General features: G+C 44.7%; 1 protein-coding gene across 1 annotated transcript; it reads left to right on the top strand.

Annotated features, from left to right (window-relative positions):
- The first annotated feature begins 18607 nt into the window (after positions 1-18607).
- On the top strand, positions 18608-20881 carry LOC137430532 (uncharacterized). The gene is made up of 4 exons (XM_078784063.1): positions 18608-19211; positions 19314-19442; positions 19651-19780; positions 20005-20881. Exons 1-4 carry the CDS (start codon positions 19159-19161, stop codon positions 20302-20304), a joined length of 612 nt encoding a protein of 203 aa, XP_078640189.1. The 5' UTR covers positions 18608-19158; the 3' UTR covers positions 20305-20881.
- Positions 20882-72089: the final 51208 nt, after the last annotated feature.

Genomic DNA, 72089 nt, shown 5'->3' on the forward strand with positions numbered 1-72089 from the left:
GACGTGCAAATGTGGAGAAGCGATAATCAATGATATCAACCCGTGACATTTCTTTCACATTCAATTTGGAAACGTTTTTCCTATTGACAACATGGGTTGTCACCTGTCCTGGTGTTGTTGCTGCCACCATTCCCATTCCATGGAAGGTTCCTTTTCCATCCAGAGTTATGATATTGTGGTCAACATTATCAGCAGCGAATAATACTGTACCAGATGATCCTTTCCCAAGTAACTCTGGTGCAACCACATCAGCAGCATTTTGCAAGAATCGCTGCACCTCCCCATAAGAAGAGCTAAACCCCATCACAGACAAGGTGTCAATGAGAAATCGTGACTTATAGACATGGTGTAGCTGAGTAGCAAGTCCTATTTGAAGTGGCACTACAAGTGCCCGCGGGCGAACACCTTGTATTATTGACTGCCCGATAGCAGCAACTTTTTCATCTTTATCTGTCCCCACAAACAGTTTATTCAACATGGTACGCAGTGAAATCGGCAAGTAATCTAATGTAGTGTCTAGTTTGAGGCTCTGCGAAGAAGGATATCGATCAGTGACTGATGGGATTTCAGTCTTGATATCGCACTTCAGGAGCTTGGCAGCTGTAGCAATGATTGCACGTTTCTGACTTTCGGAATCACCATCTTTTGAAGTCTCGAAATAGGTACGAAGTATTTTTGCAGTTTTCCCCCTCATCGTCACTATATCCTGAAGCCCTTCTACTTCCGCTATGCATATAGAATCATTGTAGTAAAGCGCGGCGTTACGCGCGCTGCTTGTGAGCAAGGAGGAAGCGGACAAGCGGTAACATACAAACGTCTTTATTGTAAGACTACACTGTAACACTGTACCGCTCCGGGCTGGGCGCCCGGTGTATACCATGAGGCCACGCCTACCCCTCGGACGTGGCCACCGCCCACTTGGTGCGTGGAATGATGTCACCACGCCAGTGGGCTTTTGTGTCCGCCACACGCGCCCCCCCAGAATTCCCGCGCACCTGGAGGGCCAGTTTGCGGGGCAGACGAATGACCCGGCCGAAGCGCCCCCTGGCGATCGGCGGCGTCCGGGGTGCAGGGATGCCAGGTGGGATGCCCCTGGCTGCTCCTGGGATGGGTGCAGGACCGGGGGGCGGCGTGGCGGCGGAGCTGGGCGGTGCCGGGGGTCCGCCCGCAGGAGGGCGGCCCCGACGTGGGGGTCGGGCCACTGGCGGTGGATGGTCCGCATCGAGGTGGGCCGGCTTGAGGCGGTCTACCGAAACGCGGTCAGGAGTACCGCCGATGTCCAGGGTGAAGTGCTTCGCCCCGGTCTCCAGCACGCGGAAAGGCCCGTCGTACGGGGGCCGCAGTGGTGTCCGATGGGCATCGTGGCGGACGAAGACGTACTCCGCCGTGCGAAGCTCCAGGGCGACGTGCGTCGGTGGGTGCCCGTGGCATGCCGTTGGCACCGGGGCGAACCTCTGGGCGGTCTCCTGCAGAGCGGAGCGCTGCTGTGCCGCGGACCATGGTGCCGTGGAGTCGGGGAGGAACTCGCCCGGCACCCGCAGCGGTTGCCCGAAGACCAACTCCGCCGCGGATGCGCGCAGGTCCTCCTTGGGCGCCGTCCGGAGGCCCAGCAGGACCCAGGGGAGCCTGTCGACCCAGCCGCCGTCGCGGAGGGTGGCCCGGAGCGCGGCCTTCAATGAGCGGTGAAATCGCTCACACAGGCCGTTGGCCTGGGGGTGGTAGGCCGTGGTTCGGTGCAGCCGGACCCCGAGCCCCTGCGCAACCGCCCCCCAGAGCTCCGAGGTGAACTGGGGGCCGCGGTCGGATGAGATGTCTGAGGGGGCGCCGAACCGGGCGACCCAGGTGGCGATGAAAGCCTGCGCGACATCGGCCGCCGTTGTCGACGCCAAGGGCACGGCCTCCGGCCACCGGGTGGTGCGGTCCACCATGGTGAGGACGTGGGTGAAACCCCGCGAGGGGGGCAGAGGTCCCACCAGGTCCACGTGGACGTGGTCAAACCGGCGTTCCGGCACCGTGAACGGGGCCAACGGGGCCTGGGTGTGCCGGTGCACCTTGGCGCGCTGGCACGCGAGGCATGTCCTGGCCCAGCCGCGGACGGCCTTCCGGAGGCCATGCCAGACGAACTTGTCGGCGATCAGCCTTTGGGAGGCCCTCGCGCCCGGGTGGGACAGGCCGTGGATGGCGTCAAACACCTGGCGCTGCCAGCCCGCAGGCACAATGGGGCGAGGACGCCCGAGGGAGACGTCGCACAAGAGGGCCGCGCCCGCGCCGTCGAACGGCACCTCGGTGACGCGGAGGCCCATGACGGCGGTCCGCAAGGCCTGGACGTCGGGGTCAGCGGCCTGGTCCGCTGCCATCCGGGCATAGTCGATGCCGAGGTGGACTGCGTGGGCGACGGCCCGGGAAAGGCAATCCGCCACCGGGTTGTCCTTCCCCGCGACGTGCTGGATGTCCGTCGTGTACTCGGACACGGCCGAGAGGTGACGCTGCTGCCGGGCCGACCACGGCTCGGTGACCTTGCCCATCGCGAAGATCAGCGGCTTGTGGTCGACGAAGGCAGTGAACGCCCGGCCCTCGAGCAGATGGCGGAAGTGCCTGACCGCCAAGTGAAGTCCGAGCAACTCGCGGTCGAAGGTACTGTAACGGCGTTCGGGCGGGCGAAGCTGCCGGCTAAAGAACGCCAGCGGTTGCCAAGCTCCACGCACCCATTGCTCGTGCACCGCGCCCACCGCGTAGTCCGAGGCATCGGTGGTGAGGGCGATCGGTGCATCGGGCGCCGGGTGCGCGAGCATGGTGGCGTTAGCCAAGGCGAGCTTCGCGCCCGTGAACGCCGTGTCCATCTGCTCGGTCCAGATAACGTCGCCTTTGCCCGGCTTACCTCGGAGAGCTTCGTGCAGGGGGCGCAGGAGCTGGGCGATACGGGGCAGGAACCGATGGTAAAAGTTCACCATGCCCAGGAACTCCTGCAGCCCTCTGATCGTGCGGGGGCGCGGAAACCCCTTCACCGCCTCCACCTTGGCCGGCAGGGGGACGGCTCCGTGCCTGGTGACACGGTGCCCCAGAAAATCGATTGTGGCGGCGCCGAACCGGCACTTTGCGGGGTTCACAATCAGGCCATGCTGGCCCAGGCGTTCGAAGAGCGTGCGGAGGTGGCGTAGGTGCTCTTCGCGGGACGCGCTGGCGACGAGGATATCGTCCAGGTAGACGTAGACAAAATCCAAGTCGCGCAGGACGCTGTCCATCAGTCGCTGGAACGCCTGAGCCGCATTCTTCAGACCGAAGGGCATGCGCAGGAACTCGAAGAGTCCGAATGGCGTGATGACCGCCGTCTTCGGGACGTCCTCCGGCCTGACGGGGACCTGATGGTAGCCGCGTATGAGGTCCACCTTCGAGAAGAAGGACCTGCCCGCCAAACGGGCGGAAAAGTCCTGAATGTGGGGGACGGGGTAGCGGTCGGGAGTCGTGGCGTCATTGAGACGGCGATAGTCCCCGCACGGTCGCCATCCCCCGCCGGGCTTCGGCACGATGTGCAGCGGCGACGCCCAAGCGCTCTCTGAGCGCCGAACGATGCCGAGTCGCTCCAGGGTAGCAAACTCCGCTTTTGCCACCGCCAGCTTCGTCGGCTCGAGGCGGCGTGCCCGGGCGTAGACCGGTGGCCCGACGGTGGGGATGTGATGGGCCACCCCGTGCTTGACGGCCCCCGCCGAGAAGGTGGGCCGCGTGAGGGCCGGGAAGCCGGCGAGGAGGCGGGTGAATGCGTCCGCTGCCGGAAGCGTACAGACCAACGTGGCCGGAACCGAATCGTTCGGCAAGCCGCTTGGCAAGCCGCTCGTTGAGCTGGGCAACGCACATGCGAGCGAGCTGAACGTCTCGGCCTGGACAAGCCGTCTGCGCTTGACGTCGACCAGGAGCCCATTAGCGCACAGGAAGTCCGCGCCAAGCAGTGCCATGGGCACGTCGGCGGTGACGAACGTCCATCGGAAAACCTGCCCTCCAAACCGCAGAGAGAGGCATCGTTTTCCGTACGTACGGATGGGCGTCCCGTTCGCGGCAAGCAGCGCGGGGCCCCCACCCGCGGCGTGCTTGTCTGACGTGCCGGCGGGAATGACACTCACCTGTGCTCCCGTGTCGCACAGGTAACGGCGCCCGGAGAAGGTGTCCGTTATGAACAGCAGGCTGCTCGAACGGCCGGCGCTCATCGCCACAATGGAGCGCCGGCCCGGGCGTTTCCCGACCCGTCGAAGGAGCACGGCGGATGACACCGCCGAGCTTCGTGGCCGAACTTGGCGTGGAACCAGCACCAGGTGGTGGAGCCGGAGGAGCGCGGCTGGCTCCGCCAGGCCGGTGGAGTCGACGGGTTTCCCCGCGGTGGCGGTTTTCGCCGCGGCGGTGGGCGGGGCGTGGCGGCGTTCACGAGGTGCATATCAGCATGCTGCTGAAACGCAGCGTGCTGTAGAAGATGATGCTGTGGAACAGCAGCAGCAGCGTCGGAGGCCGTGACGGCCACGCCAACGCTCGCCCGCGTGTCCGAAGCGGCAAAGTACTTGTCCGCCTCGGCCGCCAATTGCCGGGGTTCCGTTAGCCCGGTCCCGGCCAACGCGAGGCGAACCTGCGCTGGAAGTTGGCGACGGAAAAGCGCCCGGAATAGCGAACCGGGGGCTTCGTCGCCCAACAGTGACAGCATATGGTCCATTCGGACCGACGGGCGCGTCTCACCGAGCTCGGGGAGGTCCAGGAGGCGATCGGCCCGTGCGTCATCCGTGAGGCCGAACGTGGCTAGGAGTAGCCGCTTGAGCGCCTCGTACTTGTGGCCGTCCGGTGGGTGGCGAAGGACGGACACAACTCGAGCGGCCGTGCCGGGCCCGAGGGAGGCGACGACATGGCAGTAGCGCAGGTCGTCATTGGTGAGGCGCCGAAGCTGAAATTGGGCTTCGGCTTGAACGAACCAGACCTCGGCCTGGGCCTCCCAAAATTCGGGAAGTTTAATCGCCATTGACTTGTCGTTGGCCATTGCAATGGCGTCGTGTTCGGAAGGATCGCTACGGCAGATCCAACGTCGAGGGTCACCAGTAAAGCGCGGCGTTACGCGCGCTGCTTGTGAGCAAGGAGGAAGCGGACAAGCGGTAACATACAAACGTCTTTATTGTAAGACTACACTGTAACACTGTACCGCTCCGGGCTGGGCGCCCGGTGTATACCATGAGGCCACGCCTACCCCTCGGACGTGGCCACCGCCCACTTGGTGCGTGGAATGATGTCACCACGCCAGTGGGCTTTTGTGTCCGCCACAGTAGCGTTCTATCAGTTTTTGCTTCAAATATTGACTTCCATATGGCACAGAGTCTTCTTCAAGTAAGTATTCACCCATTTTGCTCACAAGTTCAGATATCGTAATTTGTTCTTCATCATTGCTTTCCAAATATTCACAAACTGTCACAAATGCTTGTCGCTGGTCCTCGTTTGTGGGCCGCCCGATGTGTTTTGGTTTTTGCACTGCCTCTGATCGAAACTGGTCTGGCATTTCCTGCCCCAATCGAAAGTAGGTATTGCAGCGTTTATGGTAAACACAGTCAGAAGCTTGCAAATTTGTACCAAGATATTCAATTCGACCCTGAACAATATGCGCCCAATCATCGTGTCTTTCTTTGCAATGTTTAACTATCGTCTGAGGGAAACAGTCAGTGAGAATCTTACCGGCACTTTCATCATGTCCATGAGTACCCTTAGAAATTTCATGGCCACAGAAGAGGCAGTCCTTTTTAGGGTCATATGGCCCTAAGCTAATACGGCGGCTCTTCTTCTTTACAGGTGATGATGATTCAGAAGAACGTTTTAAAGCCTGTTTGATTGCTTTTTCATTTGTCCACGAGGATCGACATTTCTTGTGTACTCGTTGGTTTGGTCTTGCGACAACATCATCACAACCCCTTTCTTGGCTTGATTTGTTGATTTTTTCAACACCCTTCCTTGAAAGTTTGGAAACATCAGTGTCCTTGGCGTCTTCCAAACTCGCTTTGCAAATTGGGCAGACGTCTTCGTCAAGCTCTCCGTTATCCAGTTTCAAATCCTGAAACAAAAAATATTTATTTAAGTCTTGGTAGTAAGGAAAAACAGTAATGATTCATGATATCATATGACGTAATTGAGACAGCAACGTCATTATGACGTCACAATGACGTCATAGAAATTTTCTGATGTGTTCATTAGGTAAAGCAACCATGCTTCTATCTATTTGTAATACATTTATAGGGTCTAAATTGAACAAGAATTTTTTTTTCTGTACATTGAAAATTTTGGGGGTGCCATTTTGAAAATATGCTAATTAACCACTTTCCCGGAGTCAAATTTTGGTAAACTTTTTTTCAGGGGTCTAGTACAACCTAATGATACACCTAAAACAAAAAAACCTTTATTATAATTTTTTTTGGGGTTAGGCCCTTATTTTTCATATATTGACCCGTCTAATATTGAATAGGGGCTCGATGAAGAATTGGGCCCTGCTGGTTGCATTATTGCTGAGGCACAGTTGTACTCCTGAAAGGCAGTGCCCATTCATATTGTTATGTCGGTAGGGTAGTGATATGTAGAGCCAGATGGATCTGTGTAGGTAGGTATTCGTCTGTCGCGATAAGGAATCTGACCTGTAATTTTCATGTGTATTCATTTTGTCGGTTAAGAGTATACCTGTGAGCATACCAGGATGTTCGAGTGATAAGTAGCGTAGGGATTAAAGAGTAGCGCCCCTGTGTGTCCACGCCTGGTAGTCAAACCGTTGTCCCTTTTGGCACCGCAACCACTTAGACACTTAGTTAGGATCTCCTTAGTGCAACATTAAATGACTCCCTTCCCTGACAGTGACTTCGGAAGGAACAGGCAAAGAAACCAGGCCAGGGCACCGCCGATGATGGCCGCCGCCAATTACACTTCCGACAGGCCTAGCCAAATCGAGTGCCATGTGCTATGACCACAGAACAGGGAACGAGTGTGGGCAGCGCGGTAGGCGTGAACCTCGAGCCAACAAGTCGGTGGAAGTCGCTGGTTGGTAGCGCGCCAGGGCGGACGTCACCACCGCCAAGGTTATTTAAGAGAGCGCTGAACGCCATTTTGAGAGAGTGATTTGGTCTGGAGAGTCTCTTGCGGGTAGTGCCCTTGTTTGCATGGCTAGCCCCTTTGGACATCTGGCGCTTCGTCTTGCGCAGCCCGAGTTGAGTTGAGATATAGCCCAAGTGGAGTTCGCTTGCTTCTTGCACGTTTGCTTCGGGAGAGCTGACTGGGACATGGCAGGCCGATCGTGTGGAAAGATCGACCTCGCTTGGAGCCGCTAGCCTGCGTTGGACGGGCGGTGCTTTTCCTGCTGTGGGGCCTCGTGGTGCTTGGGGCGGTGCTCGGTGCTTTGGAGCTTCGTGCACGGACCTCATGAGCGGAGGGAGGCTTGGAGTGGGGCCTGGTGCGGTGGCGCACGAGCGGGGCCGAGTGGGGCCGTGTTACACTACAAGACGACAAGACCAGATAAGACTGCACACGACATTACCTATTTCCCCCAAACATAACGAACGTTTTTCTTTTGGTGTTTCTTGTCCCTCGTTTGTATTTGAGGTATGTGTGTGTGGGGACGTCCCGATTAGGACATTTTATTATCGGCGCATGCTTTTCCTGTCCTTGCCTTTTTACTTTAATAAACCCTTGTATTATTTTCGATTCCCTGGTAAACCGGTTGAATTAATTTCCCTGCAGCTGCCGTCGCCATCCAAAGGTACGCGCTTACGCAGCTTCCATTTTCCTTCTTCCTCCCGCGTGACCATAGGAAAATCCGTGTTGGTTGTTGCCTCCGAATAAACCGTTTAGGGCTATCCGCGACCTGGTGTTAACCGGGAGTCACACGACAATATTTTGGCAACTATTTGGAACTTGTTCTGGATACCGATGCAATAACAACTCTATCTACATCTCTCTCAGACAACATGGACAAACTTTTATCAACTCAGCCCAACTCCCTCTTCCCCATATGTAGTGATTTAATTTGTCACCATGTAACTTGGTGGGGTGCGGGTACCACTTTCACCAGCTATGGCACTCTGCAAAGGCCTTCTGTGACTCTATGGGACTGACTCAATCTGTGAACTTTCCGACCCGGATTTCTCCAAATGGTAAATTCTCCCTTCTGGACTTTGTGATGACTAACTTCCTTGTAACTGTCTGCTGCTCTTCCTCTGCTCCAATGATCTCATCTGATCATGTGATCTCTCTGGCTATTCTCTGAGAGCTGCCTCAACGTCGGCGAGCCTGGCATTTTTCACTCAAGCACACTGTCAGGCACTGCAAGTAGCCATCTCTCTTCAGGACTGGTATCCCATATCGACTGCCCCTAACATTAACCTGGCCTGGGAATTCTTCCACAGAAACCTGCTCTCTTTTGCACAAATCAATTCCATCTTGTCTTCAGTTAGCCTACCTGGTGTTGGCTTAGCGGTTAGGTTGCCGGCTTGGGATACCTAGGATCCTGGGTTCGAATCCCGGTCGATCGCTGAATTAACGCCAGGGGGGTTGACTCAGCCTGTCATCCTTCCGAGGTCGGCAAATTGAGTACCAGCCTGCTGGGATGAATGATCATGGTGTGTACCCGATTTAGAATAGGTCCACCGTATCCCTGCGCATCGTAAGAGCGAGACCAAGGGTTGGCGTCAGGAAAGGCATCCGGCCATAAAAACATTGCTTCAAACAGGGAACCATGATTGTCATGGGGCCCGCAAGGCTAACCCCCACTTTAGCGGGGAAAATGGCCTAAAACAATCATTCATTCATTCATTCATTCTTCAGTTAGCCTACCCTTTTCCCACCCATGGTACTCTATACTGCGGTGAGGCAGTTGCCTTGAAACAACTTGCTCTCCTGGAAGACAAATCCAAGCGAAGGCAACCTCAGATCATTCTACAAAATCCCGCAACGAGTGTGTCTTCACTCTCAGGACAGTCAGAAAACAGCAAATGGCCGAGCTTAAGATTGAACTTTCAAACTTGCCTTCCTTCTCTAAAACCTGGTGGCACCTTGTTAAGTCTGTCTCTGGTGTATGCTCCCCTTCCATTCATCTCCTCTCTTCAATGGCACCCTATTCAGTCACAACAACTCCCGCTGGATCATGTCTTTTTCACATGAGAAGGTGGAGATTTTATGTCACAGATTCATGTCAACACTCGACTCTAATTCCACAACTGGTCCGGACGGCATCAGCTCACATGTCCTAAAAGCCTGCTCTGCTGCTCTTGCACATCCTCTTTCTACTCTTGTGACCATATCATTTACCACAGGTCATCTTCCATCTTCTTGGAAATCAGAGAACATCACAGTATTACATCAAAACGGTGCAAAAACTGCTTACCTATTACCCTACTTCCAATTATCAGCAAGGCCATGGAATCCATCATCACAGTTTATATGAAATCCTTCCTTTTCTCCAAAGCCCTAATCTCAGATCACCGATTTGGTTTCAGACCAGGTTACTCCACATTGGACATGTTGCTTGTACTCACCCCAAAATGGATGGAAGCCCTCAATGTCAGACATGAGATCAGGTGCATCTCTCATATCATGTCTCAAGCTTTTGATACAGTCTGGCAACCTGCCGTGCTCTCCAAACTCCACGAATGGCTTACTGACTTCCTCTACTCTCATAGTCAACATGTGACAATCAATGTAATCCTTTCCCCTCCTCTCCCTGAGCCTGGTGTTGGCTTAGCGGTTAGGGTGCCGGCTTGGGATCCTTGGATCCTGAGTTTGAATCCCGGTCGATCGTTGAATTAATGCCAGAGGGGTGACTCAGCCTGTCATCCTTCCGAGGTCGGCAAATTGAGTAACAGCTCACTGGTAATTGGGGCACTGCATCAGCAGCACAAACGCGCTTCCAGAGTTGTTGCAACCAACAATGATGCAACCAGCAGCCACAGGCTGCAAACGAAAACACAACATCTCCTCTCCCTGTCAACAGCCTCAAGGCAGTCTTCTGGGCCCAGAACTATTCCTGATTTTCATAACTGATCTCTCTGATTCTCTGGAAAATCACCTTTATGTATTTGATGCTGATTCGATCATTTCCCATGACAACCCCCTCATCCTTCAAACAGGCAGGCTTCAATCTCTTTCGTCTCTTCAGACCTGGGAAAATAATCACAAGCTGGTCAAACACTTGGAATATGTCTTTCGATCCAGACAAATGTCACACTCTCTCTGTCTCTCCGAAAGGACCACAGGGCAAACCCTCCCATATACTTTCATGACAATCCTCTTCAGTAAGTTCAGTCACTCAATCTCCTGGGTCTCACTATCAGCCATGATCCTTCTTGGGCAAACCACTTTTCAATGTTGTCTTCCAAAGCCCGTCGCCGACTCCGTCATACAAAGTCCATCCTTGGCACACCTGAACTCCTCTCCACCTCCAAGGCTTTCACCCGCAGCTTGATGGAGTACTGCTCTCTCCTCTGGCTGGGTGCCCCTGACTCACATCATGCTCAGCTTGACGTCGTGGAAACCAGGCCTTCAAGATTACTGGAATGTCCCACAATGAAGCTGAGTATATGGTCCTGTCACTGACATCGCAGGCAGGTCGGTATTCTCTTTGGCTTCCACCACCTCATTTCTCGTCTTGCACTCTCTGCTCTTTCTGTGCTTTGTCGTCGTCGTCGTCCCCCCTCCCCGCCAGCCTCCCTCCTACTAGATTTACGCAAGCAGAGCGATGGTCCACCATCAAGCCCTTATCAAACACTCCCAAGATCCAGAATCACTGTTCACCTCCACCCATTTGTTCCTCCCTTTTCTCCACTGTGGAACCAACTTCCACATTCTCTTCAATCTTAATTTTCCTTCCAGATCTTCAAGACAGCTCTTCACCACCATCTCAGACCATCCCCCATCCAAAACCATGGTCTCTTCCACCTCTGTTGACACATACACCCATGCCTACCTCATTCCAAATTTTCAGTTTTTCCTTCATGACAGTTTGATTCTGTATCCACATGTGTCCTTCCCTCTTCCCATTCCTCCCCACACCCATTGTTTATCCATCCCCAATGCTGATCTATTCAGTGTTCTAGCTCTTCCATGAGCCTTGACTCTGTATAGATAAATGAATTTTAAAATTGCCTCCTCTAAGACACAGCAAGATCGGCATCTTTAACTTTGACCAGCTAATGCAAGCCGACCGGTCCCAGATTAATTGGCCATCCAAAGATTGCCACACTCATTGATTGCAACGCCATGTCTGTGAAGCACCAGGTTGCCAGTCATAGTTTGGCCGGAAATCAAACCTAGACCAGACAACTCGAACTCCAGACCAGAAGCTCAACCTCTGAAATCCTGTCGGACATGAAGTAGATTGTTTCTCCAAATGATTTAATCTTTTAATTAATCGTTGTGATATTTCACTGTCATGCTGAGTACAAATGTTGTCATGATGTTGTTGGATATTAAACTGGGAGGTTGCTGTCTGCTATTGAATTGTCAGTAGTGAATTGAGGTTTAGTTGTCTCGTTTCGTAATTCCTATACTTTGTTCTACTTTTTTTTATAGTAGTTTCGCGATTTATATTTTTCTACTTTTTTGTCACTCTCTCTAGCACACCAAATTTCCCAATCTGACATCAATAAAATTATTATTACCTCCCTTTGCAGGGGCTTTGCCGAAATAGGGGCTTATGGATTGGGTCTCGTCCGTCCGTCCGTCCGTCCGCAAACATATCTCACAGACGTATGGACCGATTTTGTTCATACCTGGCACAAAGACAATACATGACGGTATACATTTTGTTTCGCGATGCGATCAAAGATGGCCGACTGGCGGCCATTTTAGTTGTAAAAAAAAAAACCCGACTTTGAACAAATCCTCGACCATTTCTCGGACATGCATTCACCGATCTTGTTCAAACGTGGCACACAGAAAATATATGAGAGTTTACATATGCAGAAGATTTTGTTTTCTAATTTAAACCAAAGATGGCCGACTGATGGATGGCCTATAACTCTGCACAGCAAAGTTACTAAAACTACGGGGCTATGATGGTTTTTTTTGTTGTTGTTCTTGTTTTGTATGTTGAATCCTTATTTCAAGTTAAGATGAACTGGGTGGCCGTGAAAAGACAGAGTTTGCCTGTAATTGAGTGGAATCTAAAAAAGGAACTATCCTGATGTGCTGCAGTCAAACCTTTTCATGCTCCTTCCTGCAGAAACTCCGGCCTATCAGTTAATGAGACGCAGGATGATGGAACAAACTGTTCGTCAAGGAGGACATAGAGGACATAACCCTGAGCTGGCATGTTTAAGTGAGTACAGGCTGACCGCTCATTCAGTGTGACCATTTGCGAGCTGGAAATGGGAGTACAAAATGGCAATGATATCAGAGGTATCTAAAATCACCGCACAACCAACCCTCAAAGCACTGGGCTTTCCTTCTTCTTCTTCACGCTGGTAATTTTGATTGTAGCGCCCACCCACTCCTTTTCCCCAAAGTCCCTGATCCAGCTGGATACAGGTATGCATCCTCCATCACACCTGTCTCGGCTTCAGATCAATGCCCGACACGCTGCTGGCTCAGACTTTGATTCCCATTTCAATTTGAGCAGTCAGAGGGAAGTGGGATGTGGGATGTGGGAAATTAATGGTGAGGCACATTGAGAGGCCTTCATTGATTGGCAGCATTACCGTGGCCTTGGTTTAAAAATGTCTACACCTTCACAAACCTGCAATATCCTTCCAGAGCCTTTTTACTCAGCACACCCACCATGTAGCGACACATATCCGTCGGCCTTCCGTGTATCTTCTTACCTTTCCACTGTGCATGGCTCCTAATTAACAAAACATAACGGGTGGCTTCTTGAATTGCGTTTTAAACGAACACACTCTTGTGCAGTTCTCTGCAAGATTGCGAAGATCACTGAAGCCAGAGCTGAGAGGTTTGACAGTTGTAGTTTTTGGCTATTCGTTCGTGTGTGTGTATATGTGTATATGCGTATGTATGTGTGTATATGTGTGTGTATGTACATGTGTGTGCATGTATGTGTAGTGTGTGTGTGTGTGTATGTGTGTGTGTATGTGTGTGTGTGTGTATATGTGTATATGCGTATGTATGTGTGTATATGTGTGTGTATGTATATGTGTGTGCATGTATGTGTGTATATGTGTATGGTTGTGTGTATGTGTATGGTTGTGTGTATGTGTATATGTGTATGTATGTGTATGTATGTATGTGTATGTATATATGTGTGTATGTGTATGTATATATGTGTGCATGTGTATGTATATGTGTGTGCATGTATGTGTATTGTGTGTGTATATGTGTGTGCATGTATGTGTATTGTATGTGTATGTGTGTGTGTATGTGTGTGTATATGTGTGTATGTACATGTGTGTGCATGTATGTGTAGTGTGTGTGTGTGTGTGTGTGTGTGTGTGTGTGTGTGTGTGTGTATGTGTGTGTGTGTGTATTTGTGTATATGCGTATGTATGTGTGTATCTGTGTGTGTATGTATATGTGTGTGCATGTATGTGTGTATATGTGTATGGTTGTGTGTATGTGTATGGTTGTGTGTATGTGTATATGTGTATGTATGTATGTGTATGTATATATGTGTGTATGTGTATGTATATATGTGTGCAAGTGTATGTATATGTGTGTGCATGTATGTGTATTGTGTGTGTATATGTGTGTGCATGTATGTGTATTGTATGTGTATGTGTGTGTATATGTGTGTGTGTGTGTGTGTATATATGTATATATGTGTATGTGTGTGTGTGTATATATGTGTATATGTGTGTGTATGTATGTGTGTGTGTGTGTGTGTGTATATGTGTACGTATGTGTGTGTATATGTGTATATGTGTGTGTATATATATGTGTGTGTGTGTGTGTGTGTATATGTGTACGTATGTGTGTGTTTGTGTGTATGTGTATGTATGTGTGTATGTTTGTGTATATGTGTATGTATATGTGTGTGTATGTGTATGTATATGTGTGTGTATTGTGTGTGTATGTGTGTGTGTGTATATGTGTATATATATATGTGCATGTATGTGTGTATATGTGTATGTGTGTATATGTGTATGTGTGTGTATATGTGTACAGTGCATTCAGAAAGTATTCAGCCCCCTTCACTTTTTTCACATTTTGTCATGTTGCAGCCTTATGCTGAAATAGTTTAAATTCATTTTCCCCTCATCAATCTACACTCAATACCCCATAATGACGAAGAGAAAACAGGATTTTAGAAAGTTTTGCAAATTTATTAAAAAGAAAAAACTGAAATATCACATTGACATAAGTATTCATACCCTTTGCTATGACACTTGAAATTTAGCTCAGGTGCCTCCCATTTCTCTTGATCATCTTTGGGATGTTTCTACACCTTGATAGGAGTCCACCTGTGGTAAATTCAATTGATTGGACATGATTTGGAAAGGCACACACCTGTCTATATAAGGTCTCACAGCTGACAATGCACATCAGAGTAAAAACCAAGCCATGAGGGCGAAGGAACTGCCTGCAGAGCTCAGAGACTGGATTGTGTCGAGGCACAGATCTGGGGAAGCCTACAAAAAAATCTCTGCTGCATTGAAGGTTCCCAAGAGCACAGTGGCCTCAATCATTCTTAAATGGAAGAAGTTTGGAACAACCAGGACTCTTCCTAGAGCTGGCCGCCCGGCCAAACTGAGCAATCGGGGGAGAAGGGCCTTGGTAAGAGAGGTGACCAAGAACCCGATGGTCACTCTGGCTGAGCTCCAGAGATCCTGTGTGGAGATGGGAGAAACTTCCAGAAGGACAACCATCACTGCAACACTACACCGATCTGGGCTTTATGGCAGAGTGGCCAGACGAAAGCCTCTCCTCAGAGAAAGACACATGAAAGCCGCTTGGAGTTTGCAAAAAAGCACCTAAAGGACTCTCAGACTGTGAGAAACAAGATTCTGTGGTCTGATGAAACCAAGATTTAACTGTTTGGCTCATCAGTCTAAAGGGTGGAAAGGTATATTGCAACAGTACGTAATTAATAGACGTACATAATTTATTGGCAGGATGGAACCGGCGTTAAAACAGTACATAACCAGATGGTATTCATAGAATACTTACCCTGCGCAGTCAACATGTTGTGAACCAACTCTTATGTTTTTTAACATTTTTTTCCTTTGATCCAATATAGCTGCCAGACCACGTGAGCGATGACATCATACATTTATATTCTCTAATATAATTGTTGCATAGATCACGCTCGATACATTTCAAACTGATCAGTCTAAGCGTTGTCCTTGTCGAATTATGACGTCATAGTTATGGCACCAATGATGTCATCGTTAACAGCACCTATTCCCCAAGTTCTTTACAATGAGCCATGTTTCAATTTTTGCCATGCTATGGTTTTGGAGATATAGAGGTGCAACATTTTTGGGTTTTTCCAAGATGGCGCCTGTAACACTTGACCTATGACGTCATGATTATCATTAAAATATTCTACATGAGGAGGCGACCCAACGAATATTTGTTTCATTTTTAGGTAATAGCTTAATTTTCTTCAAAGCAGAATCACCATCTTGAGCTAATATGAAATGATATACTTCTCTTAATGACCTCATCTGACCTCCTAAGCCCTGCCCACTTTTTAATAAGCCCCACCCACTTTTTTACTAAACCCTGCCCACTTTTTTATGAAACCCTGCCCACTTTTTGCTGTGCCTTGCCCACTTTTTTCTAAGCCTGCCCACTTTTTGCTAAGCCCCACCCATTTTTTGCTAAGCCCCGCCCACTTTTCCAAACCCCACCCACTTTATAAACTCTGTCCACTATTGCATCATTTCCAGTTAAGGCATTGCATTGCATCATTCCCAGTTGAGGCTTGCCCAGGCATGCCCAGGGAATTTCCAAAGGAAACCGCACCCACCAACCATTCTTATATAAAGGCCTGAACACACAGGCTAAATTTAAACACAGTTCCTGCTTCTCTTGAGAATGGACGACTGTGCTGATATAGAGTGGGATGACTTTGCAATTCCTTGGAGTCCGACTACCTGTGTGGAACTAAGCCCTCAAATTGAGGAGCTGGATTCAAACCTCTTATCAATGGAGGTAAGAGTTTGTTTGTTTGTTTGTTTATTAATTAATTTAATTATTTAATTGTTTGTTTGTTTATTTATTTGTTTATTTATTTATTTAATTTTTTATTAATTGTTGGGTTTTGTTTTTTAAACAAATTTGATTGATATATATATATATATATATATATAATATTGTATTAAATTAATACATTGTTATTTTCTCTCACAGGAAATTATATCTGAGATGCAATATGAAAATACTGCTTTTACCACAACTTGGGGTGAAATGATTGATTTGTTTGAAGACCTTTTGAGCAACCAAGCTCCACAAGAATGAGTTCTACCCTGATGACCCAACCAAAGAGTTATACCTTGGAGTCTCACTAAATATGGGAAAAATAAATCATGAGTTCTGCCTAGATGGTTCCAATACCTACCTTGGAGACTCACTAAATTTGGGAAAAACATATTATGAGGTCTGCCTCGATGGTTCCAATACCTACCTTGGAGACTCACTAAATTGAATAAAACCAGGAAAAGAGTTTTGCCCCGGAGACTTTGAAAACTGGTTTCATTTTGGAGACTCTACTTGTGGGGTCCATCTTGGAGACTCTTTGGATTCTAAAGCCATGAACAATGTTCTTTGTTTAATGACGCCTGATTTAAGGTAAGCTCAGTTGATTGAAAATAAATTAATTATACACAGTCACGTGAAAAAGTAAGTACACCCCATGTAAACTTTTGACTTTTTCAACATATTTCAACATACAGCTATTTGATCTTCATTTCAACAACATTGATAGATAAAGGTGATATATTACAACAAATATCATGAAACATTTACATTTTCTAGTCCATTGTATAATTTAAATAAACATAAATGCAAATTTCACATGTGGAAAAAGTAAGTACACCCTTGGCTCTCATAGGTGGTATTGCCCCCTTTGGCAGGAACAACCTCAAGTAGGCATTTCTTATAACTGTCTACCAGTCTCTGACATCGACTGGGAGAAATTTTTGCCCACTCCTCCATGCAGAATTATTTCAGCTGTGCGATGTTTGAGGGGTTTCTTGCATTCACAGCTCGTTTCAAATCCCCCCCCCCCCCCCCCCCCACAACATCTCGATGGGATTTAGATCCGGGCTTTGACTTGGCCATTCCAGAAACCTCCATTTCTTTCTTTTCAGCCATTCCTTGGTGGATTTACTGGTATGTTTAGGGTCATTGTCATGTTGCAAGGTCCACCTTCGGTTGAGCTTCAACTTTCCGACAGATGGCCTCCCATTATCCTCAAGCACCCTCTGGTACAATGAAGAATTCATAGTGGATTCTATGATGGTGAGCTGCCCAGGCCCTGATCAAGCAAAGCTGCCCCAAACCATAATATTTCCACCCCCATGCTTTACAGTTGGTATCAGGTTCTTGTGGTCAAATGCTGTCTTTGGTTTTCGCCAAACATGTCTACTGGTACTGTGGCTAAATAGCTCCACCATTGACTCATCTGTCCAGAGCACATTGTTCCAGAAGTGTTGGTCTTTGCCTAGGTGTTCATTGGCAAACGTTAGTCTTGCCCTGATGTTCTTTCTGGACAGCAAAGGTTTCCTCCTGGCACACCTCCCATGTAGATCAAATTTGTGCAGCCTCTTTCTAATGGTAGACTCATGCACTTTGACATCAACAGTGGCAAGATCTACCTGTAGGTCACGTGATGACATTCTGGGGTTCTTAGAGACTTCTTTCAGCATCTTGCGGTCTGCTCTCGGGCTGAACTTGCTGGGGCGGCCTGGCCTGAACAAGTTGGCAGTTGTTTGGAATCTTCTCCACTTGTAGATGATCTTCCGGATAGTCGAATGATTGATTTCAAATTGTTTGGAGATCTTTTTAAATCCCTTCCCAGACTCGTAGGCATCTATAACCTTCTTTCTGAAGGCCTCAGAGAGCTATTTTGATCTCGGCATGGTGATGCCGCACACTTCAACAACAAAGAGCAAACCAAACTAAATGTCTGAGGTTTAAATAAGACAGGTTCCTCCAAGATCCTCTCTAACGATGTTAGTAGTGTAATAATGTTGCTTCTGGGACACCTCCGTTTAACATGGGAAATCCCTATCTAATGTCATTTACCCCCTTGTCTTTTTCAAAAATCATAAACACCTCTATTTCTCCCACCCTCATCTTTATAAACCTTTTGTCTGTAGTACCTATCCTTAATGTTGTTCATTAGACCACTCAAACACTACAAATATTTGTTTTCTCTTATAGACCTATCATCCTTCTTCTACATATCATCTGGCAGATTAATCTTTGACCCATTCACTTCCATATTAATTCTTTCCCTCCCTCATTGCCCCTAAACACCTATATTTCTCTCACCCTGTTCTTTACGAACCTTCTAACCTTTTGACATGTTATCCTTATTCATTAGACCACTTAAACACCTGTGATCCTTCTGACCTTATGGACCTTTTAACCTTTTACTCTTAATATCATCTGGTGAATATAACCCACTCAAACAATGACCCTACAAATATTTGTTTATGTGTAGGAAATAATTTATTTCGCCTCCAACTTCCATCACCATCTAATATATTATTAAAGAAGAGGTTTGAGTTTGGTTCTTTTTCAAGATATTTTAACTGAGCTAAGATAAAATGGTAAACCTCCCTCAATGTTCTTGTTTGAGCACCTCCAGTGCCACATACCATTTTAAAATTATAGTATATATTTTCCTGACAACCATCAAAGTTTTCCGTCCACTCAAAAATATTTCCATGTTTTTTACCCAACTCACCGGTATTTAAATTAATTCTCTTATTTGTTTTGTGAACTTTTTTACCAGTTGCCTTTTCAATAAGTCTTATTTGATATTTTTCACATTCATTAAGGATGCCATACTTAAACCTCGAACCTTTTTTTAATTAAAGAAAGAAATGGCATGTTGCTTAACTTTACAAGAAATGACGCGTTGGGAATTTCTCATGGTCTTATTTCCTGTTTCCTCGAAATGTTAAAGCTGAGTTCTGTTCCCGAAAATACATTTTGGACATTATAAAAGTCGTGTTGTCGTGCTGTTTTCATAATTACGAATCGATGAAGATGAACGACAACTCGTCTTATTCCAGTGATGAAGAATACTCACAAGGGTAAGTTTGAACTGTTTGAACATTCAGAATTGAACTGTTGGTGAGAGCTTTGTATGTGATTAATTTAAATTTATATAACATGATATATTTTTTTTATTACAGCAATTCAGGTTTTGAAAATGACCTGGTCTTGGCAGAAAATGAAGTTTTTCCGAAAGAGATTTACAACGAGGCGAATGAGCATTTAAACCATTTGCCAGTTTCACCGTTCTTAGAGGATTCATGTAAAAGGTATGACACTAAATAAAATACGTTGGTGTTAAATGACGCTGCCTTAGTGTGTGTGTATGTGTGTGTATGTGTATGTATGTGTGTGTGTGTGTATGTGTGTGTGTTTGTGTGTGTATGTGAGTGTATGTATCTGTGAAAGTGTGTGCGTGTGTGTGATGTTTTGTCGGGCTTACTTCAGCATAGTAATTTCTCCTTATTTTGTTTGCAGTATTAACCTCGAAGACCAAAATTTTGAGTGGGATGATTTTGATCTCCCAAGGAGTGGTTATTTCCTACCAACCTGTGGTACTCTTCATTTTCAACTCAACGATCTTGACGCTAAGCTGGATTTTTTCGAGGTAAGCATGTGTGTACGTGTGTGTATGTGGTTCACCGTTTATAATAGGTACACCATATCCCTGCGCATCATAAGAGGTGATTCAAGGTTGGTGTCAGGAAGGGCATCCGACCCTATATTAATAATAATAATAATAATACATTTATTTTGTATAGCGCTTTTCAAGACGCTTTGACATGGAACATAAATATGAAATAAATATCTCTCCCCTCTTGTCTTTAATAGAAAGAGATTCAAAACCTGAAGACATCTGCTGAACCAACCTTTGACTTGTGCTGGGAAGAAATTGATGACTTATGCTGGGGAGAAGTTGAATGTATACCTCAAGAAAAATGTTTTAATAATATAAAGATTTTAATGTTTTCAATATTTATATATATTTGTTTTGTTTACAATTATTTAATTCTTAATTACAAAAAGAGAATAAAGGAAAAGGGACAGGAAGGTGCGTCCCCCTCCCTTGGCCCCCCCTCATCCCACCCCTCCCCTCCCCTTGTGTGTGTGGGGAAGGTGGGGGTGGGATGAGGGGGGATCAAGGGTGGGGGACGCACTGGGGGTGGGGGATGATGGGTGTGGTCTGTGTGGGCGGGGTCTGTGTGGGCGGGGTCTGTGTGGGTGGGGTCTGTGTGGGCGTGGTCTGTGTGGGTGTGGCTTATGATTTTTGTTTATTTAATATTTTTTTTATTACCACTAATTAAATTAGCTAATCTGGGTGGGGTGAATAGAAATGTTGTTTAATGAATTATTAGCTTTGTTTTTTGTAATTCTTGCGAGTAAAATGAACCCAAGATTTCTTCTCCATTTAAATCATTTAATTTGTAAGTCCAAGGGACTGTATCCATTACATCAATGATTTTAAATAATTCACGAGTCCATTTTTGTGTATAACCTTTCTCAAAATGGCTTTTCCATTTGTATATCCTTACCATATCACCAACTTTGAACTTGGGCTTTCTCAAATTAATCTCCTTTTCATATTCTAATTTTGTAAATGTTTCTGATGGTTTTGATTTTGTTGATGAATGAACTGTATTATTGTAATTATCTACAATATCCTGAATTAAATACACCCATTTTTGAGAACCGAGTTGTGTGAATTTTTTATATAATTTCTCTTTCAAAGTACGATTAAAACGCTCAATAACAACTGCCTTTCCTTCATTAAAGGTGCTGTATAATTTAATACCCTTCCCCTTAAGAAATTTCATGAATATTTTGTTATAGAACTCTGTTCCCTCATCAGTCCATAACTTCTTTGGTTTCCTTTTATCCCGATCAAATATTAGCTTAAAGGCTAACATTAAAGTATCACCCCTTTTTTTTTTTAAAGGGACAACCCAGGCAAATCTACTCCTCAAATCAATAACGGTTAAAGCATACCTGTATCCCCTGTCATTATTCAATTCAATTAAATCAGCGGACCATATGTGGTCGGTGTATTTAGAATAAACCTTCCTTCTTTTAAACTTTGTGATTATAGGTTTGTGTAATTCTTCAGCCAAAAGCTCCTCAGTCTTGATGACATCATTAGAGCCTAATAGTTTTTTGAGGAATAACCAAGACCAAGTTTCAATTTAGCATTTATCAAATTTCTCACAATAAACCTATCAACTTTCTCTCTCAACGTTGGATTTTGTATCAAAGACAAATTATACAACATTTCGCTGTCGGCTTTATGTTTTTCAGTCAACGTAGTGGTATCCCCATAAGCAATATCATGCTTCATACACACTTCATCAACCCTATTTGTAGGTTTAGACCAAGGTTTAGGATTGTTAGCCTCATCTAATCTTTTATCCAAGTTTGTTCCTGGACCACAGAAAGAATACCCTGGAAGGTGTAATTCCCCTGGAATTCCAGTTGTTGTAAATTTACTTCCTGACAGAAACTTTTGTATGTCTCCTCCTCTTTTAGGAGAGATGAATTGGCACTTTTTAGAGCCACACACTTGACATATTCCTTTTTGACAAACTCTATTATTTTTAGCTTTAACATAAGAGATATTTTTAGATTTAGTTTTCTTTTTACATTTGAGACAATAACTCATATTTATTTATCAGAAAAATTCCGACAGAGTATCAAAACCTTTTTGGTTTTCAACATATACATTTCAATCTTGATTTTTAAAACATAAAGAATCCTAAGGAATGCCTTCACTCTCTCCTCCATTTATTTACAAATAAAACTAACTAAAGTCAATTACACCGACATCATCAACCACATAATCTTTTCCTTCTTCTTCTTCTTTATCCCCACTTTCTCATTTAAATCTCCTCCCTGAAACTGAAGACATTGACGTCGTTATTCTTGAAAATAATATTTTCATTAGACTTCTCATTTCTTTATTTTCCTCCTCAGTGCGTTGAGTTTGATTTATTTGCTGTAATACCTTCAATCTTTTATTAATCTCACTGATTTCCATCTTTTTATATTTTTCCTCCCTCTCTCTTTGCTCCCTCTCCTCCTTCTCTCTTTCCTCCCTTTCCTCCTTCTCTCTTTTCTCCCTTTCCTCCCTCTCCTCCTCCTTTTTCTCCCTTTCCTCCTTCTCCTTTTTCTCTCTTTTCTCCCTTTCCTCCCTCTCCTCCTCCTTTTTCTCCCTTTCCTCCTTCTCCTTTTTCTCTCTTTCCTCCTTCTCTTCTTTAACTCCTTCCTCATTTATCTTAGCAATTTTTGATATCAATATTTTCACAGCATTCATTCTTTCTTTATTTTCCTCTTCGGTGAGTTGAGATTTATCTTCTTGCTGTAATACATCCACTCTTTTTTGAATCGCTCTGATTTCCATCTCCCTCTCCCCCCTCTCTCTTTGTTCCCTCTCCTCCTTCTCTCTTTTCTCTCTTTTCTCCTTCTCTTCTTCAACTCCTTCCTCATCCCTTGCTACCCTTGAGTTTAAACCCCAAAGAATATTATACATGTACTCATCTGGATTTTGAGATATTCTTGTATCTATAATTATTTTTCTCATAATAGGATACCAATAAGATTTGTTGACGATTTCTAAAAGAGTTTTATATTTCATAACTTTGAGAAGTTCATTTTTATTTAATATTTTAAACAAGTCTCTATTTGTGGGTTTAACAATATCAGTATAAGGCCAGTTTTTAATGACAAAATTCCCATGTATATGCTCCAAATCATAAGGTATGTAATACCGAGCACCCTTTTCTTGTAGGTATCCTTGAATACAAAAATTATAATTCTCTTGTAGTCTTCTTCCTGCCATTTATGTATCAGAAATATATGTGAGATTAATATTATGACAGGTAATACCACCCCATCTTCCCACTACCAAATCGGTTTGTATTCCTCGGCTTTCTATCCTTATCTCATTACCTTCCTTCTTTGTCATGCGAACCATCGCTATACTATCATATATTTTTATTTTCTTAAAATCACGTATTTGTTGTTTACTAATTGTACTTCCACATAAATCCTTATCTTCACCAAGTGGATAATATTCTTCTTTACGAGACTGATTTAAATCATGTAGGTCTTCTATGTTTATTGAAAAAGACCAATTATACCCTAAATCAGGCATATCATACCCCCATTTATTAATTCGCATATTAACTAAATGTCCTTCTTTATAAAATTTAATTGTAAGCAGGTAGTTAAATTCAATGAGGAAAGGTGTATGGTCAGTATAACCAGGTGTTGTGGTTGTAAATTTTACTTGTTTCACAAAACGTGCTGTTTTCTTTAAAGATATATATTGTGATAAATCACTGAATCTAATCAAGTCATTCGCATCTGTAGGGTTTGGATAATTGATTAATTTATAAGTATTCTTCATATTAATATTTTTACTTACACTATATTTTTGTCGTTCAGCCTGTGCCTTTGTATAATAATTTGATAAATCAATATCCTGAGAGGATTTTCCAAAGATAGAACCATCTTTTCCAACATAGGTCATTTATATTAGATAAAAAATGATATCATAAAAATTTTCATTATTGTTGAGTTGAAATAATACATATAAACATAATTGGCCACAACATTTAGAATTAATTTCTTGAACTTGGAATGTTTGATAAACACCATTCTGTAAGAATTGTATTACTTCAACAGGTGGTGGCATACCATAACTATCAAAATAATATTTATCCTGACTATTATGAATACAAACCCAATGAGAACCATTCTGTGTGTCTAAATTCATAATAATATTCTTTGTATTCTTATTTATATGTATTAATTCATCTCTCATACAAATAACCACATTATCAATTTTTAGTGTTTTACAATACTTAGCTAGTTCTATATTTGACGTTGTATTCTTTCCAAATTGTTTAAACCATTTATCCATTTATTTATGAGAAAGATACAATCCATTACCCCGTTTAGTTAGTTTAACACCCGCTTGAGCGATAGAGGAAAGCATATCTCCAACCAACAATCTAGCTTTATCAGGTAGACTTTCAAGTTTTTGAGCAAAATCTACAATTACACCACTTCCACTAATTTGTTTCTCCAACTCCTTGTTATGTCTTTCCAATTCTTTTTGAGCTTTTAGTTGTGCCTTCCTTTCGTTAGCAGTTTTTACCGCTGCTGAAATACCACCAGTCAATGCTCCCGCCGCACTTAAACCAGCAAATAAAGGAATTAGAAACGGGAGAAATCCTCCTCTTGACTCATCTATTGAATATTTCTTTAACATAGGTTTCGTCATTTTAATTTTAAGTGATCCAACATCATTTAGTGTTTTTACTTGTGTGTGTGTGAGTAAAACATCAATTCTTACATCTCCTTTTCTTTGAATTGTATTAACATTAATAATACAAGGCTTTTGATTTTGAATACAAGATGTTAATTTATTAAGATTGATTTGATTAACATATACCCCAACCATTTATTTATGAGAAAAAACCTATGTGATATTAATCATAACACCATTATCTGTATTAATCTGTAATTCTGTTTCCTCCAAAAGCAAACAATATGCATTAACCTCTTCACTCTCCCCTCTTTCAATGTATAGAGAAGTATCCACTCGATTAGACTTTATAGTTTCCTTTTGAGAACTCAGGTCAATTGCGTAGATTGTATATAAACCTTTAAATGCAACCATATCCAAAATAGGATCATTATTACCATTACTTTCACACACTTTTTGGTAGGACTTGTAGGCTTCCGCATAATCATTTTTTTCCCAATCAATTTCCAATCTATCTCGCGGATAAAATGTGCCATCAAGAGAAACCCGAAGTTGTTTCACCTTAGCATTATCACTCAGCGCATTATTCTTATTAGTACCCTCCTCTCCATCTGGTTTTTTAAAAATGAGCCATAGGTATCGTGGCTTTCCTTCAAGAACACCCAAATTCCAAGTGTAGGTAGTGTGTTCCAGTTTAACGTGTTGACATCTTCTTTTAAGGTATGATACATTTAGCGGTTTCTTTGAGTTAAGTCTTCTATTTAACATCTCCTCCGTTTTAAGATTAGGAGTATATTCATTGATATACCAACACAAATCATTAATAACAAATTTATTATTGTCGCCAAAAGCATTTTCAGCCCCAAAAAGCAATCTATTTACATTATCATTCCTTTGTAGTTGAAATCTAATTTTAAGACCATACAAAACTTTATCATAATCACAAAATCCAAATATACCTTTAAGAGGTACTGCTACGGTAAAACTATTCTCAGCTTTTGCGTCATCATTATACATTGACTTCCTTTGACTATAACCAGGGTCTGTGTTTGTTCCCGTTGACATATCAGGAATAAAGCCTTCAACAGCTCCCTTACCCATTCTATCACCAAACGAATATAGTGTAAATTTCATCATTTCAGATGTAGCAGAGACATAATCAACCGCTTCAACCTCTTGTGTTCCAATATACAGGCGGACACTGTCAAACATTTTCCAGAAGAAATCATTTACGAGTGTAGCATTAGTATTATTCGCAGCCTTAGTGAATTTAAATTTACACAGCAAGAAACTATCAGCTATATTCAAGTAAGTTTGTTGATTATTTATTTCAAAACTTTTTGTTCCGTTTGAATTCCAGTCTGTTCCTGTTATAGCATTTACCTTAAAATAGTCTTCCTTTTTAGTGGAGTTTGAAATGATAATCGTATCATCCAAATCATAGATACTATCAATCGCTTCCATACTTGTATTTATATAGCATTAAAATTGTTGAAACCCTGACCCAAGTATTTTAATGATTTTTTGTCATTCTTGTGAAGATAGTTGAGTTTTACCTTTTTTTATTTCTTTGATTGCTTGTAATTTATGAGACTCCTTTTGAGCATCTTTTATACTCTTTATAGCACCCGCAACGGAGCCCACGGCAGAAGCAGTTGAACCAATTAGGTCTTTATGTTTAAGGATGGTTGAACCAATACCCATTAGAGTATCAATTATCCCATCTCCTTTATTTCGAAATTGATGACCTACACCTCGTTGTCTCTTAGGTTTATAGTATCCTCTACCCACATACCTTGTATAGTCTGGTGAAAGGAACATGCCCTCCCCTGTAATTATTTTATATTTTCCCAACTCGTGTTTTCTCACAATAACCATTATTTATTTATTGAAAAACTTCACGTAGGTGAATTCTGATGGATATAATTTCATCATTAAAGGATATCATACGATTATCTTGGTCGGTTATCCTAAAATTTACTCTGTATATGGTTTTTCCTGACACAGGTAAATAGACAAGATTTTTTGGTTCCATATTAAATTTATAACCAATCGGGGTTGAGTATGCACTGAATGAAAATATTGTATTTGTTCTTATTCCATCGTTATAAGCACCATCAATCAAATCACAATGAATTAATACTGAATTTATACCGGAGGATATTTGGATAACATTATCACTGTAAAACGTCCCGTTATTTTCAATCTTTTTTGAAGAGAAACCCAATAGCTCTCTAAACGAATTTTCAATCGTGAAATCAACTTTATAATTATTTTTAAGTTTAATAGTTGATTTTGAAGTGTGTTTTTGAATATCTATTACAATATTTTTTGGTTCATCACCTTTTTCTTTCATAAGGCGAGAGACTTCTGAAGATATTTGAGAAATCACGTAAGCTCCAGGTGAAACGGTTATAGTTTTATATCCACTTCCTGGATTATAACTAAACTTGTTGTTTTTCTCTGTGATATTAAACAAGGTATTATAAGTTTCCATTGACAATAAAGATGCCTCATATGAGGTAAGGGGGTCAAGTTGTAGTGGGTAAGGGAATGAAGCTGTGTAATCGCTCGTTGTGAAATTAAAACTAAGAATTGTGCTTCTCATCTTATTTAATATCTAATAAAATATCTTTGTATTGACATTTATTAATTATTTTCATATTCATCAACTGATCTAAAATGGCTGAGGATTCATTAAAACAATTGTTGTTTCCAGCCTTCTTACTACCTAACAACAATAATAGCCTATTAACTAATTGTGATGGGTCATTTGGAAGAAAACTAACACCCGAACCAAGCTTACTTAAAGCATCAATAATATGTTTCTCCTTCTCATTCTTCTTACTTTTACCAGCAACAGAAACTCCATAATCAAGTGCATTTAACAACTCAATATATACCCTATCTTCCTCTCTTTCCATATCAAGTGGTTCCTCAAAATATTTTGAACCGCTGAATCCGGGGTTTGTTAGAAGAAACATTAATCTTGGAGTTAATTTAACATTTGGTTGAGTAGAACTCAAGAACATCAATTCATCATTAAATATCAATACCTTTTCTTCCACAAGATGAAACACTGCTGGTTCTTCTGTTGGAATGAGACCTGCTCTGGTTTTTGAACCCGCCGAATATTCATTGTTTTGGAGAGCTTCCACAACATAATTAGGGGGTTGATTTACCTGCTCAAGTTTCCGAAATAATCCCTCGTCATCATATTCTAATTCACCAAGTTCTTGTTTTGTTATCTGACTAAAATCTTTGAGCATTTGAAGTTTTTTCGGAGTAAATTCTACCGTGGGAACTGTAGGTGATTGTTGAGTTTTCAAAAGTGGTTTAAAGAATTTCTCTTGTTTTCTTTCAAAGGCTTCTTCACCAGTTAGTTTCTGTCTCCGTTTCTTCTTTATCTCTTCCTGTTGTTTAACAACTTTTGAAACTAATTGTTGATGTTCCTTAAACTTTCTTTCTCTTTCTTCGGTATTCATTTTCTGTATTTATTTATTGAAAAATATCATTTAGTATCTCATCTTGTTTCACAACAATATATTTATATTTTCCAATCGTGTGTTTCATATAATTTTCAAATTCTTTTTTACTACATAACGTAGAGCAATTATCTCTCCAAAAATTATTTACATCTATTGAATTTAACTTAAATAAAATAAAAGTATTGGCATTGTTTCTTATTGAGCGTCGAGGGAGTTGAAAATATGATTGACTAAGATATATACAATTACAAGAAGAATGTCTCCCTCTTGTATAGTAGCTATCCATTACTGTTTGGTTTCTCTCATTAACACAATCATCAAAGATGACGAGGTTCTTTTTTGATTTATCTAAATCTTGAGGTGAAGGTATATCATCCGTATTATCACTGAGAATACAAGTTATGGGTTTCGATTTTGATTTCTGTGTATCACAAAATAGTTGTATTATATCCTCAATGTTATAATCATTTAGTTTGTTTTGAAGTTTAAATAAACCGATAATGTCTTCCTTTTTAAGACCTGCATTAAAACCCTGTGAGAGTAGTTGATACTCGGGTTGAAAACTTGACTTTGTAAAAATTATTAAATTATCATAATCTAAAAAATTAGGACCAAGGAGCATCTTTAAAAGTAAACAGGTTTTCCCACATCCGCTTGAACCAACTATTAGACATCTCAATGAATTTGGAATGTTTTTATGGTTATTAAACTTTATCTTATTTTCCCAAACGGGTAAAAAATCATTCATTTATATATTTGGAAAACAAGTCATCTAACTTTTTTTGAGCTATTTTAGAAACTCTATATTTTATCCTGAGTTCGGGTTTAATTTCAAAATAATTCATTATTTTATTTATATAGTATCTTGTATTAACATTTCCATTAAAATTATTTTGAATAATAAATATCATTAAACCCTTATACATTTCCTCAATACAAAGAGTCTCTTTCCTTGTAAGAAATGGTGTATTATCACCATAATGCTTAACATTCATCTCTCTTATTAATCTTGTAAAGTAATTCATTTTTGGTTCTAATTTAAAAGAGTTATATGTTTTTTTATATTTCTTATTATCATTAATTAGAATATAATCACAGAATAAACATTGTTTATATGAACCCTCATTATTAAGCCCTATTCTATCACAAGCCGGACAATTCTCTAATTTATCATATGGAGAGTCTGGAAATTCTAAATATCCTTCAGAACTTATCATATTTATATAGTAAATTTTTACTTAAACTAAACGCAAGTTTATTCATTAATAAATACAATGTTTCAAAGCACAAAAGACAAATTTCAATCAATCTCTACTTCGGTGGAAGATATAGAAAAATATGTCAAAGATGTTAAATTGAACAAAGATAAATATGGAAATTTTTGGGTAAAACCAGTTATGGAAAATAACATGAGCCCCTCTATTTCATTTAAAGGAAGAGCTCTAACTATACCTGGAAAGACATCCATTAAAGTAAATCTAACAAAAGTTTCTCCTCTACTCCTGGCAATTTATTCAAAGCTTGAAAAAGTGATTGACCACGATACTTTGAAAAAGAATGATAAGACCATTAATAATTCTAGAGGAGACATTTGTATTTTCTTTAATAATCCAAAGGGTGTAGATCTAAGTAAAATGAATGATGTTAATATTTCTGGTGAAATGTCATTTCGTTCTATGATAGTTAGAGATTATTTAAAGATAACTTTTGATATAAAAATTGTAGAGATTGAATCTGTTAATGAAAGAAAGTATATAGATATTGATGGGAATATTTTTCTTGCTAATTAAATACGAGTCAATACAGCAGTGAAGATTTTACTATTTCATTGAACTCGGACGATAGTGATGATAGTATTTCATTGAACTTGGACGATGGTGATGATAGTATTTCATTGAACACAGATGATAGTTATGATACTAATAGTTTGTGCTCAAATGATAGTTATGAGAGTAGCTTTATTGATGACTCTGAGTATGATTCTGAGTATTCATGTGATAGTTATGACTTAGATGATTCTGAGTGAAAAAGTGTTTTAGTTTAAGCACAGCGATATATATAAAACGGAGCTGTAAAGCCCAAAAGTGTTTTATTTTAAGCACAGTGATATATATAAAACACCACGTTTTCTCACGCTATAAATATGGTTTATTGTGATACTTGCGAGAAGGAAGTAAAATATTATAAACAACATATTCTCACCGCAAAACATACATACAACATTTTAAACAAACTTTCCCCTCTTCCACCTGAAACAAAACACTGTTCTACATGTAATAAAAATATCCTCAAGAAAGGCTTCAAAATACATCTTAAAACAAATCTACATTTATCAAATTTTATCACAACTAAAAACTCTGATGGAGCATTCAAAGGACATATTAAAATAAGAGTCTTTAACTTCAAACCTCCTGAACCAGAGTCTATAGTTGATGCTGTAGAAATAGTTAAACCTGCTGTTCAAACGTTGATTGAAAAAACACTAAAGGAAATGAAACCACTTAAATTTTATATGGGAGTAAAATTAGAAATGACAAAGGATGAAGGAGTTATAGATGCACCATACATGAGAACTGAGCCACACTTTATATCTTCATATCAAGATTTTAAAACATCAGGAGTCTATGATGAACTTATTAAACAAGAGCAAGATGTGGATAATTCAATCGTAGGAAGTGGATTCAATATAGGAAAAATTATTTACATAGACATTCATATTCTTAAATCAGATCCTCTAAAAGCTTCTTCTTACATTGATTTACCCAGTGTTATCAAAAATAGAAAAGCAGTTATCAATATCAAAAATAAAGACAATAAATGTTTTCTCTGGTCTATTTTAGCACACTTACATCCTCCACATTTTCATGATGAAAGAGTATCTCATTATAAAAAATATGAGAATACATTAAATACGAAAGATCTAAAGTTTCCGATGACTTTAAATGATATTCCTAAATTTGAAAAGATGAATAATTTATCAGTTAATGTTTATGGTCTAACAGAAACAAACAACATTCAGGTTTTAAAGCTTTCTGACAATTGTAAACAAACTCATATTAATCTTCTATATTTTAATTCAGACGAAAATTCACATTATACATACATCAAAGATATTGCTAAATTAATAAAACCACAAGTCTGTAAGAGAACAAATAAAATATATATTTGTTTGCGTTGTCTTAACTTCTTCAATTCACAAGAAAGATTAGATAAACATTCAAATTATTGTGGCGAACATAAATCAACGGTAATCAATATGCCTAAAGAAGGCTCAAAGATCACATTCAAAGATGAAAATAAAAAGATCAAACATCCATTTGTTATATATGCTGATTTTGAAAGTATTTTAGAAAAAATTGATACTGCTTCTCCAGATCCAAAAGAATCATACACAAATAAATATCAAAAACATACTCCTTGTGGTTTTTGTTATTATATCAAATCATCCGTTGGTGATAAATATAACAAGTTAGAGATGTATAGAGGCTCAAATACCCCAGAGGAGTTTGTGAAACGACTAGAAAAAGACTGTGTTCGATTAACCAAGATAATGAGAGAAACCAATAAACCAATGTCCTTAACAAGTAAAGAAAAAAGGGAATTTATAAAAAACAATGTCTGTCATATTTGTGAGGAGAAAATTGGTAAAGGTCTAAAGGTTAGAGACCATTGTCATCTCACTGGTAAATATAGAGGTCCGGCTCATCAAAGTTGTAATATTAATTATCAACTCCCCTCTTTCATTCCTGTCTTTCTTCATAACAACGCTCATTATGATACACATCTATTTATCAAGGAACTCTCAAAGACTTCTGGAAGTATCTCAGCAATTCCAAACACGGATCAGAAATACATTTCATTCACAAAAACAATTCACACATCTCCTATTACTCATATCAGATTTCTTGATACATTTAAATTCATGGCAAGTCCATTGGTTAACTTGGTTCAAAATCTAAAAGAGTTTCCATGTCTTTCAGAGTATTTTTTAGATAAAGATTTTCTAACACAAAAGGGAATTTACCCCTATGACTATATGGACTCATTTGAGAGATTCAATGAAACACAACTTCCTTCAAAAGAAAATTTCTATAACAAATTAAACAACAGTAATATATCTGATAAAGATTATGTACACGCACAAAATGTTTGGGAAAAATATAACATCAAGAATCTTGGCGAGTATCACGATTTGTATCTCAAAACTGATGTGCTTTTATTGGCCGATGTATTTGAAGCCTTTAGATCTGTTTGTCGCACTGGATATGGATTGGATCCTGCTCACTACTACACAGCACCTGGATTGGCCTGGAGTGCGATGTTGAAAATGACAAAACAAGGTTTGGATTTGATAACCGATGTTGATATGCTTTTGATGATTGAAAAGGCAAAAAGAGGTGGAATTTCACAAGTCTGCTCGAGTAGATACGCAAAAGCAAATAACAAATATCTTCCAAATTATGATCCAACGAAAGAGAGTTCTTACTTGATGTACTATGACGCAAACAACCTGTATGGCTGGGCAATGTCTCAGGCTCTTCCTTATGGAAAACTTAGATGGGTAAAGGAAAAAGACTACAAAAACGTTTTACAAGATGTATGTATCTCTACACAAAAAGAATTGGATGAAGAAAAAGTTGGTTATTATTTTGAAATTGATTTAAAATATCCAGAGGAACTCCATAACCTACACAAAGATCTCCCATTTGCTTGTGAGAAAGAAAGTCCAAAGAAAGAATGGTTGAGTGATTATCAACGATCGTTTGATATAGGTGAATCAACAGAAAAATTACTTACTACATTATATAACAAGAAAAATTATGTTCTACACCAAAGAAATTTGCGACAATATTTATCAAAAGGTCTAAGAGTAGAGAAGATCCATAGGGTTCTAAAGTTCAATCAAAGTCATTGGTTAAAGGGGTACATTGATTTTAATACACAAAGAAGAACAGAGTCAAAAACAGATTTTGAGAAAGACTTTTATAAAAAGGAAAAATGCGTTCTTTGGTAAGACTATGGAGAATGTGAGGAAAAGACAAAATATCAGATTATCAACATCTTGGGAACAAGCATCAAAATTAATTAATAGACCGAGTTTTACTCGAGCTGAGGTCTTTACTGAGAACTTTTGTGCGATCCATTTGATTAAAGAGAGTATTGAAATGAACAAACCTATTTATATTGGGACAACAATTCTTGATTTATCAAAGTCATTAATGTATGATTACTTTTATAATAACTTGAGGAAGAAATATCAAAATGATGTTAATCTACTTTATATGGATACAGATAGTTTTATTTTGAAAATTAATACCAACGATGTTTATTCAGACATGAAAAGAGACATTAATATCTATGACACGAGTAATTATAGTCCAGAGAGTGAGTTGTTCTCTTCTAAAAATAAAAAGGTGATTGGAAAGTTCAAGGATGAATTAGGAGGAAATGTCATGAGTGAATTTGTGGGATTGAGGTCTAAGGCTTATGCTTATAAATACATTGTGAATAACGTTGAAAAAACTGATAAGAAATTAAAAGGTGTAAAGAAAAATGTCATTAAAGAAACAATAAACTTTAAGGATTATTATAACTGTTTAACAACAAAGAAAGAAGAGTTTAGAAAGATTAATGGAATAAGAAGTTATAAACATCAATTATATTCAGAAGAGGTGAATAAGAAAGCATTGGGGGCTTTTGATGATAAGAGGTTTATTTTAGAAAATGGAATTGATAGTCTCCCTTATGGTTATATAAGTATATAAGTGATAAGATATATATAAGTGATAAGATATATATAAGTGATAAGATATATATAAGTGATAAGATATACATAAGTGATAAGATATATATAAGTGATAAGTTAAAAAGGGGGGGTTGGGGATTTTAATGGGCTACCGCCGCCTTTTTTACTATTATATAAATGATAGAACCAAGTATCAACCAGACTAAAGAGTGGAGGTGTAATCAACCTTGGTATATAAATGGAAAACATAATGAATGTGAAAAATATCAAATAGGTATAATTGAAAAGGCAACTGGTAAAAAAATTCACAAAACAAATAAGAGAATTAATTTAAATACCGGTGAATTGGGTAAAAAAGATGGAAATATTTTTGAGTGGACGGAAAACTTTGATGGTTGTCAGGAAAATATATACTTTAATTTTAAAATGGTATGTGGCACTGGAGGTGCTCAAACAAGAACATTGAGGGAGGTTTACCATTTTATCTTAGCTCAGTTAAAATATCTTAATAAAGAACCAAACTCAAACATATTTTTTGTTAATATATTAGATGGTGAAGAGAGTGGCAAGAGAATTAAATTATTTCCCACGCATAAACAAATATTTGTCGGATCGATGTTTGAGTGGGTTATATTCACCAGATGATATTAAGAGTAAAAGGTTAAAAGGTCCATAAGGTCAGAAGGATCACAGGTGTTTAAGTGGTCTAATGAATAAGGATAACATGTCAAAAGGTTAGAAGGTTCGTAAAGAACAGGGTGAGAGAAATATAGGTGTTTAGGGGCAATGAGGGAGGGAAAGAATTAATATGGAAGTGAATGGGTCAAAGATTAATCTGCCAGATGATATGTAGAAGAAGGATGATAGGTCTATAAGAGAAAACAAATATTTGTAGTGTTTGAGTGGTCTAATGAACAACATTAAGGATAGGTACTACAGACAAAAGGTTTATAAAGATGAGGGTGGGAGAAATAGAGGTGTTTATGATTTTTGAAAAAGACAAGGGGGTAAATGACATTAGATAGGGATTTCCCATGTTAAACGGAGGTGTCCCAGAAGCAACATTATTACACTACTGATGTTCTCATCATTTGCACCTGAGCTGGTGCAACTGATTCTAATTTTAGGTATTTGAAGTAGTGATAAATGTAGGGGTGTACTTACTTTTTCCACATGTGAAATTTGCATTTATGTTTATTTAAATTATACAATGGACTAGAAAATGTAAATGTTTCATGATAATTGTTATATTATATCACCTTTATCTATCAATGTTGTTGAAATGAAGATTAAATAGCTGTATGTTGAAATATGTTGAAAAAGTCTAAACTTTACATGGGGTGTACTTACTTTTTCACGTGACTGTAATTCAATATTAGATAAGTAATATATATATATATTTTTTTTCCATATATTTCAGCAATATCAAGAAAGTTTGAGGAAGAAAATCCCGGAAAAGTATTTCTCCCCATTTCTACTTCTTCAAACTTGAAAGCCTTGAAAGACAGAATTGAAGAATTGGAAATCTTTTTTTTTAAATTGAAATACGTATTAAAAAGGAAAAAAGAAGAAAAAAAGATTATCATGGGGTTGGGTTGGGGTTAGGATTTTGAATGTGAGGGTTAGGGTTGGGTTCGGGATGGGTTGGATTAGGGATGGGTTGGGGACGGGTTTGGGATGGGTTTGGGGGTTGGGTTAGGGTTAGGGTGGGGGTTGGGTTAGGGTTGGGTTGTTGAATGTGAGGGTTAGGGATGGGTTGAGGTTCTGGATGTGAGGGTTAGGGATGGGTTGAGGTTCTGGATGTGAGGGTTCGAGATGGGTTAAGGTTGTGGATGTGAGGTGAATTTTTGAATGAATGTCATACCTCACAGACTCATTTATCTTGTATTATCATTGAATTGTTTAAAAGGAAGTTGCTAAAAAAAAAAAAAAAGGAAAAAGATGAACAGAATTGGAAGGTTATACAAAGAGATGGAGGAGTTAAGAACTTTTTAAAATCATTGATGTAATGGATATAGTTGTTTAGACTTACACATTTGGTGTTGGGTTGGTATATTATTATTACTCACACACACCAACAAACAAAATTGTGTGCAGAAGTTACGCCTTGACTGACTTCAGTTGAGGATTCTGTGTTTTGGGTTCACAGATCTAAGAACGTCCCCCATTACAAATATTGTTTATTTATTATTTAAATACCTCAGCAGATGCCCCCTTCTATGCACCCCCGACTTGGCCCTCGAGTGTCCATAGCAGTGTATAGTACAGGATTGTGAAGCGCCAACCCATTGATTTCAAGGGCATTATCTGCTTATTTGTGTCTTTTGTAATTATTGTGAATAAAATGAACCCAATATTTCTTCCCCATTAAAATCATATAATTTATAGGTCCAAGGGACGGTATTTATTACATAAACGATTTTAAAAAGTTCATTAGCCCATCTCTTTGTATAACCTTTCTCAAAATGGCTTTTCCATTTGTATATTCTTACAATATCACCAACTTTGAACTTGGGTTTTCTCAAATTAATCTCGTTTTCATATTCTAATTTTGTAAATGTTTCTGATGGTTTTGATTTTCGTGATGAATGAACTGTATTATTGTAATTATCTACAATATTCTGAATTAAAGATACCCACTGTTGAGAACCGAGTTGTGTGAATTTTTTATATAGTCTCTTTCAAAGTGGGATTAAAACACTCAATAACAACTGCCTTTCAACTGCAATTAAAGGTGATGTTTAATGTAATACCATTATCTTTAAGAGATTTAAAAAAATTTTTGTTATAGAACTCTGTTCCCTCATCAGTCCATAACTTCTTTGGTTTCCTTTTACTTTTATTAAATATTTCACTGAAAGCTAACATAAGAGTATTACCCCTTTTGTTTTTTAAACCTTAATTATGACGCCATAATTCGACAAGTACAACGATTGATTAGATCAGTATGAATTTTTTTCTCTGCAATTATTGGTCCAATTGACACGAAATTTTCACCATAGGAGGGCCTCCTCCTTTAGAATATTTTAATGATTATTATGACATCATCGGTCATGTGGTACAGGCACCATCTTGGAAAAACTTTGCACCTCGATATCTCTGAAACCACTCCATGGAGAAAATTGAGACCTGGCTCATTGACAACGACTCCCCATGGGGAAGAAGATATGTAATGGTGATGTCATGCATGCCTTCGTTATTCGACAAATACAACACTTATCCATCCGATCATTATTAATTTTTTTCAGCAACTGTTGGTCTGATGGACACGGAATTTTCACCATATTGAGCGCCTCCTCCTTTGGAATATTTTAATGATAAGCATGACGTCATAGGTCATGTGTTACAGGCGCCATCTTGGAAAAACCGAAAAACGTTGCACCTCTATATCTCCATAACCGCTCTATGGAAAAAATTGAAACATGGCTCATTGTAAATAACTCCATATGGGGAATAGGTGTTGTTAGCAATGACGTCATTGGTTCCATAATTTTGACGTCTTAATTCGACAGGAGCAACGCTTCGTCTGATCTGTTTGAAATTTATTGAGCATAATCTATGCAACAATTATTTAGAGAATATAAATTTATGATGTCATCGCTCACGTTGTCTGGCAGCCATATTGGATCAAAAAAAAAGAAACGTTCAAAAACAGAAGAGTTGGCTCACAACAAGTTGACTGCGCAGGGTAAGTATTTTACGAATTCCATCTAGTTTTTGAGGTCATCATTGGCCAAAATGTCAACATAGGCCAAATTTATAAAATCCTCAATTTTCATCCGATTAACTTGAAATGTGAAGAGGATTTGCATATCTGGTCACTGAGTTCAACCCACAACTATTTTTGAGGTCATCATAGGCAAACAACTTATTTTAGGGATTTCACAAGTATCGTGCATGCTATGCATGGCATATTCCTTGTTTGAACCTTGTTTAGTCTGGAGACAGCTTGCCAGTTGCATCTTTTGTCAGGCAGGTAAGTTGGACCTTGCACAGGAGCTGTTCGCAATGGATTCGCCCAAGGCAGACCGATCCATGCTACCTACCTTCCTTTCACCAAACCCTACTGAATGCATGGCAAAGCTTTACCTGCCTCTGTGACCCCTCGACTTATATTCGATCCATGTTCTTCAACGAACCATTATAGTGTGGTATGAAGTGTAATCCCATAGGATTTGTTTGCTAAAATTGATTTTTTTATTTTACATTTTCAGTTTGATTCGGTATTGAGATGTTGAAAAATGATGGGTTTCAAATTCTCCTGTCCCTAGACGTCATTCTGGAGCCCCCCCCCCGTCTCTGGGAGCCCACCCCCCATCCGGGACTGAACTCATGTCTATCTCCACTGATTATGAACCAATTTTAGGAATGTTGTTTTATTTTGAGGAACTTTTGGAATATGCTAATGCTGTTTTTTTTCTCTGTTGCAGGTGAGACATTCTAATCATCATGTCAAGCAGTGTGTGCATCATCTGCAATGAGTGTGCTACCCCAAGCAAGAGACTGGTGAATAACTCAAATATGATTGAAGATCTAATAATTGTTTGCTGCAATGAACGATTATCTTTGGGTCAGCTTGATATGAAACAACTTAGTGACCGCTTTGGTAGCTTGAGTGAAGCGGCACGCAAATCTGTGTGTTGTCATACTGGATGTCGGAAACCCATCGTCAACAAGAGCATGCTTGAAAAGCTCAGAGGTAAACAAACCCGGCTTGATTCCCCTGCATGTTCCTCTCGAGGGTCTGGGCACCTTCCAATGCAACTGATTCTTCCCGCCCTAAAAGGACAAAAACCACACCAAAGGCACAGGTGTGTTTGTTCTCGTCCTGCAGCTTTTGTCCTAATGATGCTTCAGAACCTCTTCATCCCGTTTTTTTCTGGACAACATGGGTGAAAACTTCCTGGAGATAAAACGCAAGACAAGATGACCTTGTAAGAACTTGTGTATCTGAGTTGGAGAGCGCAGGGGATGCTTCTTCTCTTGAAAAGTACTATCATAGGAAATGCTTGAGTTATGCAAAGTGCACCTTCGCTCCATTAGATTACAGTAATGTCCAGCTCATTCGCCCTGTATGTGATGAACATCTGCTCCTCTCCATTCAACGGTAGCTTTGAAGACTTTGAGAATCCTCCGCTACTCCAAGTGTTCCTCACTCATCTCCTCCTTGGCCGTCATGTTCTCAACGTTTCTGGAATTCGCAATGAAGAAGTAGACAAAGTTGTTGACGTCGCTTTCCAATTCCTCATCCAAAATACTCGAACTGATCGTCATGTCCCACAACCTTACCAGCTCTAAGATGGGAAATGTTTTGTTCCAAGAACTTGGAGGGAGAGATGTTACCTCCTACTCGTGCTGCCTTACTACCACATACCACACGTGCAAATTACATTGCCATGCGTGATAAGTCATACACTACCAACTGTCTGGCTCTTCCTCCCATTGAATAAAATGGTTGGAATGTTAAGGAAAGTGTTTATGTTCCAGTGAGGTGTCTCGCCCTGCGTGCCCCTCGAGCTGTGATAGAACTGACAAAATGTGCATGTAAATCAGGGTGTAAAGGAAGGTGTAGCTGCTTCAAGAACAGACTTCCTTGTACTTGTCTCTAAGTGCTATGGCAGTGATTGTGGAAATGTAATTAAGAATGATACCCACGAGGTTGACGATGAGGATGATGATGATGATGAATAAATCAGCTTAATAAAATAGTTTAATGTGATGATTATTGATGTGGATAAGGACAAGGATGATAAATAATTTCGCTCCTGGTTTGGATTTTTATTTTTTATACTACTATGTACTTGTGTAAATTAAAACAATCTGACAAATTTGAATGTGTAAAAAAAACAACCAATAATTAAAACAATGAGTTTATCAAAAAAGCACAAACCGAAGGTACATTGCCAAATTTTACAACAATTCTTGTAAAGCATGTTTTTCATCCTAGTTGGATTGCATTGTGAAACAAACCCAATAACAAAGGTATACATTGTGATTGGTATTTTCAGTTTTTATTTAATATACAGTCAAATCGCTGTGTCATCTCAGCAGATGGTTCAGTTTAATTCGGGTCCCTTGATGATACACTGTGTAATAATAATAATAATAATTCATTTATTTTGTATAGCGCTTTTCCAGAAGCCCAAAGGCGCTTTGACAGAGTGGAAAACATAATGCATAACAATACATGAAAACAACAATTGCAAAAAGACAAGAATCAAGAAAACAAACAGCAGCGATATACGGCATATATATAAGACAAGAATCAAAAAGACAAGACAAGAATCAATAGGGAAATATTTAAAGCAAAAGGAGGGAGAAGGAGAAGAGATAGTCAGGGGTTAAATGCTGTGGGTTGAATGTTGAATGCAGCATTGAACAGGTGGGTCTTTAGTGATGTTTTGAATGTGGTGAGTGAGGAGGAGTGTCTGATGGTGTGAGGTAGTGAGTTCCAGAGGGTGGGAGCAGCGATGGAGAAGGCCCTGTCCCCCCAGGATCTGAATTTGGTCCGGATGGAGGGGGTCAGGAGGTTGGTACCAGCAGAGCGGAGGTTGCGGGTGGGAGTGTGTCTGGAGAGGAGGTCAGCCAGGTAGGATGGGGCCAGGTTATGGAGGGCTTTGTATGTCAAGAGGAGGATTTTGTACTGGATTCTCTGGGGGATGGGGAGCCAGTGAAGCTTGTAAAGGACGGGGGTGATGTGGTCACGGGTCCGGGAATGAGTGAGTAGACGGGCAGCGGAGTTCTGAATGTATTGGAGTTTATTGGTGATTTTTGAGGGTGAACCATAGAGGAGGCTATTGCAGTAGTCCAGACGGGAGGTGATGAAGGCGTGGATGAGGGTTTCTGCAGCCGTGGAGGAGAGGGATGAGCGGAGACGGGCAATGTTTTTCAGGTGAAAGAAGGCTGACTTTGTGATCTGTTTAGTGTATTTGTCGAAGGAAAGGGTTTGGTCAAAGATGACGCCAAGATTCCGGATGTGAGGGGAGGTGGATACTGGGATACCGTCGATGTTGAGGGCAAAGTTATGGGTGGATTTTGTGAGCGTTTTTGGGCCAATGATGATTATTTCAGATTTATCACAGTTAAGCTTGAGGAAGTTGATTTGAAGCCAGGATTTTATTTCAGTGATGCAGTTTGTCAGGATAGAGTGGGTGTCGGTGGAGACGGACTTGGTGGAGATGAAAAGCTGGATGTCATCGGCGAAGCAGTGGAATTGGAGACCATGACGGCGGATTAAGTGACCGAGCGGGGACAGGTAAAGGATGAAGAGGAGGGGGCCAAGAACTGAACCTTGGGGGACACCTTGGGGGAGGGGAGCAGTGGGGGATTTGCAGTTATTGATGGAGATGAACTGGCATCTGTCAGAGAGGTATGATTTAATCCAAGAGAGGGCAGTGCCGGTGACGTTAAAGGTGGATTCAAGTCGGGTGAGGAGGATAGTGTGATCGATGGTGTCAAAGGCAGCGCTGAGGTCGAGGAGGACGAGAATGTTGAGGTTGCCAGCGTCAGAGGAGAGGAGAAGGTCGTTGGTGATTTTGAGGAGAGCAGTTTCAGTACTGTGGTTGGAGCGGAATCCGGATTGGAATGTTTCATACAAGTTATTGGCAGAGAGATGATGTTTGAGTTGAGTGGCTACAGCGCGTTCCAAAACTTTTGACAGAAAGGGTAGGTTGGAGATGGGTCTGAAGTTGTTTAGGGTGTCAGGGTTTAGACCAGGTTTTTTTAGAATGGGGGTAACAGCAGCAATTTTGAGGGAAGGTGGGACGATGCCTGTAGACAGGGAGGAGTTTATTGTTGCAATGATAAGTGGAGAGAGAGCAGGGAGGGAGGCTTTGACAAAGCTGGAGGGGATGGGGTCAAGAGTGCAGGTGGCAGTTTTCATTCCTATGAGGAGTTCAGAGAGGTCAGTAGGAGAGATTGGGGAGAACCGAGACAGGGGATGGCAGGACAAGGGGGGGCAGGTGGTTGGAGGGGGAGCGGGTGCGGCGGTGGTCAAGCTGTTGTAGATGTTGTCAATTTTGCGTTGGAAGAAAGAGAGGAAGGAGATGCAGTTGTCTACTGTGAATGACTGGGTGGTGGTGTTCAGGGGGCGGAGGAGTTTGTTTATTGTCGAGAAGAGTGCTTTTGGGTTTCCGGAGCCAGAGTGGATAATTTGAGAGTAGTAGGCAGAGCGGGCGCGGGAGAGGGCATCTTTGTAGTGTTGTATGTGGTCCTTGTAGGCTTGGGAGTGAACTGTGAGACCCGTTTTATTGCGGAGTCTTTCAAGTTGGCGAGCACGAGTTTTCATCAGGTGGAGTTCAGGGGTAAACCAGGGAGCAGAATGGGTGAAAGAAACTGTTTTGGTTTTTACAGGCGCAAGCTGGTCAAGGCAGGAGGAGAGAGTGTGGTTGTAGTAGTCAGTGAGGTCGGAAGGGGTGTGGAGGTCAATGAAGGGAGAAGTGGACATTTTTTCAGAGAGGGTGGATGAGAATGAGGTAGGTGAAAGAGCGTTTAGCTTACGGAAGTTGATTGTGCGATAATGCCTTGGTGTTGGGGCGGGGATGTTGATGGTCAGAGTGATGGCTAAGTGGTCAGAGAGGGTGAGGTCGGAGCCATAGAGATGGTGCAAATTTAATCCAGTGGAGCAGACAAGGTCCAAAATGTGACCACGGATATGGGTAGGAAAGTCGACATGTTGAGTGAGGTTAAAGCAGGTGAGTAAATCAGTGAAGTCAGTGGTTATTGTGGAGTCAGTGGAGTCCATGTGGATATTGAAATCACCAAGGAGGAGGATTGAGGGGGAGAGGGAACATAGCTGGGTCAGAAAGTAGGAGAAGTCAGACAGGATGTGTAGATCGCTCAGGATGTGTCATTTATTGACCCATCTTTATCAAAAAAAAGCCCCCAAACAACTCAATGTCGGACACCTTGATTTCTTATTCACCCAAAATAGCGCAAGGTTATTATAGGTTGGGGGTCCATTGACAGAACACCCCACCCCCCCCCCCCGACCTTGCCCATGGCATGAGGTCAATGAATGTATATGTCACTTAAAAAGTGCCAGTCAAAAATGGATTCAGCATCATCAAACACCCCTAAAACGACTCTGATTATGAAAGTAGGTTCATTTTAAGCAGAGCTAGTCCTGGGGGGGGGGGGGGGGAGTGGGTCATAGGGTGGAAAGCCCCCCCCCAGAAGGGGACACAGGGCCAGGAAAATTTGAAGCCATCATTTCCCTATGGTTTGACCCCAATTCAATAAAGAAAAGCAAAACAAACCAATTGTAGCCCAAAAATTATACGGGATGGTTTGTCGGTTGTGTTGGTTTAGCGGATGTGTTGGTTTCGTGAGTGTATTAGTTTGGTGGATTATTTGGTTTGGTGGATGTGTGGTTTGGTGGATGTGTTGTTTTGGTGCATGTATTCATTTAACAGATGTGTCGGTTTGGCGGATGTGTTGGTTTAGCGGATATGGTGGTTTGGAGGATGTGTTGTTAGTTTGGTGGATTATTTGGTTTGGCAGATGTGTTGGATTTGCCGATGTGTTGGTTTGGTGAGTGTATTAGAACAAATGTGCCAAACCAACATATCCACAAAACCAACACATCTGCCAAACCAACACATTTGCCAAACCAACATATCCGACAAACCAACATGTCCCTCAAACCAACACATCCGCCAAACGAACACATCAGCCAATTCAATACATCCCCCAAACCAAAACATTCGCCAAACCACCCCGTCCGCCAAACCAATAAATCCACCAAACCGAGCTACTTTTAAGAACACTTCATACCACACTATTATTTTATAACTCTTTATTTGGTGAGTTTGTGAATGAAAGCACCTTCATTCAACAGTTTATAAATGCCTCAGTCACAAAGGTGTGTTATTTGAGAAATGCCACCAATGATAGGTGGATATGTGCTACCGCTCTGGCTTCGACGGTTGGCATTAGATCGTGTCGCAGAGTTGACAGCTTCTTTAAATCGGTGCTTCGCATCTACTGTGCCTCACAAGGTTGGGCAAGCAACCCTCCCGCACAGACCTCTGAATCTTCTCCACCTTTCCCCAATCTTTGTCTATCTGGTTCTCTCAGTTTGGAACCGATTAGTTTTGGCCGCTCTCTATCCTTTTCCTGGGAGCAATCGAAAGACCCTGTATGTGCAATGCTTAAAAGTCATTTTTCCTTCGTTGTCCTCCCCTGTACCCTGTAGATGGCCTGCAGTCCTGCCAAATACCCCTCCCCTTTACCCTATTTGGGGATGGTACCATAAACAGCCTATGCCGAAACGTGTTGGGGATCTTCAATGCAGAATTACTCACTGGACCCCACCTAAAAATTCCCTAATTCACCGTTTCTCGCAAGCGATAAGTGAGCAATGACCATTTTTTGACAAACTGAAACCTTGCCCCATTACATGCATATGTACGCTGTAACTGTTTAACTACTTTATTTATTTTCTTTAAAATGTTACCCGCATGTCTTTCCTTTGTTTTTGATTTTCCTGCCTTTATTTTTGGCCCCAGTGGGTCTTTCACTTTGCCAACAGCAATTTTAATTCATGTTTTTCTTTTGCAAGAAAAGTTAGCAATATGTAAGACCAGAAAATCAAAAATACACAATGATTCTTATTGTACAGATGTTTTGGAAATGTTTAAAGCTCTGTGTTTCAAGAATTAAGCTGGAATTATGTTGTTGTTCTGAGTTACAACTCTTTCAGGATCAGTGGTGTATAAAAAAGCCCTTTAAAACCAATGTACACTTTTGCCAGTAGGGTGTGCTACATTGTAAAGCATTTGATCATTTTCCGTTTATGTAAAACGTATTTATAAAGTATTAGCTGGAATTCGCGCCCTCCAGGCAGGAGTGCCCTTCTCGGCTCACTGGTTCGGCATCTATGGGAAATCCTAAAAAAAATCCAAATTTTCAAAAATAAATTTTGTTCCAATGAAAACAAAAACTTTTTTTTTCATTTTTCAGAAATCCTTTGTGGGGATCCCTGAGTACGCCCTGAAAAGTTGTTGTCAATCAGCTCAAGGGTCTCAAAGTAGTTACCAAACAAACATACATGTATATTTTATACATTCTTCATTTTTTATACACTTCATTTTTAACTGCTCTGTTTTATACATTCGAGAAGCTTTTTGAATTTGTACAAGCTTACAAAGAAAATCCATTCCCACAGCACTGAAGGAGTTTATATTTTACATGAGACCTCAATGAGGTCTGTGCGGCTCACATGTGAAGGAGTTGGGAAAGTGAGTGGCTCTGTGCTGCTCTATCTTGTTTACCCTATAGTGTGGAGCAGGATCTACTTTGTCTACCTACGCAAAGCCAGAAGATGTTTAAACATGACGTGCTTTATACAAGTTAATTGTTCCGTCTGCTTCTCTAGATATCCTTGTGTTCACCCACATACATGATTGATGGTGTGTAACAGGCACATCTCGTTCTTGGTCAATATCCATGCCTTAACCCCTGGTTCAGCACATGGTTCCTGGTTCCACAATGATAGAGTTTGTTTGATGTGAAATTTTGTTTGATTTTGATAGGTCACATGTTAGGGAGGTTCGGTGTGTTAACGTGTTTGCTTTTGTAAAGGGATTGAATTGTCGATTGAAATGGATTTAAATTACACCAACAATGTGATGCGGTCTTGACAGATTTTATTAAATTCCAAATACTAGCATGGATCAGCTCGCGAAGCTCGCCTCACCACACCACACCACACCTCACCACACCTCACCACACACCAATAATAATAATACAAACATTACTTTTGTACAAATTTATTTGTAATATTGGTGCTATTATTTATTTGTGATTTATTTGTATTCAAAAAAGGATGAAGTGGTCTAAAGCTCTAAAATCTAAATGGTCAAGGGATCAAGCTTTTAAGGGTCTTCATGGTCTTTGGGGTCTTTGTGTCTTTTGGGTATTTTGAGTGTTTTGGGTCCTCTGGGTCCACTGGCTCTTTTTGGTTCTCTGGGTCTTTTTGGTCTTCAGGGTCTTTTTGGTCTTTGGGGTCTTTAAGGGACTTTGGTGTATTTTGGGTCCTTGAGGATTTTTTAGGGCTTCAGGCTCTTTAAGGGTCTTTTACATTTTCTGGGCCTCTGGGTCTTTGGGATCTTCTAGGTCTTTTGGGCCATCTGGACTTCTGGGTATTTTGGCTTGTCAGGGTCTTTACATATATTTTGGGTCTTCAGGGTCTTTGTGGTATTTAAGGGTTTTTGGGGTATTTTGGGTCTTTGGGTTATTTTGGGTCCTCTGGGTCTTTTAGGTCTTTAAGGGTCTTGGTGGTCTTACAGGGTCTTGGGGGACTTAAAGGGTCTTCGAAGATCTAAGTGGTCTCAACAGTCTAAAGGGACGAAAGGTATATTCCAACTGTACGTAACTAATATTCAGGATGAAACTGATGTTCACGCAGTTACGTAATTAATAGATATAAGGCTTCACCACGTCATCCCCTCACGGGATCACAGCCTCACAGACCATGTTATTGAAGCGCGGTGCTATGCGCGCTTACTTGTACAACAAGAAGGAAGCGGACAACGCGGTAAGTTTAAGAGTCTTTATTATGAGAGCTGAACTGTAGCACTGGAGCGCTCCGGGCTGCGCGCCCGGTGTATATCCTGCGGCCACGCCTACCCGTTGGGCGTGGCCGCCGCCCACTTGGTGCGTGGAATGATGCCCTCACGCCAGTGAGCTTTCGTGTCCGCCACACGCGCCCCCCCAGAATTCCCGCGCACCTGGAGGGCCAGTTTGCGGGGCAAACGGATGACCCGGCCGAAGCGCCCTCTGGCGTCCGGGGTGCAGGGATGCCAGCTGGGATGCCTCCGGCTGCACCCGGGATGGGTGCAGGACTGGGGGGCGGCGTGCCAGCGCGCCTGGGCGGTGCCGGGGGTCCGCCCCAGGGGGGCGGCCCCGACGCGGGGGCCGAGCCACCGGCGGTGGGTGGTCCACGTCGAGGTGGGCCGGTTTGAGGCGATCCACCGAGACGCGGTCGGGAGTACCGCCAATGTCCAAGGTGAAATGTTTCACCCCGGTCTCCAGCACGCGGAAAGGCCCATCATGCGGGGGCCGCAGTGGTGTCCGGTGGGTGTCGTGCCGGACAAAGACGTACTCCGCGGTGCGAAGCTCCGGGGCGACGTGCGTAGGCGGGTGCCCGTGGTGCGCCGTCGGCACCGGGGCGAACCTCCGGGCTGTCTCCTGCAGCGCGGAGCGCTCCTGCTCCGCGGACCATGGTGCCGTGGGGTCGGGGAGGAACTCGCCCGGCACCCGCAGCGGTTGTCCGAAGACCAACTCCGCCGCGGATGCGCGCAGGTCGTCCTTGGGCGCCGTCCGGAGGCCCAGCAGGACCCAGGGGAGCCTGTCGACCCAGCCGCCGTCACGGAGGGTGGCCCGGAGCGCGGCCTTAAACGAGCGGTTGAACCGCTCACACAGGCCATTGGCCTGGGGGTGGTAGGGCGTGGTTAGGTGCAGCTGGACCCCGAGCCCCCGTGCGACCGCCCCCCAGAGCTCCGAGGTGAACTGGGGGCCGCGGTCAGACGAGATGTCCGAGGGGGCGCCGAACCGGGCGACCCAGGTGGCGATGAACGCCTGTGCGACGTCCTCCGCCGTCGTCGCCGCCAAAGGCACGGCCTACGGCCACCGGGTGGTGCGGTCCACCATTGTCAGGACGTGGGTGAAACCCCGCGAGAGGGGCAGAGGTCCCACCAGGTCCACGTGTACGTGGTCGAACCTTCGTTCCGGCACCGTGAACGGGGCCAATGGGGCCTGGGTGTGCCGGTGCACCTTCATGCGCTGGCACGCGAGGCACGTCCTGGTCCAGCCGCGGACGGCCTTCCGGAGGCCATGCCAGACAAACTTGTCGGCGACCAACCTCTGGGAGGCCTTCGTGCCCGGGTGGGACAGGCCGTGGATGGCGTCAAAAACCTGGCGCTGCCAACCCGCGGGCACGATGTGGCGAGGCCGCCCAAGGGAGACGTCGCAGAAGAGGGCCGCGCCATCGAACGGCACCTCAGTGACGCGGAGGCCCATGACGGCGGCCCGCAAGGCCTGGACGCCGGGGCCGGCGGCCTGGTCCGCCGCCATCCGGGCATAGTCGATGCCAAGGTGGACTGCATGGGTGACGGACCGGGAAAGGCAATCCGCCACCGGGTTGTCCTTCCCTGCGACGTGCCGGATGTCCGTTGTATATTCGGACACGGCCGAGAGGTGACGCTGCTGCCGGGCCGACCACGGCTCGGCGACCTTGCCCATCGCAAAGACCAGTGGCTTGTGGTCGACGAAGGCAGTGAACGCACGGCCCTCGAGCAGATGGCGGAAGTGCCTGACCGCCAGGTGAAGCCCGAGCAACTCACGGTTGAAGGTACTATAGCGGCGTTCGGGCGGGTGAAGCTGCCGGCTGAAGAACGCCAGTGGTTGCGAAGCACCACGCACCCATTGCTCGTGCACTGTGCCCACCGCGTAGTCCAAGGCGTCGGTGGTGAGGGCGATCGGTGCATTGGGCGCCGGGTGCACGAACATGGTGGCGTTAGCTAAGGCGAGCTTCGCGCCTGCGAACGCCGCGTCCATCTGCTCGGTCCAGGTAACGTCACCTTTGCCCAGCTTCCCTCGGAGGGCCTCGTGCAAGGGGCGCAGGAGCTGGGCGATGCGGGGCAGGACCGATGGTAAAGGTTTACCGTGCCCAGGAACCCCTGGAGCCCCTTGATCGTGTGGGGGCGCGGAAACCCCTTCACCGCCTCCACCTTGGCCGGTAGGGGGACGGCCCTGTGCCTGGTGACGCGGTGCCCCAAAAAGTCGATGTCGGCGACGCCGAACCGGCATTTGGCGGGGTTCACGATGAGGCCATGCTGGCCCAGACATTCGAAAAGCGTGCAGAGGTGGTGTAGGTGCTCTTCGCGGGACGTGCTGGCGACGAGGATGTCGTCCAGGTAGACGTACACAAAATCCAAGTCATGCAAGACGCTGTCCATTAGTCGCTGGAACGCCTGAGCCGCATTCTTCAAACTGAAGGGCATCCGAAGAAATTCGAAAAGTCCGAACGGCGTGATGACCGCTGTCTTCGGGACGTCCTCCGGCCTGACGGGGACCTGATGGTAGCCACGTATGAGGTCCACCTTCAAAAAGAAGGACATGCCCGCCAACCGGGCAGAGAAGTCCTGGATGTGGGGGACGGGGTAGTGGTCGGGTGTGGTGGCGTCGTTGAGGCGCCGGTAGTCCCCGCACGGTCGCCATCCCCCGCCGGGCTTTGGCACGATGTGAAGCGGCGATGCCCAAGCACTCTCGGAGCGCCGCACGATGCCGAGCCGCTCCAGCGTAGCGAACTCCGCTTTAGCTACCACGAGCTTCGTCGGCTCGAGGCGGTGTGCCCGGGCATAGACCGGTGGCCCGGCGGTGGGGATGTGGTGTTCCACCCCATGCTTGACGGCCCCCGCTGAGAAGGTGGGCCGCGTAAGGGCCGGGAAGCTGGCGAGGAGGCAGGTGAAGTCATCCGCTGCCGGAAGCATACAAACTAACCTCGCCGGGACCGAACCGCTCAGCAAGCCGCTTGGCGAGCCGCTCGGTGAGCCGCTCAGTGAGCCGCTCAACGAGCTGCTCAGTGCGCAAGCAAGCGAGCTGAACGTTTCAGCCTGGACGAGACGTCTGTTCTTCACATCGACCAACAATGTGCACCCGTGTGCACAGAGGAAGTCCGCACCGAGCAGTGCCATGGGGACACTAGCGGTTACGAACGTCCATGCGAAGCGTTACCTTCCGAACCGCAGGGAGAGGCAGCGCTTCCCGAATGTGCGTATGGGTGTTCCGTTCGCGGCAAGCAATGCGGGGCCCCGGCCCGCCGCGGTGTGCTTGTCGGACATAGAGGCAGGGATAACGCTCACCTGTGCCCCGTATCACATAGGAAACGGCGCCCGGACAAGGTGTCAGTTATAAAAAGAAGGCTGCCGGAATGGCCGAAGCTCAGGTCCGCTACCGAGCGCCGGCTTTGTAGTTTCCCGACTTGCCGAAGGAGCACGGCGGGCAACAATTCCTCGCCTTGTGGCCAAACCTGGCGTGGAAATGGCACCAGGTTTGCAGCGAAGGCGGAGGCCGCGGTTTTCGCGGTGGTGGTGGGCGTGGCGTGGTGGCGGCCACGCGGCGTGCATCAGCCTCGGGATCCCCGAGGTGTGGTGCATCAGCATCAGGGTCAGCCTCGGGATGCACGATGGCCGCGCCAAAACTCGCCTGCGCGTCCAAAGCCGCGAAGAACCTGTCGGCCTCGGCAGCGAGAGCTCGGGGTTCTATTCGTCACAGACCCGGCCAATGCGAGGCGGACTCGTGCCGGCAGCTGGCGTCGAAATTACGCCCGGAAAAGAGCGTTCGGGGTTTCGTCGCCCATCAACGACAGCATATGGTCGATGCAGACCGACGGTCACGTGTCACCGAGCTCGGGGAGGTCCAGGAGGCGGTCGGCCCATGCGTCCACCGTGAGGCCGAACGTGGCGAGGAGGAGACGCTTCATCGCGTCGTACCTGCCGTCGGCCGGTGGGTTCCTCAGGACCGACACGACGCGAGCGGCCATGCCGGGCCCAAGGGAGGTGACCACGTGGCAGTACCTGGTCTCGTCCACTGTGATGCCTCGAAGTCGGAACTGGGCTTCTGCCTGCAGGAACCAGACTTCGGCTTGCGTCTCCCAGAACTCGGTTAGTTTCATTTGGACCGCGTTGGTTGCCATTGCTGTGGCGGGTTCGGGTGGTCAGCGACGGCTGACCAGAACGTCGGAGGGTCACCAATGAAGCGCGGTGCTACGCGCGCTTACTTGTACAACAAGAAGGAAGCGGACAACGCGGTAAGTTTAAGAGTCTTTATTATGAGAGCTCAACTGTAGCACTGGAGCGCTCCGGGCTGCGCGCCCGGTGTATATCCCGCGGCCACGCCTACCCCTCGGGCGTGGCCGCCGCCCACTTGGTGCGTGGAATGATGCCCTCACGCCAGTGAGCTTTTGTGTCCGCCACATTATTCTATTTGGTTCATATATATTTGACGAAGAAGACCTTTTTGGTCGCAAATATACATGCATAACCATATATAGTGTGCTACATTGTAAGATTCTGATGTGTTCAACTAGATCGCCTCCTTTTCATAGTTTTTTTTTTTTACATATCCGTGTACATATCGTGTAGTTTGATGTTTAATTGCTCCGTTTTGTGCTGCCAAAAACTCTTCTGTATACTTTCCACATCCGAGATCTCTGAGAGTGTCATTTATGACAGTTCCTCTTGTCCATGCTCCGACTGAAAGTTGTCTCTTTGGCAGAGGGATGGAGGTGGTAAGTAGGTGTGGAGGTGGGGAGAGGTTTTTTACTCCATGTTTTTAAGGAATCTAACAATAAAGTTTTGCAGAATTGATATATACTAGTGTGACTCAGTGCACTCTGCACACCTCACCACACGTCACTCAGAGGGATAGGCAACTTTGACCATGTCTGCTTTCTCAGGGAGTGAGGTATGGTGGGAATGGTGGGTGGGGTTAGTGGTGGTGATGGGAGATGGTGGGGGAGTTCGGCCAAATATATTTTGTGCTCTGATTGAATATGTATACTGTAAATCAGAAGTTAGAACCCAACACGTATAAATAAAAGGAACCGAGTACAAATATATTTATTTATTTTAAATTATCAGTTTGAGCTGGAAGGGAAGGTCAATACAAATTTATCAAAAACTGGATGGGAAAGTTCAACTTCCAGCCTCACAGAGCAGGTGTGGCTCCAATACACCACCTCCCGTAGACTTCCGGCCGGGTTTTTACGATGTATTTTATATTTTTCCCATATCATGATCTACATCTCTATTAATCAAGTCAAAGTAACAAAACAGTAGCACTGATGAATACAGGTAAATCATGAATGTGTTTCTTAGGTTAGCTTAATATATATATATATATATATATATATATATATATATATATATATATATATATGTATATCTACATATATAATATACTAGCAGGAGTACCTGGCATTGCCGGGGGGGGGGGGGGGGGGGGGAGGAGGAGGGATGAAGCAGGAGAGGGAGGGGTGAGGAAGGGAGTGGAAGGGGGAAGGGGGGAGGAGCTGAGGGGAGAGGGAGGGGAAAGATATTGTTATGTTTGTGGGGGTAGGCATGAAATACCTCATAGGAAAGTTCAGAATGTGTAGGTTTTAGTATGGGCCGTGTGGCGCGAAGAAGAAGCCATCTCGATGTACATAAGCAGGATAAATGTTCAGGTTAAGAGTGTTTGCATGTTGCCATAAGGGGCGTGGCTTTTGTGTTAACTATTTCTAAGGCATAAGATTAATAAACCCCAGTGTGTAATGTTCCCTCTGTGATTTTTCCCTAATGTTCCTTATAAAACTCAGCCGGCCAGGCGATGGGTTCTGTGGAAGTCTGAATGGACTTCCAACTGTTCATGAGATGTCTTTCTCTTGAGAGTAGGCGAGTCATCGATATTTCAGTGATAAATCCTTGATCAATCAGCATTATGGGTTATAGAAATTGTGTTTGCTCTGCTTAGGTATACTTATATAAATAAAGCTTACATTGATTAATCTGTGCAAGGAAGAAATACAATATTTTAAGGTATTGAAATATACAAAAGGTGAATGAAGCTGTTTTGCCAGACAAGACCAGACAGAGTCTCCAGTCGGTGCTAGTGCAGCTCCTTTTTTTATCTAATGCTGCTTATCCCTCATGGCCTGTGTTGAAATGTTAAACAGATGTTCTACCATGTCCATGGGCGCCAACTTGTCTCGATCTCCTGACCCCCCATTCCTCAGTCTGACTAATTGAGGCTTCAGGAGACTTTCCTTTGTTCGCAGAAATGCTATAAAAGGACTGAATTCAACCGAGTTGGGCAGAGGTTTTGCTTGAAATGTTGTGTTGACTCCATGGTCATATATGCCGGTGTAGTGTACTGCTAACGTTGTTGTAATCCTCATTATAATCAAGTGAATCTTCTCCAGATATAAATATATCTTTGATAAAATTGTTCCTGGTGTGTGCGGACACTCAATCTGTCTGCACCTTCATCAATTTTGGCATCCCTTTGTGGGCCACAATGCCCTGGGGTCGGAGGAACGGTGCAAGCACGGGTGAATGCCAAGAACTCAAACCGAGAGGTAAAGGTAATGATCTTCACCTACCAGTTGCCGTGCGCCTCTGCCCTGGTCCCATGGTAACGTGGCTTCGAATCATTCGAAGATTTATTATCTGCAGTGTTCATGGTGGTGTTAAGTTGAAATACCCATAGGTGAATCAAATCATAGGTGCAAATTGGGTGAAGCTGTAAGCTGCCGCCCTGGCGGTTTTACAGATAGGCTGAAACTAAGTTGCCATCTACCGACCTAAACGTGATCTAAACGCGACCGTTCACCACCAAACCCCACAGCTAAGAGAGCTTATCGGTGACCGTTCACATCCAGATCCAGAAACCGAGAGAAAGCCAAGAGAGAAAATGCTCATCTGTTCTTTAAGAAATCCCGAAACAGAGAGAAAGCCAATAGAGAAAATGAATGCGACCATTCGTTCTGAAATCCCGAAGCAGAGAGAGAAAATGTCGGCCCTCCAACTCCTTTGTACTCAAGGCTCTGACGTCATCCGATGCCGCCTGTACCTGCTCCTATCAGCCAGTCCCTCTCTTCGTTGCTCGAAAGATCTACCAATCCTGCTCTCCGGGACGTGGCCTCCCAGACCTGCCTGTTTGATGTAGTTATGTGGCGACTGGCAGTGCCAGTGGTAGTTAAATGTCTTGTTCCGGTTGCTTTTATTTAGTGTCATTTAATGTGCTATTTCCTGGCTTTGTGTGTGTGCTGTATTGTCATAAGGAACAGAGGAAAAAATACAGAGGCCATTTACATACAGGGGATTTACCATTAATCCCTAACTAATAAACATAACCCCACTCCTTTCATGGGGACACTTGTACGCACTAACACGACATCCGGTCTAAACAAATTTCCAACTTATGATACCTGGGGGTTCTTCTTCTTCAGCCTGACATACTGAGCATGGTAATCTACACCTGGACTAAGGTAATCATTGCCTGACCCCCACAAACGTAACAATATTATAACATACTTTTCTTCTTCCTCTTTAAAAAGTTGTCTTCGATTTACTCATCAAATCACTCCATTTCAAATATATATTCAATCTCTGAGAGTTCTTCATTTCTACATTCCCTAAACTCACCTACATTCCACCCCTCCTCTTAAATTTTCAAACGGATCTCTGACTTGAGAATCACAAGAAACTTATTTTGCAATAAATGTTCGTTTTTCCATTGATTGTCCAACACTTTCAAGAAATCCCAACTCGCCCCTCACATTCAAATCTCCCCTGTCGCCCCTCCCCTCCTAAACGCTCCTCTTGCCCCTCCCCTCCTAAACTCTCTCCTCGTTCCTCCCTTCCTAAACTCCCACCTCATCCCTCCCCTCCTAAACTCCACCCTCACACCTCCCCTCCTAAACTCTCTGCCAACCCCTCCCCTTCAAATCTCCCCCCTCACCCATCACCTCCAAAACTCCCCCCTCATGTCTCCCCTTCAAAACTTCCCCCTCTCCCCTCCCCTGCAAATCTCTCCACCCTCCATTTTTCTCCAATTCTTCCCTTTCACCCCTCCTCCTCAAAGAGGCCACCTCCCCACTTCCTCTCCCTTCCAACTCATACCTCCATCTCCAACCTTCTTCCTTGCACTGCTCCCCCCTCAAACAACACCTCACTGAGCCTCATCAAATCACCATCAAACCTTTTGTTCTCCTCATCCTTCCCTTTCTCCTAGCTCTTCTGAAATCTCCGACACACTATCAATAGCTCTCCCTACCTCCTAATCCTCTTCCTCATCTTACCCTACCCCTCCCCTCCCCTGTGCTCTATTCGATGCTACCCCCTTCCTCTTCCTCAATGGTATGGACCTCAAACACCCGGGGCCTTTGCTCAAACCTGATTGATCACTCCATACAGGTAGCTTCAGACCAACCATACATAACCTGCTTAACAGAAACTTTCCTCCTTCAAGATGTCCCTGATTCCTTAATATCTCTCCCTGGTTACTCCCTCCTCTGGTATGATAGACCTGAGCCTCGTCCTGGTGGTGGGGTTGCGATATTTATCAAAAACTCTCTTCCTCACTCTCCCTGCACGGCACTCTTTCCACCACACCCCAGGAGTACCTCTGGATACGGCTTCCCCTTCGCTTCCACCTTTTGTTCATATGTGTTTTGTACCGTCCACCAAACAGTGATAACTCCATTTATATGTCACTGTCTGACAACATGGACCAACTTCTATCCACTCATCCCAACTCTCTCTTCCTCATATGTGGCGACTTCAACTGTCATCATGCCAGCTGGCTGGGTGTGGCTACCTCTCACAACAGCTATGACACCTCAGCAAAGGACTTCTGCAACTCATGGGGACTGACACAATCTGTCAATTTCCCGCCCCGGATCTGTCAACCGAGCATCTTCTCTTCTTGACTTGGTTATGACTAACTTCCCTGCAAATGTCTGCTGCTCTCTTCATCTGCTCCAATCGGTTCTTCTATTCATTTGCTTGTTAAAGTGGATATCTCTCTGGCCATTCTCAGAGAGCCTCCTCATCGTCGATGAGTCTGGTATTTCACTCAGGCCGACTGGCATGGTCTTGAAGCAGCCATCAATCATCTGGACTGGTCTCCCATCTCTACTGCCTCTGACATCAACTATTCCAGGAAATTCTTCCAAAGTAAATTGCTCTCTCTCATGCTCAGATTTATCCCATCTCATCTTCAGTTGTCATACCCTTTCCTCACATCCATGGTACAGTGTATCTTGTTGTGAGGCAGTTGCCCAGAAACAACTTGCCTTCGCCTCATGGAAGGCAAATCCAACTGAAGCAAATCCAATTTCTCCATTCCTTTCACGACGCTCGGAACAATTGTGCGTCTACCCTCAGGAGAGCCAGGAAACAATATCTCTACTACTCTCAAGCCTGGTGTTGGCTTAGCACTCAGGGTTGCCGGTTTGGGATCCTCGGATCCTGGGTTTGAATCCCGGTCGATCGCTGAATTAACGCCAGGGGGGTTGACTCAGCCTGTCATCCTTCCGAGGTCGGCAAATTGAGTACCAGCCTGCTGGGATGAATGATCCCGGTGTGTACCCCGGTTTAGAATAGGCACACCGTATCCCTGCGCATCGTAAGAGGCGACTAAGGGTTGGCGTCAGGAAGGGCATCCGGCCATAAAAACATTGCCTCAAACAGGAAACCTTGATTGTCATGGGGCCCGCAAGGCTAACCCTTGCTCTAGCGGGGAAAATGGCCTTAAAACGATCATTCATTCATTCATTCTCAAGACTGAACTCTCATACCTGTCTCCCTCCTCCAAATTGTTGTGGCGTCTGGTCAAATATGTCTCTGGTGTTTGTTCCCCCTCCATCCCCTCCCTTAACTCAAATAGCTACACAGCTGACTGCACATGAAAAAGCTGAATGCCCCAACTCTGTGTTTGCCTCAAAATCTTGTGTCCCAAAACCGTCTCTCTCTGTCCCCACCTTACCCAGTCATACCGAGCTGCTCCTGGACTCTGTGTCTTTCTCTCCTGACAAGGTGGAGAGGTTTCTGTCAAACCTCGACTCTGATTCTGCAACGAGAGACTGCATCAGCCCACGGGTCCTAACATCCTGATCTGCTGCTTTATCTCACTCTCTCTCTGTTCTTTTCACCCTCTCTTTTGCTCAAGGCCATCTGCCATCTGCTTGGAAATCAGCAAACATTACCACTTTACACCAAAAATGTGCAAAAACAGATCCTTGCATCTACAGACCAATCAGCCTGCTCCCAATAATTATCAGCAAGGTCATGGAATCGATCATCGCTTCTGACATTAAATCTTTTCTCTTCTCCAATGGCTTGATGCCTGATCATCAATTTGGTTTCAGACCAGGTCACTCGACTCTGGACATGCTGCTTCTGCTGTCTCAACAATGGTCCTCAATGCCAAACTATTGGAAGGAGAAATTGAGGGAATAACACAAGACCTGGGGGAACGAATTGAAAAAGTAGCGGGGGAAAAGATGGCATTGGAAATTGAAAAGGATGCAACCCAGTCTGATAGACTTGGGGCACAGGAGAAGCCATGGGTGGCAGAATTTGAATTAAAACGGGGGGAGTTGACAGTGGGAATGGAAGAGTGTGAGATCCAAGCTGATGTGCTTCGGGCAAAGGAGAGTGAAAATTTAAATACGGCATGTTTGGAGGTAGATGGGGGAAACTAAAATGGGGAATGTTTGTTAAATGAGGACCTGGAAGGCTATCGGGCTGGTGTGGATGTCACAATGCACCAGCAGGGGGAGGAATTTGGAACTGTGCAGTGCCAGGTTGGTGGTTCAGAGCAACAGGTGGTAACAATATTGGAGGTCCATGTAGCGGAACTGGACCAGGTATGTATAGATGTAGGCCTGATGGGGCCAGAATTGATTGGGGATGGGGATAATGAGAATGAATTTGGACCAGAGAGGCCAGACACCTGTGACATCTCATTGAGGAAGGGATTGATCAGGTCCAAGAGAGTCTGGGGGATGAGGCGAGTCGGTCCATTGATGAGATGCAGGTGACCGAGGGGACCCTCACCACGAAACACGATTGGGTACAAGAGGCTCCGAAACTGAATACCCAGTTGGGGGGGTGTTTTGGCTCCGAGCTGGATTTGGACATGGAAGAGTCGGGAAATAGAGCCTTAGAAAAACTGGTCCCCACAATTAATTTGGAACAGCTGCAGGGAGGGGCAGAGCAACCCGAAGAAGGGGTTGTTTCCTGCAGCTGCGGTTGGACACACGAGGCCAAAATATTTAATAGGAAATTTAAAATTAAATTTAAATGGAAATTTGATTTGGACCAGCCTTGGAGGGAATTTGTCCCCAGGCTGCGGATTTTGGACCAGGAGAGGTCATTGGGGTCGGCCTCGTGTAAAAGTTGCCCCTTTGGGAATTGGGTTATGCCAGCCAGCTGGGGGTTGTGCTGGCAGGATTTGGATGTGGGGTCGGACCAAGGGTGACATGGTGCAACCTGGGCCACATGGGGGGGGGGGGGGTCTGGTGGAGTGTGGTGTCCCTTGTCCATCGGGGGCACCGCCCGAGCAAGTGTCTTGGGCCTGCAGGGTCACTGGACCCTAGTGGGGTTAAGACCACCAGCGGGTCCGAGGTGGCTTCTCACAGGTACCTAGGATGGTGTATAATGAGCACCACTAGGGGGAGGTGTTGTAAGTCACGCTTTGGTGGTGGCACCACGGACGGACAACTTGGGCCTGATGTGGTGACCCAACGGGCATGGGCCTGGCAGCCTCTCCCTGAGTTTCTGGGGCAGCCAGCATGTGGTGACCTGCCATGCTGTGCTGGTCTATGGACGCAGGTCGAACCGCATGGACAGGAATGTTATAGCCCACCACACAACCATTGGGGCACCTGTGGAACATGATGGTATGAGAATGATCTTCCACAGATGTGCTGTTGTGATTTGTGGACTCTCGGCTTGGGAAGAGAGCCATGGGTTTGATGAATTGGGAATTTATAATTGTATGGAGAAGCACCCTTCTTTGGGGAGATTAGTGAATTGTGAAAAAAAAATTCATGCGTAATGATAGGGATATTTTTAGACAGTAGTATGTAATAGATTAATCAAGAAATTCAATGTCCATAACCTTGTCAGAAGATGTATCACAAATTTTAATTCCCAAGGAGGACAACACTTTCTGTCTACAAGGAAATATACAGCAAGAAACAATAACCTTTAAACTATAGAAGAGCATATTACAATTCACAAATTACATTGCAAGATTCACAGAAGGTCCCAAGTGAAATCCTGGTACAGTAGAGATGTACATCAAAGGAAACATCATAGAGATAAAGTAGCATGCACAGTATACAGTCAACATACAGTGTAACCATACAGAATCGACCAGCCAAGTAAAACATCCTAAGTACAACATTTACAACATTACAAACCTAGTGAAAATCCTAAAGTACAACAAACCAACATCTTACAAATCCAGTGATAATCCTCCTATTTTGACGTCAGTTCTGACCTTTATACAATTTGAAGTGGGATGAGCAGGTGGAGGGGGAGGAGCGAAGAGAGGGGAGGAGAGCATTAGGATTGGTTGGGCAAAGTTTGGGTGGGAGGGAGCAAGGATCGGGGGATACAATGTGATTGGTCGAGTGAAATATTGAGATGAGAGTGCTCCCCGCCGAGAGCAGGTTTGCATTTCAAATTCTTTAATGCGGTTTTCTGTTTTCCCATTGTCTTCTGCCAGACATTTCGGAGCCAGCTTCCCTCTAATCTTGTATGAAGACTTCAAGAACAATTGAAGGTCATTCTCAGCGAAGTGGATATATCTTTTACTCATTTTCGACGCGACAAGAACAAAGATTACTTACTTTATATCTTTAACCATATTATCCTTAGTCATAATTAAATGATTACAGTGCCTTTATTGTTAAAACTATACCAAACGATTTACCATTCTGTGGTTTTATCTGTACTTAGTATGTATTATTTAATTATTTAACAAGAAAACAACATCTTTTGCTTCAATTTGCTTATGGAACTTCAGTAAGACATACTCTGTTGTGAAAATAAACAAGTCCACAACTTTGTCCCATAGGTAGGTTTAATCTCAATCAGATCTTTGGTATCATCCTGTAAAATACAATCATGCAATAGATATCAGGATCTTGGCATCATATAGAAATGATCGATCATATTAGTCAATACAAGCAAGCCTAGAATATGTGCGGGTACGTACCATACAAGACTACATGTCATAGTAAAATGTCACAGGAGTGGCTCAGCGTCGCGGACGTCCGAGGTCTTACAGACGCCCCTCAGCGGTTTAAGTGGGCATCACTCCTGGGTTCAACTTTAATACATTTTCACTACATTCTCCCCGCCGTTAGAACTACACTGCCGCTAGGCAGGAATCAAGCGTGCGTCAGCATTAATTGATTGGGGATGTCATTCCATGTCAGTCGTTCCATCCGTAGCGGTCAGGGTGGCGAATTACCTGGCCGGCACATGTCCGGAAACTACCGGGTACCGCATCCCCAAGCCCGGAGTCCCCCGCTTCGGAGTAGCTGCTGGAGGTAGGTGTTGGAGGGGGCACCACAGAGCCTACAGGCAGGGGAGTATTTGATGAAGGAAGGGACGGCAGATGTTCCATAGAGGAAGCTTTGGGAGAGTCCATAGACTCATAGATCGGTTCGTCGATATCCCTATAAGGGTCGATGACTCCACATGGGGCGAGATGGCATACGGAGACAGTGGACTCGCGTCCATCTGCCGTCATCACACGAGCATGCTCGGGATTAGCCTGGAGTACCTGCACCTTATCCACTAAGGGGTCGTACTTGCTTGTGCGAACTGCATGTTTGAGATAGGCCGGCCCCGGCCCAGCGAGCCAAATGGGGTAAAGATCGGATACTACCCGAGCTTCTAGGGTGGTGGAACAGTCTTTCGTGAGGAGTCCGGTTGGTGGCCGTACATAATAGAGCCCTGATCGAGTTCAGCGCCGCAGGCAGCGACCAAGCCCATTTATCGAGGCCACGGTTGAGGGTCCTGAGGCTTAGCATGACGGCCCTCCATATAATCCCATTGAAGCGTTCGACCTGCCCATTCGCCTGGGGTCTGTACGGTGTGGTGTAGCTCGAAGCGACATTATTTTGGAGCAGGTAACCTCTCACTTCCTGAGACAGGAACACCACACCCCGATCGGTATGCACGTAGGCCGGATACCCAAACATAGAAAACAAATTCTGCAGGCACCGTATGACCGTGGCAGCCGTCATATCCACGCACGTGTAAGCAAAAGGGAATCGCGAGTACTCATCAACGATAGTGAGCAGATAACGAGAGTTACTCGACACCGGCAGTGGCCCTTTGGAATCCATTGCCAATCTCTCCCACGGTCTAGTAGCCCTAACCAGCGTCCCCATGGGAGGGTTGTAAAAACGCGGTTTGAGATCCGCACATATAGCGCAGTCGCAGCAGATCCAGTGAATGTCCTCAATCGAGTATGGCAGATTACCACTACGCACAAAATGAGCGAAACGTGTCACCCCAGGATGACACATAGTGCCGTGCAAAGTGCGCAGACCCTCCAGAGTTATGATACCCACGCACGTAGCCGGCCTCGATAAGGCGTCGGCGACCGGGTTATCCTTCCCCGGGCGATATTTGATGGTGTAGCAGAAGTCGGCGAGTTCGATACGCCAGCGAGTGATTTTCTCATTCTTAATGTGCTGAGCATGTAAGGTGTCGTACATGAACGCTACGCTTTGTTGGTCCGTGATGATTTTGAAGCATCACCCGAGTAAGTACGGTCGCCATCGCCGAATCGACTCGACGATCGCGTACGCTTCCTTTTCGACAGACGAATGCCTCCACTCAGCGGAGGTGAGAGTCCGTGAAAAGAAAGCCACAGGGTGCCCCACCTGGGAGAGTGTCGCCACTATCGCATGATCCGAGGCATCACTTTCCAAGACTAAAGATTTGCTCTCGTCGATCGTCGCCACAGCGGCGCCAGCGATGTCGGCCTTAAGGCCCCCAAAGGCTGCCAAGGCGGCTGGGCTCATGGGGAACGTGTCGCAGGCCACAAGAGGGCAGAGCTTTGCAGAGAAATTTTGCACCCACTTAGAATAATGGGCGAACAGCCCGAGGTCACGCTTCAGCGAAGCTTGATCGCTAGGCGGAGCCATATCGAGCAAAGGTCGCAGACGCTTCTTATCTGGAGCAACAGAGCCATGGGTCATGGTGTACCCCAGAAGATCTATCGTGCGTAGAGAGTAACGACACTTAGCCTCATTCATGGTTAGGCGATACCTCTGCGCGACCTCGAGGAAGCGCTTCAGATTAGCATCATGATGCCCCTGGTCATACCCACAAACCGTAAGATTGTCCAGATATACAAAGACATCTGTCAAGTTCTCCTTTGTAACGAGGTCGTCCATAGCCCTCTGAAAACAGGCAAACCTGTTCGTCACCCCCAAAAGGTAGTCGGGTGAACTGGTATAACCTTTGACCCAATTCAAAGGCGGTATAGATGCGATCAGCCCTAGAGATGGGGATCTGATGATACGCACTACGCAGATCGAGAGTGCTGTAGACTGGGTACTGGGCCACCTGTCGTACAAGCGTGTCCATCCCCGGTAGGGGGTAGGCATCCAGCTGAGTAAAGCGATTAATCATCTGTGAATAATCGATTACCATGCGTCGGCGATGCGCTTCACTTCGCACCACTAGGACCTGGGCCCACCACGGCGACCGGCTGGGTTCTATGATACCTTTCTTTAAGAGCTGGGCCGTTTCTTCCGCAATGAATTGCACGTCTGCTCGTGAGTAGCGCCGTGATTTCACCGCTACGGGAGTGCAGTCAGTGGTCAGGTTGGGGAACAGCGAAAGGGGCTCAATTTCCATTTTCGCGAGTGCACACACAGCAAGCGTGTCAGTCCCACCGAATTCCATTTCCAAACGTCCGTGTCGTTTAAGAAAATCGTGTCCTAACAGAATGTCAGCACATAAAGCAGGTAAGACTATAAGATGTACATTTGGAAACATGCGTCCCTTTATCACAAGTTTCAATCGACATTCCCCTTTTGTGCTGAGCCTAAGCCCCTGGGAGGCCATAAAGATCTGTCGTGTTGTCCCGAGGACCGGCCATCCATGTTTACGCACTAGTCGATGATCGATAAAACTATCCATAGACCCCGTGTCGACTAAAGCCTGCGCAAAAACGCCTTCGACCATGAGTGGAATAATTGCCTGAGCAAGGCCGGAAGATCCGGCAGGTATTGAGCCATCCGAGCGAGAAGATCGCGCCTCGCATGTGGATCCCACGCCGGCTGCAGTTTTCCGGTCGTTTGAGCAGCTTCCGGAGGGCACTCGTGTCAAAGGCAGAGTTGGTTGTGCCAAAGCAGGAGCGTCAGGAGCTTGTAGTCCGTACGAGCTGCCGTCAGGGGGCGCTCGTGTCACGCGAGAAGGATCGCAGCCAACTGTAGTTTCACGTGCTGAAGCAAGAGCGTGTAGTTCGTACGAGCTGCCGTCAGATGGCGCTCGTGTCACGTGCATTGTTTGCCGTGTCAAAGCAGGAGCTTGTCGATTGTTTGAGTTGCCTTCGGAGGGCGTTCGGATTCCAGTCAAGGACGGTCGCTCCGCGGTCGGTCGTGTTCGCGCCATTTGTTTTGACGGCTAGATGTATCTCACCAAGGTCGAGCATGCAGCCAGGGGCCCACGAGGAGGAGGACCGCTCATCAAAGTCGGGTGAGGCACCCCGCTCTGTGCTCGGTCTGTTGGCTCGGCGATAAGCCCATTCAAGGTCGCGCGAGTTCGAGCGCCCCGCGCGGTATTTCGGCAGACTTTTGCAAAATGTCCTTTAGTCGAACACAAATGGCATATTGCTTCCCGAGCCGGACACGCTGACCTGGGATGCTGTCGATTGCCACAGAATTAAACGTAGCATTTCATACAGGCCTTGGCCTGGCCGCCGTAGCCGCAGCCAAGCCGGAATCCGAGTCCACCTCGGGAGCGGCCAAGGGCTCCGCTAGCGTGGTCGAGTCCGCTCCCGTATCCTCGGCGGTAGCCCTCTCTGATCACGCGAGTTGAGAAGTCACCGCGATGACCCGTGTGTGGTCATAGGCGGTAGATTGTTCCCGGGCCTCAGTGTAGACGTGTGCCACCCGTAGAGCCTCCGTGAATGTCAGGTCAGCTGTCTCCAAAAGTCTTAGCCTGAGAGCAGGAGAGCCGATCCCAGAGACAAAAGCGTCTCGGACAAGATCGTCTTGGACTTGCTTGTGAGTGCGGACCTCTTGGGTACTGTCCGCAAGTAGTTGTTGTAGCTCCTGGGCGAAGCGGTCTATCGACTCGGTGGGCTGTTGTCGCCGCGATGAGAGCAGATACCTGGTGTACACCACGCTCCGTTTCTTAATGTAAATTCGCTTTAGCTCTGCTACAGCGGCATTGTACGTCGTACATCGTTCGATGCTCCTGTAGAAGTGGTGGTCCACTTTAGTCTGCAGCACGTCAAGTTTCGTTTCAGCAGTGGGAACGGTATCCTGGGCTTTGAACTGGTTCTCCAGTGGCCTGAGCCAGTGAGTTAACTCTGAGCCCGAATCCGCAGCTTGTGGGTCGGCGCTGAATGTCGGTACATGGATCATCTTGTGTCCCGCCATTTCCGTAGATCTTGATTGAGATTAAATGTTGTGAAAATAAACCAAGTCCACAACTTTGTCCCATAGGTAGGTTTAATCTCAATCAGATCTTTGGTATCATCCTGTAAAATACAATCATGCAATAGATATCAGGATCTTGGCATCATATAGAAATGATCGATCATATTAGTCAATACAAGCAAGCCTAGAATATGTGCGGGTACGTACCATACAAGACTACATGTCATAGTAAAATGTCACAGGAGTGGCTCAGGGTCGCGGACGTCCGAGGTCTTATAGACGCCCCTCAGCGGTTTAAGTGGGCATCACTCCTGGGTTCAACTTTAATACATTTTCACTAGATACTCGATCTAACATTACATTATTTCCAAAAAACCCTATTTGTAATCATATTACCCTCAGTCATAAAAATGATTTTACCATTCTGTGTAATTCATTTATTGTTAACATCATTGTTTCCACAGGACCTGAGTATTGTGCCAGTTGATGCAAGGATTATCATACCATATTGCAAATTGACACAATAGTAACATGATAACTTAATAAATCATGTTAAACTTGAAACAGGTATGCAATTAAATAAGAAAGTCCTTATTTAATAAATAGGTATTTACTTCAAAATTTTTCATAATTAAAAACCCATATGTAGTTTTGTCAAGATTTAAAACTCAGAAGTTCAATTTGTTGCAGGCGGAACTTTGTTGCCTTGGGGAAATCACTCGGTAGCTATGACAACCACATTTTTTGTCAACCTGCAAAATCATCTTTTCCTTCATAAGTCAAAAGATCATTATAATATGATCAAACCGGAAACCAGGTTTGTCAAAAGCCAGGTTTGTCAAAATCAAAGTCAAAAGCTAACCGGAAGCCAGGACATCAAGCCCGACTGCTGACAACCCCGAGTTGGGAAGCACACGGGTCGGGCAGGCCGAGGCCATGCCCCGAGGAGCCATGATTGGGCAAGATTTTGATATATATATATATATATATATATATATATATATTGTTGCGGTTTTGGAATAAAGGATAACCCGCACCACAACGTAGGTAGACGCACCACAACATGTAGCCTCGCGATGGTATAGTTATTTCTTAGTAAATGTAAGGTAGTCTCCTTTCCTGTGTTAGTTTTGCGTTGAGCAGGCCGGTGAGTAGGGTGTTCTTTTGGGCTGGAAATGCCACGTGGTAGGCCTTCAACAAGTCTGGCAAGGCCGAAGGGAGGAGCTGCAGGGGGAGTGGCTGGTAAGCGCGTGCCCCCAATCAGAGCCCGAGGGGAGTGGCTAACCACGGCAATGGGAGGCGGAGCATGGAACATTCGGGTAGGGCCGGGCGGAGCCATAAAACCCTGCTCCGGGCCCCCCCCACCCCCCCGCCGCCTCAGTTCAGAGTCGGAGAGGGGGTGCCCCAGAGAGTTGAGAGTTGCGCAGCCCAGGAGTCGAGTTGAGTGAGAGCTTGAGTGAGTCAGTCAATCACCCAGCCCTGGAACAATTGCCTGTTATCATCTTTTCACACGAACTTGCCCCGTGCCCTGCGCTCTGTGCTGTATTAATCGCGCTCGTGAAGACGACCCGTTCCGGGCCACAGACGCGCGATCTCTTCCTGCCTGGTTTTCCTGCACGTGTCGTGACCACCAGAGGGCCACGCCGAGCGAGCTGTCCGGAGTGGACGACGCCAGGCGCGTTTGGCGCACGAATTTCCTTTCTTCTTCTCCCCGTGTGCGTGAGTGGGCCCTGTGTCTGAGGATAAGTTAAAACGGTTAAGCCTCTGCTCTGTGTCCCCTTTCCTTCATCCTGATCATTGTACATAAATAATAAATTGTGTTATTCCTCTTATTTGACTGTTCCCGTCCCTTCCATTAATTGGCCTCGCATGGTACGTATAGAACCGCTCGAATCGGGTTCCATAAAAGTAACGGCACGACTCACGTGATACGCATACCGCTCGGGCGTACTCGATTAAGCGTGGCTCGTGCGAGGTCCGGTCCCCACTTTCGTGGCAGCGTGGGTTAAAGGTACGTGCGGCGTCGACCCTTTTTCACACTTGCTGCGGAAGTGGCTATTCGGCCTCATGGACACGAAGACCCAAGGGGAAAAAAGAGGTTTAATCCCCTCCCCCTTTGTAACGGGAACGGGCTTCGGGAGATCCGCAACAACATATATATACTTATACATATATATATATTTTTTGTTTACAAGATCGAGGCTTATGTAAGAGCCAACATTAATCACAGAAAAAAACCCGACACAAAACATACAATAAAGGGAGCGGGAGACAAGATGGGGAGAGACAGGGCAGCACAAAGTACAGCAGCAGAAACAGGTACACTGGGAGATCTGTGGGAGGGAGAGGGTTTGGGGGGAAGAGGCATGGGAAGGGGGGGGGGCGGGTGGTGGAGGTATAAAACACATGGACCCTGCTAGGACTTCCAGGAAAGAGGTTGGTATTTCAAAAAGTGGCTCTGGGGTGAATTGACGGGACAGATAAGATCAAGGTTTTGAATGGGGGGGGGGGGGGGGGGGGTGGGGAGATAAGAGATGATGGTGATCAGCTGTTTTAAAGACCTGGAGGGAGGAGTCGGATTGAAGAGAGTGATTGAGTTTGTTCCAGAGGCGGCAGAAAAGAGGAATGAAAGAGTGAAGGTGAGCAGAGAGTCTTGATTTTGGCAGTTTCACCAGAAGAGAGCTGCAGGCAGATCTTGAGCGACTTGTCGGAGTACTTGGGACAGAGCACAGACAGGGTTGCGGGGGTGGGGGGGGGGGGGGGGTTGGCCAGTGAAGAGTCGGTAGAAGACAGAAAGACCACCAACCTGCCTGCAGTGAGTGAGTGAAAGGCCCTCACAATCGGCTTCATCGCGGGAGATTCCAATGATTCTGAAAGCTTTGGTTTCAACAGCGTGAAGCCGAGCTAGGTGTGAGGCAGGAGCACCATCCCAGATGGGAGAGCAGTATTCCATTGAGCTGCGGATGAAAGCCTTGTATGTGGTTGGGAGGTCAGGTGTGCCAAGGAAGGACTTCACACGGCGGAGAGTGCCCAGTCTGCGACTGGCTTTGGAGGCCAGCTTGGTAATGTGTTTTTCCCAGGAAAGATCATGGCAGACTATGAGCCCAAAAGATTGAGTGACAGAACTTCTTGGAGAAGATTGTTGAGAAAGTAGATGGGAGGGTTGTCCAGAATGTCTTTTCGAAGAGACATATGAAGAGTGTGAGATTTGTCAGGATTGAAAGACATGTTCCACTTGTTTGACCAATCTGTGATTTTGTCCAGGTCTGCAGAGAGTGAGGCGGCTGCAGACCGCCGGTCTGAGGGATGAGGAATGGAGCGGCAGAGAGTGGAGTCATCAGCAAAGAGATGGAGAGGATTTTCTAGAGAGTCGGAGAGATCATTGATGAAGACCAGAAAAAGCACAGGGCCCAGAACACTGCTTTGGGGTACTCCAGCCTGAACAGGAAGGGGAGATGAGAGAAATCAATTCAGGGCCACATGTTGACTATGACCAGAGAGAAAGTCTGCAAGCCATACGTGGAGATTTCTATGGATACCATAGGATGAGAGTTTGGTCAGCAGGGCGTGGTGCCAGACCGTATCGAAGGCACGTGATATGTCAAGGGAGACAGCTCTAATTTCCTGTTTGACATTGAGGACCTCCATCCATTGTGGAGACAGCAGAAGCAGGATGTCCAGAGTAGAATGACCTGGTCTGAATCCAAATTGATGATCAGAGGTCATACCATTGGAGTAGAGGAAGGATTTCCATACCCGAAGCAATGATGGATTCCATGACTTTGCTGATGATTGAGAGCAGGCTGTTTGGTCTGTATTTGCAAGGATCTGTTTTTGCACCTTTTTGTGTACAGCGGTAATGTTTGCTGATTTCTAAGCTTAAGATAGATGACCTTGAGCAAAAGAGAGGATGAAGAGAACAGAGAAAGGGTGTGAAAGATGGTCAGAGCAGGATTTTCGGACCCGTGGGCTGATGCCGTCTGGTCCAGTTGCAGAATCAGAGTCGAGGATTGACAGAAACTTCTCCACCTTGTCAGGGGAGAAGGACACAGAGTCCAGGAGCAGTTGGGTTCGACTGGGTATCGTGGGTACAGAGAGAGAGAGAGAGATGGGTTTGGGACACAAGATTTTGAGGCAAACACAGAGTTGAGGCATTCAGCTTTTTGATGTGTGGAGTCAGCTGTACAGGAAGGAAGGAAGGAAGGGCATCCGGCCATAAAAACATTGCCTCAAACAGGGAACCATGATTGTCATGGGGCCCCCAAGGCTAACCCCCGCTCTAGCGGGGAAACTGGCCTTAAAACTATCATTCATTCATTTTCATTCATTCATTCAGTCAGCTGTGTAGCCGTTTGAGGTAAGGGAGGGGATGGAGGGAGAACAAACATCAGAAGCAAATTTGACCAGATGCCACCAGGATTTTGAAGAGGGAGACAGGTTTGAGAATTCATTCTTGAGAGTAGAGAGATATTGTTTCCTGGTTCTCCTGAAGGTAGACACCCACTTGTTCCGTGCTTTGTAAAAGGAAATGAGATTTCCTTCCGTTGGATCTGCCTTCCAAAAATCACTTTTCGCCATATCTCCCAATAGTGAGGAATCACTTAAAAAAATTCGACTCGCCGGATCCGTATCCGGATCTTCACCAAATATAATCATTTAGTCCTTGTCACATACGCTACCTCTCTACCAAATTTTGTCTGAAGCCGTCCACAACCTTTTGAGATATCTTGTTCACAGACAGATATATACACACAAAAAGCCAAACAGACAGACGGGGATGAAAACAACACAAAACATGTGGTTTGGCCGCCATATTTGTTTTAACACAAAAGCCTAAAAAAAAAAAAAAATCGTTTTGCTCTAAAACGGCTAAACAGACAGAGGCAAAACATTACATACATAATCGCATACCCATGACGAACAAAAAGATCTGCGACCATGATGTCATAGGTCACACGGTTTGGCGGCTATGATTTTTTGAAATGGTAGCACCTGCAATGAACCTTGGGGGATATATATATATATATATATATATATATATATATATATATATACTGAATTCAGTTTTATAATGAGGATGTAAGGGACACGCATGTCTGTTGAAAGTGGGGTTGTACAAAATAATGAAAGAATGTACAAAAATACGCGACAAAATACACCTCACAAACAAGTCCTGGTGAGGCTCTGCAATCTCTGATTGTTCTTTCTTGTTTCCGATGCAGGGTGATTCGTCAATTTTTTTTTTTTTTTTTTTTTTTTTGTATACAAGATCGAGGCTCGTGAAAGAGCTAACATTAATCACACAAAAAGACAAACCGACACACAAAACACAAAAAACAAGGGGAGCGGCAGACACGATGGGGAGAGAGGGGGAAGGACACAAAAGAGGGGGGGAAGAGGGGGGAAGGACACAAACACAACATTTGAGAGCAGGGACATCGGGAGGACTTGGGGGGAGGTGGGAGAGGAATAAAACATATGAACACTGCAAGGACTCTGGGGTGAATTACCGGTTGTAGAAAAGATCAAGGTTTTCGATGGGGGAAGATAAGAGATGGTGGTGAACAGCTGTTTTAAAGACCTGGAGGGAGGAGTGGGATTGAAGGGAGTGGGGGAGTTTGTTCCAGAGGCGGGAGAAAAGGGGAATGAAAGAGTGAAGGTGAGCAGAGAGCCTAGACTTTGGCAGTTTAACCATAAGAGGGTTGCAGGCAGATCTTGTGCGACTTGAAGGAATATTGGGGGGACAGAGCACAGAGAGAGCTGGGGGAGCAAGGCCGGAGAGGAGTCGGTAGAAGACAGAAAGACCACCAACCTGCCTGCGGTGAGTGAGTGAAAGGCCCTCGGTTTTGACTACATCGCAGGAGATTCCAATGATTCTGAAAGCTTTGGCCTCAACAGCGTGAAGCCGAGCAAGGTGTGAGGCAGGAGCACCAGCCCAGAGGGGGGAACAGTAATTCCATTGAGCTGCGGATGAAAGCCTTGTATGTGGTGAGGAGCTCAGGTGTGCCAAGGAAGGACTTCGCACGACGGAGGATGCCCAGTCGGCGACTGGCTTTGGAGGCCAGCTTGGAAGTGTGGTTTTCCCAAGAAAGATCATGGCAGATAGTGAGACCCAAAAGCTTGAGCGACAGAACTTCTTGGAGAGGATTGTTGAGAAAGTAGATGGGAGGGTTGTCCAGTCGGTCCTTTCGGAGAGACATTGTAAGAGTGTGAGATTTGTCACGATTGAAAGACATGTTCCACTTGTTTGACCAGTCTGTGATTTTGTCCAGGTCTGCAGAGAGTGAGGAGGCTGCAGACTGCCGATCTGAGTGATGAGGAATGGAGCGACAGAGATATGTGTGTGATGTCCCTCGGATGGGCGTTAAACTGAGTGTCCCAGCTGCCAGCATTTGTTGGTGGACTTTGAAGATCCCATGGTATCTTCTCTGAAGAGTAGGCACCCTGGCCAAATTTTGGCTCTTCTGTGTCGGAGTTGTGACCCATCCAGGATTGTAACCCTTGCCAAGAAACTGCTTCGGGAGAATCGATACTGTATCGATCATAATACATGACAAGTTTAGGCTGGTTGGGAATGTCCATGTTTAAGAAGAAAGACACATCCAACCAAAGAAAATATAATAACAAACAGATGAGAGCAGACCCAGTCATACCAAATTGGCAGGTAAGGCCTTAGTACATCGTACACTATTTTTATTTTTATTTTTTTGGATACAAGATCGAGGCTCGTGTAAGAGCTAACATTAATGACAAAAAAACAACAACAAACGGACACATAAGATGAAATAAAGGGAACGGGAGAGAGGGGGAAGCACACAAGTACAACATTTGAGAGCAGGGACATCGGGAGATCTGTGGGAGGGAGAGGGCTTGGGGGGAGGAGGCAAGGGAAGGAGGGTGGGGGGGGGGTGGGAGAGGTAAAAAAAAAACACTTAGACACTGCTGGGACTTCCAGGAAAGAAGTCGGTAAAACTCTTCGTACAAATTGGCAGGTAAGGTCTTAGTAAAGCATTATTTGGTCAAATGAGCCTTTTTTCCTACGTCTGTATATTTTTCCCACATTACTTTGCAAGGACTGCCCAATGGCCATGAATGAAGATGGAGTCCAAAATAGCTGGACGTGTGAGGTATACCGAGGAAAGAAGCAGCAGAATCGAGCGAGGCATGTTTGTATGCATGAGACACATCAGGCATCATTGGCTCCACCAATTACCTGTGCAGGCCAGGTAATCGTTAAGGATCTCAGATGCAAATTGATTTTGTGTGTGGAGAGCACAGTTGATGCTCCAACAATAACGAAATCCTTTACTTTGGGGAAAACTACCTCTGGATTTTTTTTATGCTCGAGTGCAATGCTGTAAAGTGAATGAGAGAATACGGACAGTCTATCTATTACGTACGCTAATATTCCTGAAACTATGAGCTCATTTCTGTATGGACTTCACTTTGTGCACGGGGCCATTGTCATGCTGAAATAGCAAAGGGCCTTCCCAAAACTGTTGCCATAAAGTTGGAAGCACACAATCGTCTAGTATGTCATTGTATGCTGTAGCGTTAAGATTTCCCTTCACTGGAACCAAGGGGCCAAGCCCGAACCATGAAAAACAGCCCCAGACCATTATTCATCCTCCATCAAACTTTACAGTTGGCATTATGTATTCGGGCAGGCAACGTACTCCTGGCATCTGCCAAACCCAGATTCATCAGTCGGATTGTCAGATGGTGAAGCGTGATTCATCACTCCAGAGAACGTGTTTCCACTGCTCCAGATTCCAATGGAGGCGAGCTTTACACCACTCCAGCTGACGCTTGCCATTGCGCATGGTGATCTTAGGCTTGTGTGCGGCTGCTCTGCCATGGAATCCCATTTCATGAAACTCTCGACGAACAGTTGTTGTGCTGACGTTGCTTCCAGAGGCAGTTTGGAACTCAGTAGTGAGTGTTGCAACCGAGAACAGACGATTTTTTTTTTATCCGCTACACTCTTCAGCACTCGGCGGTCCTGTTCTGTGAGCTTGCGTGGTCTACCACTTATTGGCTAAGCTGTTGTTGCTCCTAGACGTTTCCACATCTCAATAACAGCACTTACAGTTGACCGGGGCAGCTCCAGCAGGGAAGAAATTTGACGAACTGACTTGTTGGAAAGGTGGCATCCTATGAGGGTGCCACGTTGAAAGTCACAGCTCTTCAGTACGGCCCATTCTCCTGCCATTGTTTGTCTATGGT

Source organism: Myxine glutinosa, chromosome 9 (genome assembly GCF_964187855.1).
Source record: "Myxine glutinosa chromosome 9, kmMyxGlut1.1, whole genome shotgun sequence".
In the NCBI taxonomy this organism is placed as follows: Eukaryota; Metazoa; Chordata; class Myxini; order Myxiniformes; family Myxinidae; genus Myxine; species Myxine glutinosa.

Excerpts from the sequence above, each read along its gene's own strand:
- LOC137430532 (XM_078784063.1), top strand. The coding sequence starts at position 19,159 with ATGAAGATGAACGACAACTCGTCTTATTCCAGTGATGAAGAATACTCA. Across the intron at positions 19,212-19,313 it reads GATGAAGAATACTCACAAGG|CAATTCAGGTTTTGAAAATG; the intron begins GTAAGTTTGAAC and ends TTTTTATTACAG. Across the intron at positions 19,781-20,004 it reads CTAAGCTGGATTTTTTCGAG|AAAGAGATTCAAAACCTGAA; the intron begins GTAAGCATGTGT and ends TGTCTTTAATAG.